This window comes from Sphaerodactylus townsendi, linkage group LG03, assembly GCF_021028975.2.
Source record: "Sphaerodactylus townsendi isolate TG3544 linkage group LG03, MPM_Stown_v2.3, whole genome shotgun sequence".
NCBI lineage: Eukaryota > Metazoa > Chordata > Lepidosauria > Squamata > Sphaerodactylidae > Sphaerodactylus > Sphaerodactylus townsendi.
The window spans coordinates 175,482,172-175,543,119 of record NC_059427.1 but is presented as its reverse complement, the minus strand read 5'-3'; the positions used below and the strand labels follow the sequence as shown (position 1 = coordinate 175,543,119).

Sequence of the window (60,948 nt, the reverse complement as noted above, 5' to 3'; positions counted from 1 at the left end):
ACCACCACCACACCACCACCACCACCACCACCACCACACCACCACCACCACCACACCACCACCACACCACCACCACCACCACACCACCACCACCACCACCACCACCACCAGCAGCAGCAGCAGCAGCAGCAGCATGCCACCACCACCACCACCACCACCACACCACCACCACCACCACCACCACCACCACACCAGCAGCAGCAGCAGCAGCAGCAGCAGCAGCAGCAGCAGCAGCAGCAGCAGCATGCCACCACCACCACACCACCACCACCACCACCACCACCACCACCACCACCACCACCACCACCACACCAGCAGCAGCAGCAAACTCACCCCTCTCTTATTCAGCTTCTTCGCACCTACAAAATATAAAGCCCTTGACTGCGGTGGCCAACTACTGTGAGTTGACTCCCACTTCAGAATTGTGGGGAATTCTGAACCCTCTGCGTCTTCTCACTGCTCCAGAGCAATTGAAGGCAGCAAGGCACTTTTGTAAAAATACAAGTTTATTTCCCAAGCCCCTTCCCAGAGTTTCCCCCTCAACAAATCTTCTCCTGCCCACCCCCTCCCCTTTCCCCACCCCTGCCAATGGATACGCCCCTCCTCATCTTCGGTCATGTGGGCACCAAGGTTAGCTCTGTGTAGCTGATGTATGTCACCTTCTGGAAACCTGCAAAGGACACAAAATGGGAGGCGTGAGGGGTGGGTCGGTGGAGAGATGGGTCACGCTGGGACCCGGAGCGGAAAGCTTGCTTGAGCGATAGAGGTCTTCCGGACAGCCTGCCAACTTGTCAACTTCCAGGTATGGCCTGGTGTTCTCCTGAAGTTACAATTGATCTCCTCACTACAGAGATTCGTTCCCCAGAAGGAAAAGACTGTTTCTGGCCTTTTGCGCATGTTTGTTCTCTGTGGTCTGAGCATGCATTACTTTCGGGTCAGATTCTCAATTGTGCACGTGTTTCCCACTCTTCAGAACCCACCATGCCGCAGATCAGAGAAGCTCCACGGTTTTTGGGAGCGGGCGAAGCACGACTGGAAAGCGGAGAAAAGCGGTATGCATTTTATGTCCTTTGGCTTTTCCACTCCTCCCTGCCTTTCCCCCGCCCACACAGGAGCAGTTCTGCTGGCATTTCCGGGGGGGGGCCTTTTTGTTTTATTAATTTAAACACTTTTGATCTGTCCTAAGGATGATAGATCAAAGGAACCACCATTTTTTAAAATTAGGAAACAGGCGGCAAACAATTGTCTGAACCTAGAAGCCTCCTCCTCAGGGAGCAGACAAAATGGCGGCTGGGCTCGGGGTAGCGAGGCAACTCCTCACAAGCCAACTCCACACAGGGGGAGACCGAGCCGCACCAAAAACCACGAGGCACAAAGGCCCTTAGAGGGTAGGCTCTGTGGCACACCATAGAGCCGTGGTGGCAAACCTTTGGCACTCCAGATGTTATGGACTACAATTCCCATCAGCCCCTACCAGCATGGCCGATTGGCCATGCTGGCAGGGGCTGATGAGAATTGTAGTCCATAACATCTGGAGTGCCAAAGGTTCGCCACCACTGCCATAGAGTCTCTAGGAGAAATGGAAGTCCTGGAGTGACATCAAATTCCTCCAGACCTCTTTCCCATCCTCATCCAAGCATCGCCCACAAATCTCCAAGAAGTTTCCAGGCCAGAATCAGCAGCCCCAGGAAGTGTTCCACAGCCAGGCGCATAATCTGGTACTTTCTTCCTCTCTAAGGTTGCCAACCTCCAGGTGGCACCCGAAGATTTCCTGCAACTGGAACTGATCTCCAGATGACTAAGATTAGATCTGCTGAAGAACTCTGGAGGGTGGATTCTGTGGCATTATACCCTGCTAACCCCTTCCCACATCTCCACACACACACCCCATATCTCCAGATATTTCTCAACTCAGAGCTGGCAATTCTATCTCTCCCTCCCTTGAGGAACCACTTTGAAGAATAGCCTGACAACCTCGGTGGAGAAAAGGGTGGCCCAGGAGAGGAAAATGGTTCTGGAAAAGGGCCCTGTCCCCACCCCCCACAGGAGGGGAGCAGCAAGAGGCAGCCTGCTTGCCAAACTAGCCCAGCACTGCCTTCCCTGGGCCAAGCAACACTTGGGCAGGCTGGACTCCTCACTGAGGACAAGAACGGGGAAACAAATGAAATAAACAAATAAACAAATATTTAACATACATTTATGTATGAGGGGTGATTTCTAATCTGGACCAGTGACAGTAAGTATGGAACTAGGCCGGTATGGCCATTTGTGGTGTAGTGGTTGTTGAGCGTGGTGGACTCTAATCTGGAGAAGCGGGTTTGATTCCCCACTTGTGAGCAATGAACTATTATCTGGTGAACTGGATTTGTTTCCCTGCTCCTCCAACATGAAGCCTGCTGGCTGACCCAGGACCAGCCCCAGGTCTCTCAGAACTCTCTCAGCCGCAGCTACCTCACAGGGTGTCTGTTGTGGGGAGAGGAAGGGGAAAGGAATCCGTAAACTCCTTATGGTTGAGAAAAGTGGGGTATAAATCCATTCTCTTCATTCATGCTCTTCTTTTCCTCCTATGGGAGTGCCATAGTGGCTTACAACCCTTCATTGCATCCTCACGACAGCTCTGTGAGGGACAGGGATGCCAATCTCCAGGGGGAACTGGGAATCCCTTGGAATTATGCTTAATCTCTCCAGACGGCAGAGATCAGTTTCCCCGGGGAAGATTGATATTTCAGGTACGGGCTATGTGGCCTTGTGCCCCACTGAGGTTCCTGCAGTGGCGTATCTGCCTAGGGACAAGGGGTACCCCTTGTCCCCAGGCGCCACTCTTCTGGTCACATGGGGGGCGCAAAATCGGGCCCCCACGTGACCAGGAAGTCCTGCTGCCTCATTGTTTTCGCGTGCCTCGACCCCATCCGAGGCACGCAAAAAACGACGAGCACCCTCAACCCCACCCTGGACTCCCCCCTCTCTTCAGAAGAGGCTGCCGGCTGCTGGCTGAGAACCCAGCCAGCAGGGGGAGTCTGGGGGGGAAGGTGGGCACCCTAGACCTTGCCCATGTCCCAGACATGGGCAGGGTTGAGGGCAGTGGGGGTGGAGCCTGGGAGCATCAGGGGTGGAGCTAGGGTGGTGGGGGGCGTCCTGGAGACAATTTGTCTCCGGGCGCCATTTGCCCCTGGTACGCTTCTGGGTTCCTGTCTTCTCAACACTCCATCCTCAGATCTCAAGGAATTCGCTACCTGGATCTGGCAACCTACCCCTCCATCCCCTACCTCAGTGATAGCGAACCTTTTTGAGACAAAGTGCCCAAATTGCAACCCCAAACCCACTTATTTATGGCAAAGTGCCGACACGGCAATTTAACTTGAATACTGAGGTTTTAGTTTAGGGAAAACGGTTGGCTCCGAGGCGTACGTTACTCAGGAGTAAGCTTGGTGGTAGTCGGTGGCTTTGCTTTGAAGCAACCGTGCCACTCTTTGAACAGGTGAATCATGACCCTAGGAGGGTTTACTCAGAAGAAAGCCCCATTGCCAGCAACCAAGCTTACTCCCAGGTAAAGGATCACACTTTAGTTCTTTGCATGAAAATCAGTGGGGTTTAACAGCGCTTAACAGGGTTACCTACACTACTTCCCCAAAACTAGGTCTTAGGTTTAATGCTAATAATCGAGCCCAGTGACCTAGGCCAGCATAAATGTGGGGGGGGGGATTCCCCCCCTCACATGATGAACTCTGTTTGTGCATGCCCACAGAGAGGGCTCTGAGTGCCACCTCTGGCACCCGTGCCATAGGTTCGCCACCACTGCCCTACCTAGTGAGGGGCCTTAAGCTGAGGACTTTGGTGAGGCTGCCCCAAAGTCATTTAAGCAAACTTCGATGGCAGAGCAACCTTTGGACCTCCCTGGCTTGTATTCTAACCATTTTTATTAATCTGGCAAATTGAGTGGGGAAAGGTAATGTTTTTATCGCAGAAAGGTTGTTCCAACTCTTTGGGCTTGTTCTGATTTTTAAAAAAAAGATAACTAAAAGAGGACAAATTCGAGCTACGTTACATTACGAATGGTGTGGAGAGAGAGAGAGTTTTCTGTTCTCATAAACTAAAACTCTGAATCACCCAGTTAAATTGGCTGGAAGCAGGCTCAAGGGCAAACCAAAGGAAACACTTCACATGTTGAACAATAAATGACATGATGGAGTTCATAAGATGGGGACAATTGACATTAGCGTCAATTGAGAGTCTGAGATGAATTCATGTTCAACTCCCTGCCTTGGGTCCTGAGAGGCTCGAAAGAAAGGCAGATAAATATTTTAAATAAATGGATGATGAAGTGGAACATCCCGGGATGGAGGCAGTATACCCTTGAATACCTGATACCAGAGCCAAATAGCAGAGAACAGCCCTTGCCTACATTTGCTGCTCTGTTAATGGGTTTTGACTGGCTATTGTCTGGGCTGGACAAACCATTGCCTGATGGGCTAAAGGAATTGTTATTCATGGATGGGATATACATTGAATTCAGGGAGACAAGAAGTTGGATTCTTGCCATATTTTCAAACCAAGTATATAAACAAAATGGATATTTTAATCCACATCATTATCAGTTAGTAGAGTATTGAGTGGTTGTTGAGGGTGGCCAGCTCTGGCTTGAGAAATTTGTGGGTGCAGCCCAGTGGTGGGATCCAAAAATTTTAATAACAGGTTCCGATGGTGGTAGGATTCAAACAGTGGTGCCGCCGCTGCACACACGCCCCTCCAGTCCCTATTGGGCAGGGAGGTTGCTATAGTAACTCCTCCTTGGCACTCAGAAAAAATTAGTAACCACTTCTAGAGAAGTGGTGAGAACTGGCTGGATCCCACCTCTGGTGTAGTCTGTGGGTAGTGGGATCTGGTTAGGGGAAGGACCTCAGCAGGGTATAATGCCGTAGGCCCCTTCCGCACATGCAGAATAATGCACTTTCACTCCACCTTCACAATTGTTTGCAAGTGGATTTTGCTATTCCGCACAGCTGCAAGCAAAGTGCACTGAAAGTGGATTGAAAGTGCGTTATTCTGCATGTGTGGAAGGGGTCATAGAGTCCACCCTCCAAAACTGCCATTTCATCCAGGGGAAGTGATCACGGTTGTCTGGAGATCAGCTCTAGTTCCGGGAGATCTCCAGGCCTTGTCTTTAACCCCAAGTTCACCATCAGCTACTGACTCTTTTCTAGAATGCTAATCTGGTTCCCCTCAGGAGTGCCAATTCCAGCTTGGGAAATTCCTGGATATCTGGGGCAGTGCCTAGGGAAGGGTTGAGTTCGGGAAGGCAAGGAAACAGGGATGTATTCTCTATGGCATACCACAGAGTCTACCATCTGAAGCTGCCATTTCCTCTAGGGGGAAGTGGTCTCTGAAATGTGGATATCAGTTGTCATTCTAGGAACTCCAGGCCTCACCTGGAAGTTGAGAACCGCATTTCTATGTCTTTCCAGCTGGGGAAAGAAAGAAAGGCTTTCTGGACAGAAATAGCCAAGCTCGGTGGAGCTCTTTTGTCCTCCCAACTCAGCTTTCTGTTAAAGAGATTAATCAACGAAAGCCTCAGTTGATTAAGTCGAGTCATTTTAAGAGAGCGGATTTTAATTGGTGTGACCTGCTGAAGGCGACTCTGATTTCTGGTCTTTTTGTGGTTCTGGTGGGCTGAAAAACGAAAAGAAAATATGGCGGACATCTTTTATGGCGACTTCTGTTTAGAAACAACACAAAACATCTCATGCTTATACTGCAATTGGGGCAATAAGCAAATTTAACAAATTATAAGGTTAAAAGGGGAAGTATCTAAGATGTATTTATTTGGTTGGTGGTGCTGATCCTGAAGAGATTGAAGGCCCAGTGGCCCCAGGAAAGGTCATAGGGGTCCCAGGGGGCCAGGGGGAGGATGGGGGGAGTGGTACTTACAGGACAGGCTGAGGTCAGTCAGAGGCTTCATGGGTGGGGTCATCAAAGAGCAAAAAGACAGAGATACCTACTTTCTGGCTACTTACTGTCCGGCTTCTCGTCTTTGCTCTCCCCATTCTGGGCGCCTTTCTGCGAGAGTCGCGTGGAGGCGTTGACCGCTGCGGCTGCCGCCTTGAAACTGCGTTTTCGCTTCTGGACGTTCTGCTCCGGGTGAAAGATGATGACGTAAACCTTGGGCACGTAGAGCATCCCGAGGGACACCGAGGCGCTCAAGCTCATGGAGACGGTGAGTGTCGTCGTCTGAATGTATATCTGGGAGGAAGAAAGATGGGGTGCTGTGAATGGACCTCCCCTAAGCAGCACTGTCTGTAGGATAAGCAAATCCGGGTGGCCTGAATCTAGAATTGCCAACTTGGTAGGGTTGTCCATCCAGGCCAGGCAAACAGCAGGAGAGGGGGTGTGGTGGGGGAAGGGCATCTTGCGGGGGAGCATCATTGTCGCCACCAGTGAAAGGATGACACTTCTGGGGAATATTCAGAAGCAATGGCAGTAATTGCTGGAAACTCCATGGTAAACCACCGAGTTTTTCCAAGCGATTCCTAGAGTAACTATTATCACTTCTGGGTATTCCTGGTAAGTGACATTGCCACGTGAGTGCCGCTGGTGTGTTTTTATTAATTTTTAAATTAATTTTCATTTTATCTCCTCCCCACATTGGCTGCTCCAAGTGGCTGTAGGGAATGGGAACTCAGGGAACTCGGGGAATTGTCCGCCCCAACCAGGGATTTGGCAGCCCTACTGGATTGGGATCTTTGTAGAGATTTGGGAGGTAGGACCTGGGTGGGACTTCATACTAATGCTTCAGAACCCATCCTCTGGGGAAGCTACTTTCTCCAAGGGATCTGATCCCCGTGGTCTGGGGAGCAGCCATAATTGCAGGAGAACTGGAAATATATGGAATAAAATGAAAATAAACGGAATGGTATGTAAATAAAAACAGCTTTTTACATCTGTGGATGTTTGAAAGTGCCCTCCTGATTCTACATCTGCAGTTCTCTGCTGGGTTAGGTAAACATTTTTTATTTCATTTGGCTAAAGCACACCTCTTTAGGCCTGCAAGTTTATAGAGGAGCAGTCAGCTAACTCACACATTGTGGAGGACATGGGTTGTGTTGGGGGTCCCTACCTTGAATTAGTTTATAACAGCTGGACATAAGGTGCAAGTTCTTTTCAACTGCCATGTATGTGGTACCCAACTCAGATCGCGGTCTTAGCCTGTGTATGGTTCAGGCTCCCCCACTTGTCTGTTTTATGAGGTAAAAAATAATCCCAGGGACACCATTTGGAGAAACCGACATGTTTACTAGGCACTGTGCAGGATTCCTCAACAGACCAAACACCACAACCCCCAGGACCAATGCAGGTTGGGAAAACAACTGGGGGTGCTAGGGCTGCTAACTCCAATTGAGAAACTCTTGGAGATTTGGGGGAGCAGGGCTTGGGGAGAGGAGGAACCACAGCAGGTCAGGATGCCATCCAGTTCACCCTCCAAAGAAGCCATTGTCTCCAGGGATAACAGATCTCTGTGGTCTGCACATTAGCTGTCGTTCTGAGATATCTCCTGGCCCCACGTGGAGGCCGGGAATCCTTTGCTGCAGCCCTGATTCGAAACGGGCACACCGTGTGCAAACCAGTTACATCTGACTCAGGGTGAGTCACACCCTAAACTGGAGGCACACCAGCGTGGTGTGGTGGTGATGAGCAGCGAACTCTCATCTGGTTTGATTCCCCGCTCCTCCGCCTGAGTGGCTGACTCTTCTTTGGGGGACTTGATTTCAGAAGCAAGTCCCATTTTGTCTCATGGGCAGTTGACCTGGAGAACTCACCTTTGTGAGCTGCTGCTGTGGCTGCCAGTAGCTTCAATGGATCAAAAAGCAGGGACAAATTTACAGGGACGGGCCCAGCGATGGCTAGCCTGGTGCAGTGGATAAGAGTGGCAGACTCTCCAAACCTGGAGAGCCGGTGTGATTCCCCACTCCTCACAAGCGGCAGACTCTAATCTGGTGGACTGGATTTGTTTTCCTGCTCCTCCATATGAAGCCTGCTGGGTGACCTTGGGCCAGTCACAGTTGTGGGGACAGAAAGGGAAGGAAGCTTTCGGACCCCTGGCAATGGAGAAAAGCAGGTTATGAATCCAAACTCTTCCTCTTTTACAGCTCTCAGATCTTATATTTCAAGTATATGAAGTACGAAGGGGTCCGAGACCCCTTACGACTGAGAAAAGCAGGATATGAATTAAAACTCTTTCATTTCCTTTTTCTTTCACAGCTCTCAGAGCTTATATTTCAAATATACAAAAGGCCTTTGAGCTAAGATTGCCAGGTTGGGAAATACCCAGAGATTTAGGAATGGAGCCTTGAGACAGCGGGGGGTGGGGAGGGGAGAAACCTCGGCACAGTCTGGGTGCCGTACGGCCCATCTTCTGAGACAGCCATTTTCCCCCGGGGGAACTGATCCCCGTAGTCTGGAAGCTCATTTCAGTTCCAGAAGCTCTCCAGCCACCACCTGGAAGTTGGCAAGCCTACTTTCTGCAAAGACTTCCACTTTCTGCCTCAGTCCTTCATCGGGGTGTACTTCTTGACTGAAAAGGAGTGTGCCCAGAGGAATGACTCACGCAGAGATGCAGCAGGCAATCTTCCCTGCGCCTCGCGTTCTCGGGATCCCTTTATCACTGAATAAATGTAGCTTCTCATGGCATACTAGCCGTTCTCTGGGGAATGGCTAACTTAAGACATCAGGAAACGTTATATTTAATGACTGGAGCAAAGAGCTCGAAAGCGGGAAAAATAAACTGGTCCCTCTCCCGCGGTTTTTGCATGGGAACGGGAGCAGTACGGGTTTTTTTAAAAAGAACCACAAATTTCATCGTTTTTTGAAAGGCGCGGGATAAGGGAAATCTCGCGGGGGCCGGGGCGGTCCCGAGGTAGACCCCGAAGCCATGCAGAAATCATGTCTGAGCCGGGATGGTTCACTTCCTTGTCCCAGGATATATTGGCCAGGGGGAAAACGCCACAGTCAGCCTCTCTTTGCAATGATCCCGTCAACCACTCTCCCTCTTCTACCTGTCCCCCTCCACTTCCTTTCCCTTATGCGCCTTCTTGGTTTGTAGGTCTGGAAGGCAGCCCTTGTCTCCTCCTTAATTAACACAGTTGTTGGAAAGGCAAGGTATAAACGAAACTGGCACCAACGGAACACACCTTCGCCTAAACCACTGTTATCGTCAGTCTGTCTAACATTTTCCCCAAGACCTTCCATGCCAAAACAGATCAGTCTGGTCAACGTCTAGCTCGACTTGTAATTGTGTCAGACTGCAGGCGGGGGTAGCGAGCATTTCAATGTTTCCATCGCATTAAAAAAGAGAGACTTCGTACAAAGCTATCGCATGATCAGAGAGAAGTTTCTAGGTTAGGTTTTCCTCTGGTGTGCTAGTTCCACATTTACAGGGAGTCTTTTATGCACAGGAACACTGTAAATCCAGTCCCTGATGCTGCAATCTGACATGCAATAGTCCAGCATGAAATGTATCCCAATGGAGCTTTGCTTTGCTGAGAGCCAGACTTCTCCAGGAGACCTGTGAACGTCCTCCTCATTTTCTTTTAAAACTGAGAAGTACTTCGATTGGGGGTATAGAGGAATGCCTGAGGGGGGAGAGGGCTGCTTAGCCTTTCCCCTTCCTGTCAGTTACCATGCAAAATTCATCCCCCCCCCAGATGTTTTCCCACTAGGGTTGGCAGGAAAGGACGAGGAGAAGGAGAGAGAAGAAAAGTTGGTTTTTATACCTTGCTTTTCCTTACCTTTAAGGAGTCCCAAAGAGGCGTACAAACTCCTTCCTCTCCCCACAACACACACCTTGTGAGGTAGGTGGGGCTGAGAGAGTTCTGAGAGAACCGTGACTGGCCTATGGTCACCCAGCAGGCTTCATGGTGAGGAGTGGGGGGGGGAACCCAGGTCGATTCCCCGCCGAAACAAATAAATGTAGATACAAACCGGTTTGAGAAAAACTGGGACCTTTTGAGCACGGTTTCAGCATCCCTACTGCAGCTTCTGCCCCACAAACGATCCTTGTTCCCAGAAACGCAGCAGCAACGAAGGATTCCCCACTGAGGCGGATTGAACATGCGATCCGCTCAGGGGCTATCCTGATTGGCTGCTGCATTGTGTTGGGGCAGGATTTTTATTTTATTTTTAACCTTGCGGATCCACGTCTGTGCGAGCATGCGCAGAACGACCCTATGCGGAAACGAAGAAACGGGCGATTAAAGCGAAGCCCTGTTTCCACGTGCCTCCATGTAGTCGGATCCACGTGGATACGACGTGTAGCACTGCTTTGTATTGCCTTCTACTCAGTTAATCAGTCAAAACTGGCCCCATGTTGCTTCGTATCCACATGGATCTCCAGTCTGCGAAATAAAAAAAGGCTGTGCACACATCGCGCACAGCCCACTGCGTTCTCATTGGATGGGAGGCTCCACGTCACTACCAGCGGCGGGAAAAACGAATCTGGATTCACCCCTCCCAACTTCCCCACTGCTCCAGATTGCCCACATGTTTTTTGAAAAGGTCTGCTTTCTTGCTCATGGTCAACTCAGCCATCCATCCATTCCTTGGCCAGTAAATGAGTACCTAGCACATAGCTAGGGGTTAAAGAATAGCCGGGGAAAGCAGTGGCAAACTACCCCACAAAAATGGCTTCCCTATGAAATCACTGCTTGCAGTGGCACCCCAGAGTCGGATATGACTGAAGGGGAAACTTTACTTTCTTGCAGGTTCTAAAATAACACGTGCTGGGGGGGGACGGGGGGAGCGCCAGAAACAGGATGAAAGCGTGTTCGGCGCTGGTGCAGTGGGGAGTTCTGCTGGAAACCTGGATATTTTGTGTGACGAGCACACATCTAATCCTCAGTGGGGAATCGACCCCAGTTCTCCAGATTAGAGTCTGCCACTCTTAACCACTACATCACGTTGTCTGTCTGAGGGAATTCCAGGAAACTGATGTGTGGCACCACCACAACACCGATTTCCCCACCATTTTTCTCCTGTGCCTTTCCTGGGTAGCAGCCAGGGCTGGGAAGTCTCCATATTCTTACCCTTAGGTTAAAGACCTTATAATTTCCCCCAGCAGTTTGAGCAGGATAATTTTGACACAAGGAGAAAGGGTTAATCAAAGCCTCCGTGCTACTCTTCCTCTGAAAGCGGCAGACTCCTGTGTCTGAGGATGATGAACATTATTTTGAACCAGTAGACTGCATGTGTGCAGTGTAATTTTAATTATGACCCAGTAGACTGCATGTGTGCAGTTGCTGTGGTTATTATTATTATTTTGGGCCAGTAGACTGCTCGTGTGCCCTGTCTAGGATGGCCCAGGCGAGCTCAGTTTTCATCAGATCCTGGGTGGCTCAAGTCTGGTTAATACTTGGATGGGAGACCACCAGGAAGTCCAGGGTTGATATGCAGAGGCAGACAATGGCAAACCACCTCTGAACATCTCTGACATTGACCTGAATGATCCAGGATATTCAGATCTCAACAGATCTTGGAAGCTAAGGAGGGTCAGCCCTGATTAGAACTTGGGTGGGAGGCCCCCAAGGAAGTCCAGGGTGCAACCCAGAGGAAAGCATTGGCAAACCACCTCTGTCCCTCTCTTGGCTTCAACAACCTATGGCAGTGATGGCGAACCATGGCCAATTGGCCATGCTGGTAGGGGCTGATGGGAATTGTAGTCCATAACATCTGGAGTGCCAAAGGTTCGCCACCACGGACCTATGGGGTCACCATGGGTTGACTTAATGGCACTTACAAACTCACAGACTCTTGTGTACCTCCTGGATGCCATCTAATTTGGAGCTTATTTGACACTTAAACCTCCCCTTCCTCTGTGCACATTCTTTTACCACCCATTTCTTGGCCTTGCTGCTCCCACCTTCTCTGCTGATTGGGCAGTGCCAAAGAAGATGGGCACAAAGGCTAGCCAGACGATGCAGGTCGTGTACATGGTGAAGCCAATGGGCTTGGCCTCGTTGAAGTTCTCGGGCACGCCACGAGCCTTGATAGCGTAGACGGTGCAAGTGACCATCAGGAGGATGCTGTAGCTGAGGCAGCAGATGATGGACAGGTCTGACATGTCACACTTGAGCACGCCCTGAGCGAACTCGGGGTTGGGAGTGCGCTGCTCTTCGAAGTCAATAATACTGTGAGGCGGCTGGACCCCCAGCCAGATGACCACACTAACAATCTGCACAGACATGAGGCTGAAAGTGATGACCAGCTGGGAGGTGGGGCTGATGAACTTGGGTGGGGTCACCGACTTCTTGCCTTGCTCGAAGATGCGGTAGATGCGGTTGGTCTTGGTCAACAAGGCTGAATAGCTGATGGCCATGCCTAGGCCCAGGAAGAGGCGTCGGAAGGCGCAGACAGTGACCCCGGGCTCAGCAATCATCAAAAAAGTGATGGAATAGATGAGGAAAATCCCGGTGAGGAGGACATAGCTCAGCTCGCGACCCGAGGCCCGGACGATGGGAGTGTCATTGAACCGGATAAAGGTGATGACGATGAAGACTGTGCCAAGGCTGCCCAGAATCGCTAAGAAGATGGGCAGAACGGCCCAGGGGGAGCTCCACTCCAGTTTGACAATGGGGGTCGGGCGACAGGCTGTGCGGTTGGAGTTGGGTCGCATATCGAAGGGGCACATTTCACAGGTGAACTCGTCCAGCTGGTACTGGTAGCCATCACACAGCTCGCAATGCCAGCAGCAGGAGACCCCCTTGACCATCTTCTTCCGTTCGCCCGAGTTACAGGGAAGGCTGCACACAGAAGAGGGGATCTCTTTCTGTCCATTAGACCATTGCATGTCCTCGATCTGTGGGAGACAGAGAAGGATGGCAACTAGCAGTAGTTATCCGACTGGGCTCTAAAGAATCCTAAGATTTAGGGCAGTCATCAGTGAGAAGATTAGTGATGGTGGAAAGGCCTCCTCCAAAGACCACATGATGCCCACCACTACCACAGCCTCTGAACACCCTAGCCATTAGTAGAAGAAGATGATGACTTTGGATTCATTCCCCGCCCCCGCCCCCCCCCCCCCATATCTCTCCTGTAAGGAGATTCAAGGAGGCTTACAAGTTCCTTTCCCTTCCCACACCAGACACCTTGTGAGTTAGGTGGGGCTGCGAGAGGTCCGAGAGGACTGTGTTTAGCCCAAGGTCACCCAGCAGGCTTTGTGTAGAAGCGTAAGAAAACAAATCCAGTTCACCAGATACAAATCCATTGTGCTGGTGGAGGAGTGAGGAATCAAACCCGATTCTCCAGATTAGAGCCCACCTGCTCTGAACCTCTACACCACACCGGTGCAGGAGAGCATTGGGAATGTCCCAGGTCTTGCCCTCAATTCACAGGAGACAAGAAGAAGAAGAGAAGAAGAGTTTGGATTTATATCCCCCTTTCTCTCCTGTAGGAGACTCAAAGGGGCTTACAATCTCCTTGCCCTTCCCCCTTCACAACAAACACCCTGTGAGGTGGGTGGGGCTGAGAGAGCTCCGAGAAGCTGTGACTAGCTCAAGGTCACCCAGCTGGCGTGTGTGGGAGTGTACAGGCTAATCTGAATTCCTCAAATAAGCCTCCACAACTCAAGCAGGAGCTGGGAATCAAACCCGGTTCCTCCAGATCAGAGTGCACCTGCTCTTAGCCACTGCTCTTAGCCACTACACCACTGCTGCAACAAGAAGGTTGAACTGTACTGAACTGAGTTTGCCTCTTAAAATATGCCCCAGGCTGATGACCCACAGGGCAGCAAGAAATCTTGTCCCGAAGCTCTTCCTCCCTGGTGCGCGCTGAGAGGAAACAGTAGGGGCAGGATTTCTCACGGAAAGCGAGAGAGCCTCTGGTGTGACTTTTGCCCCAGAGGAGGGCAAAGGCGGGGCAGGAAATCAGCCCCAGAACTGCATAAGCAGTGGACATCATGGTGACCCCATTTTATCCTCCCAACAATGTGGGACAGGAGAGGCCATGAACTAGCCAGCCTGGCCAGGAGCCCAGGGTTTCCTGGGCCAGCAGAGATTTTGTCTCAATCCAGGATGTTATCAAGACCATTTTAAACCGAGCGACATCCTTCTAAGTCTATTGAAGTCAATGGGCTTGGAAGGGCGAAAGTCTGCTCCTGCAGTGACGAGGCATGCTCTGGCAACTGACGGGAGAGAAGAAGAGTTTGGATTTATGTTCCCCCTTTCTCTCCTGCAGGAGACTCAAAGGGGCTCACAATCTCCTTGCCCTTCCCCCCTCACAACAAACACCCTGTGAGGTAGGTGGGGCTGAGAGAGCTCCGAGAAGCTGTGACTAGCCCAAGGTCACCCAGCTGGCGTGTGTGGGAGTGTACAGGCTAATCTGAATTCCCCAGATAAGCCTCCACAGCTCAGGCGGCAGAGCAGGGAATCAAACCCGGTTCCTCCAGATTAGATACACGAGCTCTTAACCTCCTACGCCACTGCTGCTCACAGGAAGAGAGGAAGAGGAAGAGAGGTGGGAATTTACCATGGAAGCACAACCATAATTCCTGCAAGAAGACGTAACTTCTAGTATGACCCGCAAATGATGGCATCACACTGGGGACAAAACTCTAGTTCTCACCCCCAAACTCGAGTGCTACAGTTCCTGGCATGATGTAATTGCTTCCGGGATCACACCAGAAGTTATGTCATTGTGTAAGGAGGAGGATCGCACCCCCCCATTTGGTCAGCTGGTTTCTGCCCACCAACCAGCTGAGCATTGGCAGGCGATGCCCGCAATCCTCTGCAGGTGCCCTGTCATAAGCAAGCAAATGGCAACCTTACCTGCTTTGGATGGCCTTGAATGGCACACTGGCTCTGACATGTAGGCCACACACGTGACTTCTTGCACTTATCATGATAAGCTTATTGGCTGTTCTCTACAGCAGGAAGTCATACACAGTGGTAGGATTCAAATACTTTAACAACCGGTTCCAAAAGGACTCAGCGGTAGGATTACAACCATTCTCTGAACTAGACAAAAAATTAGCTACTGGTTCTACCGAATAGGTGCGAACAGGCTGAATCCCACCACTGGTCGTACATCAGAGAGCGTTTCCCCACTTACCATGAGTCCCCTATGCCGCGTGCTTGAAGAGCGCCAGGAATGACGCGCGCTGAGGGGGCGCGACAGCAGCAGCAGCGTCGGGGCGGCTGCGTTGTCGCCGCCCCTGTAGTGGGGAGTGCCGGGGGACCCTGTGCTACTTGGCTACAGTAGAAGGTAAGTGGGAAAACGCTCAGAGATGTTACAGGCATGACCTAATGGCTACCTGTGACACTTGTACTATCACTGTCTTCACAGCCACAATAAATGCGCTGAGCCCTGCATGGGAAGGATTTTTAAAAATCCAATAAAATTAATTAATAAATAAATGTGCCATTTTGGGGCGTAGCAACACATACTGCTGGCACATGCAACATATTCAGGCTTCAAACTTGAGCCCAAAGGAAAGGTAGAAATATTTTAATAAGTAAATAAACAAATAACTAAGGAAAATGTTTATCCGTGGAGTGGTAGGGCAAGGGTAGGATCCACTCCACTCTTTCAACTCTATGGTTTCCATTGAATTCTGCGGAGGAAGTGCTGCTTCCAACTCTACCTCTTGGAAGTTCCCGCCAGTTGCCCGAAGGGACCTGGCAACCCTCAAGAATACCCATCCAATGACTTCCAAATGTGCCGAAAGGGTTCAACAACATCATACTAGAACTCAATGGCTCACTGTTCTGCCAGACCTCCTGCCTGTTCCGCCACATCCCCCAGCGATCTCTAGCACTGTGCCAAGTCACTCACGTTCAGGCGGAGATATTCCGTCCACTGACCAATGGCCTTGTACCCGGGGGATGTGGTGTTTGTCAGCTGATACTGGAAAATGTCATAGCGCCCAGGAGCGTCCCCATTCTCGTTGAACATCACGGGTGTCCCGGCACTACCTGTGAAAAGGGAAGAGGTGCAGGCAGGAGGCTGATACTTTTCTCCATCTGAACATGTAGGGCTTCATCCCAGGCCCAAAACTTATTTGGCTGTCCTTGACCAAGGCCGGGGCGGTTTTGGTCTTGGTCCCAGACTTGCAGAATTCTCCAGTCAGTGAGACCAGGGCCTGCCCTGTGGGGCCTAAACCAGGGTCTATGAAATGGAGATTTTCCACCAGGCTTATGGTTGAAGAAAGGAACGGTTCTCTTAGATGGACTCTCCCCGCCCGCCCCTTTTTTTCTCACACTTTTCCTTTGCCTACTTACTTTCCCCCCTAATCAGAGGTGGGATCCAGCAGGTTCTCACAGGTTCCCGAGAGTAGGTTACTAATTATTTGTGTGTGCCGAGAGGGGGTTACTAATTGGTGATTTTGCCACGTGATTTTTGCCTTAGTTACGCCCCTCCTCTCAGCAGTAGCGCACAGAGCTTGAAGCAGTCTAGCAGGAGGTGCACCGGCGTGCGTGGCAGCCTGCACCTGCGTGCATTCGTTTCCCGCCACAGCCCTGCCCAGCAATGCCCCGCACCCAGAATGCCCGGCCACGCCCCTGTTGTGCCCCCCCATCACCATTGGCGCTACGCCACTGTTTGAATCACACCACCATGGGAACCTGTTACTAAAATTTTTAGATCACACCACTGCCCCTAATCCTGCCTTATGGCCACCCACGGCCATTTTATGACTGCCCGTGCTAGGCAAGCATGGTTTCTCTGATCCCGGAAACAATAACATCATCTGAACGCCATTATTATTTGGCACTATTTTATGTTTTTATTATTAATAGGGTATTGATGATTTTAATGGCAATACTTTTATGCTGATAGCTGCACTGAACCTGGCTTAAGTCGGGAAGAGGGGGATAAAAATATAATCAATAAATATTTGGCTGGCCCAACAGGGAAGTGGCAGGGTAGGTTTTGAGGCATGCCTAGGGTTGTCAACCTCCAGGAATGGCCTGGAGTTTTTCTGGAGTCTCCAGATTGCCTTTGTTAAGATGTGACTCCTGAAATGGCTGCTTAAGAACTGAACAGTCCCTGGCTCTTTCCGCACAGACCATTTAAAATGTTTGGGAAACGTTTTTAAAAGAAATGTTTTGGCCCTTTTTGTCCGTGTAAGACAGAAAAATGAAGCGTTTGGGGGAAAGATACCTCACCGAATGTTTTTTTTAAGTGGGAAACAACACGTTGCCATAATCAGTAGGCACAACTGAGTTTGTTCAGCTACTTCAACCACTGAAATGGCGCCCAGCCGTGATGCCAGCGGAAGAAATATCTTTGGAAAAGAATCAGAAAATGGCAGGCAACATAGAGAATCAAACTGAAACGGCAGAAAATGGTGGGCGCACGCGGCTGAGAAAACTAAAGTGAGAGCTTTACATTCGGGCAGGAAAAATAAACATTTCCTGCTGTCTGCACAGCAGGCAGGAAACTTTTTAAAAACATCATCAGGAAACAAGTTGCTTGTTTAACTTTTTCAGAATAACCAATTTTAAGCACAAGTAAAATGAATCCCACCACTGCTTACCATCCTCCAGGCGGGGCCCAGGGATCTCACGGCACAACCACTGATTCAGCTCCCCTGGAGGAAATGGCAGATTTGGGGGGCCGACTCCAGCCTCACATCCACGCCGAGATCCCCCCCTTCCCCAACTCTACCCTCTCCAAGAGCGGTCTCCGAAACCCCAGGAATTTCCCAAGCAGAAGACGGAGGCCCTTTAGGGACAAGTCTGTATTACATTAGTTTTTTCTCCAAAATTAGGTCCTAGATTTATCACATTTGAATGTTACATATTAAGAGTGCTCCCCAACTACAAAATTCTCTTTCATGTACAAAATGAGCACATTAAGAAGAAAAATTATTTCACAGATTCAGGGAGGAGAGGCCTATCAGTGGCTAGTAGCCATGGTGACGAAAGGGAACTGCCACCTTCAGAGACAGTAAACCTCAGAATCCCAGTGCCAGGAGGAGGCAACATCAGGAGAAGGTCTCAGCCTAGCTGCTGGGCCACCAGAGGGACTAGTTGGCCACTGTGAGAAAAAGAGAGAGGAGTGTGGCTTTATACCCTGCTATTCTCAAATATAAGGAATCTCAACACTGTGTGAAGGAGGTGGGATTGGAGAGTTCTCAGAGAACTGTGACTGGCCCAGGGTTACCCAGCAGGCTTCATGTAAAGGAGTAGGGAAACAAACCCGGTTCTCCAGATTAGAGTCCACTGCTTCTAACCACTGCACCACAGTGAGACAGAATGCTGGACTAGATGGACGCCTGTTCTGATCCAGCAGGGCTCTTCTTATTCCAGACAATGTTCGCTTTGTTTTTTATGGGCCACAGACTGCAAAAACGCAGCATCCTCCCTGCACCACGCCATGCTCCCTGAAGCGGTACAGCCCAGAAAAATCTGGTACAATTACTATGCTGAATCTCGGCTGGCTGCCCCCTCACTCTACCGTAAATTGCTGCTCAAACTGACATCCCCCCCCCCCAAATGGGCCCCACTAGCCTCACCATTGAAGTTGACAGAGAGGATGTATTGCAGCAGGGTGCGCCCATGAATGGGGTCCATCTTGTCACACACCCCAGTGTGGCCTGGGCAGAGCTCCCCGTGCATGTTGTGCAGCGCGTGGGCCATGGCGTATACAGCGTCGATCACAAACTGCACCTTCCCTTCCTGCTCATAAGATGAATCTCGCCCAATCCGCTCTTCCCCTGGAAGGACAAAGAGAAAGGTTGGACCCTCGCATGGAAGGGGATCCAGTTCCTTCCTTATTCTGAGTCAGGTGGATCCGCAGGAGCAGGAGGTGCTAGAACGATGGACCTTCTCTCCTCAGGACATGGGTGTGATATTTCAAAAATTCTCCCAAGTAAAAACAGGAGAACTCTTCCCTGGAATGTTAGTAAACTAGTGGAAAGGAGAAAAATGTGTGGTGTGATCCTCCGGCATATTAATGTTAACTCATGCATGCAGGGAACATTCACAAATATAGCGTCCGCTGGTCTGAAATTCTGGAGCCTGTTAACACATTACAAAATCCTAGTGTCCTCCACATGTCCAACAGAGGTCCTGTTGACAGATGTGTTTTGGGAGTTCGGTGCTTGACGCTTAACCTCCAGGTGCTCAGGGGCCCAATTTGAAATGGCTGGGAAATGGGACTTAAGCTTCCCCCCTTGCTAGGGCTGGCAGGCCTCCCTCAACGCCATCTGAGGAAAGCCTGAAAGTGAGATCAGGTAGCTCTAGGAACTGCAGGAACTCTATAGTTTTCTCATAGAATTTCCAGTAATTCCTAGAGCTACTTGACCTCACTTGCAGCTTTCCCCAGAAGCGACGTCATTGGACAGCTGTGGGCTGGCAAATTCCTGGAGGTGTGGCAGATGGATCCTGCTGAGAGTGGGATTTGGGGAGGGGAAGGACCTCAAGTTTTTACTGTTTTAATATTGTTCTGTTGATTATTTTTATTTTGTATTGGTTTCTATGTCATTGCCCCCCTGTTGGGAAGGGCGGGATATAAACAAACAGACAAACAAATAAACAAACTAGATATAATGCCATAGAGTCCACCCTCCAAAGTAGTCATTGGTACTTTCCACATGAACAAAATCAAATGACAGGCAGAAATAAATGATTTCCTCCAAGGAGTTCTGCCATGTTTTTAGGCCAAAACGTATTATTTCCGGCCTGAAAATGATTTAAATGCATGCTGGATTTTAACTATTGTTTTTCTGAAAATGCTTTCAAAACGCTTTCACTTGCTGGGCAATCACTTTAAGACATTTCCCATGTCTCTCTGCAGTCCTTGGCACCATTTTCTGAGCTCACTCCATTGTCTAGCCCAGGGGTAGGGAACCTGCGGCTCTCCAGATGTTCAGGAACTACAATTCCCATCAGCCCCTACCAGCATGGCCAATTGGCCATGCTGACAGAGCCTGATGGGAATTGTAGTTCCTGAACATCTGGAGAGCCGCAGGTTCCCTACCCCTGGTCTAGCCTGTTTATTTTTGTCAGTTCTTTTAAAAAATAATTTGAGGGGTGATGTCTTTGTAGCTACGAAGGCATGGCCCCAGAAGAAGAACAGCACATGACTTCAAAGCATTGGACCCATGAAGCTTTAAAAAAGAAAGAAAGGATCATTATAAAATGGCAGCCAGGAGTCATTTCACGGGGGTGAGTGTGGACAAACGGCAGCAGGTGGGCGGAGGCATTGAAAGCGTTTTGCAAAAGTTTTCAGTGATTTGTGAGGAAAAGGCCATTGTCTCAGAACTACTGATTGAGAGACTGGATGTAATTCTGGAAGATATTCAGGGTCTGCCTGGAGTTTGGGAACCCCGCCCTCACTGCCGAAGAGCCTGCTGGCTTGGCAGTTTACAAGACCTGAAAAGGCCCTGGATAGCCCTGATCTGTCCCCTGGGAAAACCAACTTGCAGTATCATCCATCCATCCATCCATCCATCCATCCATCCATCCATCCATCCATCCATCCATCCATCCATCCATCCATCCATCCATCCATCCATCCATCCATCCATCCATCCATCCATCCATCCATCCATCCATCCATCCATCCATCCATCCATCCATCCATCCATCCATCCATCCATCCATCCATCCATCCATCCATCCATCCATCCATCCATCCATCCATCCATCCATCCATCCTTCATCCGTCCGTCCCAAATCCATCCAATCCAAATCCAAATCCATCCATCCATCCATCCATCCATCCATCCAAATCCATCCGTCAAATCAAATCCCATCCATCCAATCCCGTCCAAATCCATCCATCCATCCATCCAAATCCGTCAAATCCGTCCATCCATCCATCCATCCATCCATCCATCAGAATCCAAATCCAAATCCGTCATCCATCGTCGTCCCATCCATCCGTCAAATCCATCAAGTCATCCATCCGTCCAAGTCCGCCAAATGGATCTGTCGTGTCTGATCTGATGTGATCTGTCTTGTCTGTTCTGTCTGTCTGTCTGTCTGTCTCTTCGTCTGTCTGTCTGTCTGTCTTGCTCTGTCTGTCTGTTGTGAGGCGTGCTTATACCCTGCCCTCCCCCGACAGGCCAGACTCAGGGTGACTTCCAACAAACAATTTACAATACAGAAAGGTGTTGATACAAAATCAACACCTTTCATTTAAAACAAAATTTCCTATTTAACTTGATGAGTGGGATAGAGGTCTGTCCTACGTATGTTCATAAAACAGAAGGAAATTCCTCAGAGGCAAGATAGATGGGTAGATATGGAGATCAAAGGTAACCTGAATTAAATTGTTTTTAACTAGTGTTTTAATTGTATTTTATGTTGTATACCGCCCAGAGCCCTTCGGGGATTGGGCGGTATAAAAATCTAAATAATAAATAAATAAATAAATTCCCAGGTGCCCCACAGGATAAAGACCGCTAGAGGAGTACAGGAGACAAGGGGGCAGGGAAGAAGAAACGAGGGAGGAAAGGGAAGAGAAGAGAAGGAAGGGAAAAGGAGAGGAACAAGAAGAAAACTAGGGTAGATTTATACCCTGCTTTTCTCTACCATTAAGGAGTCTCAAAGCGGCTTACAAACTCCTTTCCCTTCCTCTCTCCACAACAGACACCTGGTGAGGTAGGTGGTGCTGAGAGAATTTGGAGAGAACTGTTACTAGCCCCAGGTCACCCATCAGGAATGTAGGAGAGGGGAAACAAATTCCGTTCCCCAGATAAGAGTCTGCTTCTCATGTGGAGGAATGGGGAATCAACCCGGTTGTCCAGATTAGAGTCCACCACTCTTAACCAGTACCACCCTGCTGGAAGGGAGGAGAGGCCAGCTGACCGATCTCACCGTCACTACGCTCAACCATACCGTCACGTAAAACTTTGTCTTATAAGCCCTGTGGAACGGGGCTAAGGCTCCTCCCGCACATGCAGAATAATGCACTTTCAAACTGCTTTCAATGCTCTTTGAAGCTGTTTGGAATAGCAAAATCCACTTGCAAATAGTTGTGAAAGTGGTTTGAAAATGCATTATTCCGCGTGTGCGGAAGGGGCCTAAGTCATGCAGGGCTCAGATTTCACTTGACAAAGGGTTGCATCACCACCAGGAACTGGAAAGGCCCTGGACAGCTGATATGTTTTGGGGACCACCAGAAAGTTGTTTCCAAGAGAGCGTAATGCTGGGGGGTTTTTTTGGGGGGGGAGTTGTATATGAGCAGCCCATTGGTACACATATACATATTCCCAAAGGGGCAATACCCAGGAAGTGTTTTAATTTGGGGAATTAGCATGTTCTTGATCTAGATTGAGCTCCTAAAGGTAAAAGTAAAGTTTCCCCTTCAGTTGTATCCGATCCTGGGGTACCACTGCAAGCAGTGATTTTATAGACAAGCCTCTTTTGTGGGGTAGTTTGCCATTGCTTTCCCCGGCTATTCTTTACCCCCTAGCTATGTGCTAGGTACTCATTTACCGACCGAGAAATGGATGGATGGCTGAGTTGGCCATGAGCCAGCTGCCAGGATATCTGACCCACAGGGGGCTCGAACTCCTGACCATGTGAGTGGCAGTGCAAGCACTTAACCACTATGCCACGTGGCTCCTAGACTGAGCTCTCCTACTTTGCCTCAAAATTGAGTTCCCGTGGGGAATCTGCAGCTGCCGTCTGAAGATAGGTCCCCATAGCACTATTACATAGATATAAGTTTAGATTGTGCCCACAGCTGTCCGCATTATGGAAAACGCACTTCTGGTTTTCGGGCAACAAGACTTGGAAGCCACATAGACAGACCTACACTCAATGTAAATAAAGGACATCGGCCTCTTGGGCAGTCTCTGGTGATGCAAGAAGGCTGAGAACTTTTCCTTTGGGGCCACAAGCGGTTAACATACCTATGCAGCAGAAGGATTAGTTTTTAAAGGAGGGCGGTAGAGAATTTTCGGCATTTCTTGGCTAGCCTGCTTGAATTAATTCCCCTCGTCCAACATTAATTTGTGTCATCCAACGGGCAATATTTGGGGCCCGGAATGCAGAATGCTGATCTTCTGCCTGCTGTTGGATGTGTGGGAACAGCAGCTGAGCACAACGCGCTGCGAGCTTGTCATGCACCACAGTGGGAGAGCTGCAGGCAACCCAGAAGAGAGGGAGGACAGGCAACTTTGCAATGCTAATTAAAATCCTGTCAGGTTCTAATCTGGGATTTTCCTGGCAATCAAGTGCATTTGATTGAGAGATTGGCAGCAGGTAGGGTATAAGTGGGGTTATCGGGGATGGGGGGAGAGATGCTGGCGTCTCATTCCTGTCTGCCCTGGCAATGGGAGGATTTGGGGTCTCTAATCCCCTCCGTTCCTGTAGAGTTGTAATGAACCCAACAGTTCTGCAGCGCCTTGATAACATCCCTCAAAGCCCCAGGGATTAATGCACAGCACATCGGGAAGAACTATCTGTGGGGTGCAGGGCAAGGCTCCCAACCTCCCGGCCCTCCACGCCCTGTTCCAATTCTTGTGCAATTACACAAGATCTCCTGGAGAAAGAGGCATCAGTTTCCTTCGAGGGAATGGTTTCAGAGGGTCTGAAGTAAAACAATTAGAAGAGAAGCAAAAGAATTTGGATTTATATCCTGCTTTTCTCAACCGTAAGGAGTCTCAAAGCGACTCACAAGCTTTTCCCCTCCCTCTTTCCGCAAGAGGCACCTTGAGAGGAAGGTGGGGCTGAGAGAGGTCTGAGAGAACTGTGACAAGCCCAAGGTCACCCAGCAGGCCTCATGTGCAGGAGTGGGGAAACCAATCCTGTTCGCCAGAACAATCCTGCTCATCTGCTGCTCATGTGGAGGAGTGGGGAATCAAACCCGTTCTCCAGATTAGAGTCTGCCGCCTTCACCACTACACCACAGTGCCATCAGAACCTGGCTGCAGTCCGTCCCCAAAATCTATCGACGTCAAATCTTCAGGAATTTCCCAAACCAGAGTTGGCTATCCTAGGTGTGTCAGGGGCAAGTGCTACTCTGTATTTATCTCTCCTCGCTTTGGGCTCCCTTGCCATTCCTACCTGTGCATTTCCGTGCCCCCTCCTCAGGTTGCATCCCGGGCCTGGTGAGTTTGCACCTGAAATCCTCCTCCCAGTATTCGGCAAACCAGATATTGCGTCGGTTGTTCTCCAGGGAGCGGGTGGTGAAGTACTGGTCGAAGCCTGGGCGAGAAAGGAAGGAGAGCGCGTGAATAAGCAAGAGGGCAGCCAAGGTCTTTGTGGCTCACTTGCTGACTGTCTTCTGTGGCGGGAAACGCAGATCAAGCTTTGAAAAGCTGGGACCTGCATGCTGATTTCTGAACATCTAACGGCTGTTCAAGGCACAGGAGCACGTCTGATTGGTTGTTTTCCAATTCAGTTGGCAACCATACCCTACTTTTCCAATACTTCCTTCCCCAACGAGAAATGCTGGGTGTGTAGATTTGGTCGGCTGCCTTTGTTTGTATGTGCAAAGTGCTGCCAAGTAGCAGCCAACTTACGGCAACCCCGTAAGGTTTCCAAGGAAGAGACTAGCAGAGGTGGTTGGCCATTGCCTGCCTATTCCTTGGTGGTCTCCCCTCAAAGAACTAACCAGGGCTGACCCTGCTTAGCTTCTGAGATCCGAGGCTAGCCTGGGCTATCCAGGTCAGGGCCTCCTGCTTTTAGAAGCCTTTCATTTTCTCCCAGATGTTTTGAAGCTGGTATGACTCCCTCTTTCCCCCTCTACCCATCTCCCTTTTTCTTTCCCTCTCCTATCACCCTCTACTCTATTCCCTCTCCTTCCCCTCTCCCACTCTCTTATTCCCTCTCCATCCCATTCCCACCCCTGCTCCCTCTCCCTTATCCCCTCTCCGTCCCACTCCCTCTCCCTTATTCCCTCTCCTTCCCCTCTCCCACTCTCTTATTCCCTCTCCATCCCATTCCCACCCCTGCTCTCTCTCCCTTTTCCCTCCCCCTCTCCTTCTCCCTTATTCCCTCTCCTTCCCCTCTCCCACTCTCTTATTCCCTCTCCATCCCATTCCCACCCCTGCTTCCTCTCCCTTATCCCCTCTCCATCCCACTCCCTCTCCCTTATTCCCTCTCCTTCCCCTCTCCCACTCTCTTATTCCCTCTCCATCCCATTCCCACCCCTGCTCTCTCTCCCTTCTCCCCTCTCCGTCCCACTTCCTCTCCCTTATTCCTTCTCCCCTCCCCTTCTCCCTTCTCCCCTCTCCTTCCCCTCTCCCTCTCCTTTATTCCTGTCCTCTCCTCTCTCCCGTCCCTTCTCCAGTGCTCCTTCTCTCCTCACCCTCCCTCCCGATTCTCCCTTATTCCTACTTCCCCTCTTTCCATCTCCCTCTCCCTTATTCCCTCTCCTCTCTCTCTCTCCCACTATTATTTTCTCCCCCCTTTCCTGCTCTCCCCCCCTCCCTGCTTGGGCTGGTCTCAGAGCTGCACTGGAAGGGGCAGGGCCCCCCAGCCTTTCTTACCATCAATTGAGGCTCGTTTGGGTAAGATGGTGACGGCTCCCTCAGCCACATCCTCCAGCTTCACAATGGGGGAGAGCTTGGAGCCCCAGCTGTCCGAACCCACCCACAGGAACTGCCCGGTCAGGTTGGCGCGGCGTGCAGCTTCCAACACTTGCCTGTGGTGGGAGGGGGAACAAAAATGAGGGTCTCCTCTAACCTTTCCCACCCCCCACCCACCCCGCCAGGCTGCTCGGTGCACTCACTTGATGTCATCCTCATTTGCAAAGATGATGATGCCACGGGCATTGGGGGTCTCCATCAAACGCTTGATGAGTTTGTCAAACTCGCCTGGTTTGGGTTCTCGTGGGATCTTGATGGACTGAGCAATGCAGACTCCACCTGCCAGGGGGCAAGAGAGCTTCAAGGGGTGGTGTCCTTCACACCTGGGCCTGAGTCTTGTCCCCTCCCCTGCTTCCCCCCAGTGGCGTCCCTAGGCAAACTGGAGCCCTGGGCAAAACCTGAGTTTGATGCCCCCCCAACAACAACAACCTTTATTAGGCATTGAAAGAAAGAAAGAAAGAAAGAAAGAAAGAAAGAAAGAAAGAAAGAAAGAAAGAAAGAAAGAAAGAAAGAAAGAAAGAAAGAAAGAAAGAAAGAAAGAAAGAAAGAAAGAAAGAAAGAAAGAAAGAAAGAAAGAAAGAAAGAAAACAAGCATTGGCAGGAAGGGGGTGGATTTAAAAAGAGAATCTGGGGACATTTAGGGTGTGCCTGCTGTTAGGGGTGCAATTATTAAGATAGCTGCACCAAAATTTCAGAGTATCTTCATGAGCCGCTACTGATTATACCACCCAGGTTTGGTGAAGTTTGGTTCAGGGGGTCCAAAGTTATGGACCCTCAAAGGTGTAGCCCCCATCTCCTATTAGCTCCCATTGGAAACAATGGGGGATGGGGACACTCCCTATGGGAATCCATAACTTTGGACTCCCTAAACCAAATCTCACCAAACCTGTGTGATATCATTAGGATAGGCTCCTGAAAAATCCCTGAAATTTTGGTGCTGCAAGCCTGAAAACTGCACCCCCCTGCAGGCCAAAAACAGAAAAAACACTGAAAATTCAAAAAATCCCACCTGCATTTTTGGCGCCCCCCATAAGGTGGCGCGCTGGGCAACTGCCCACTTTGCCCAATGGGAGGAACGCCTCTGTTCCCCCCTCACTGCTCAACCAGAACTTTGCTTCTCGGACTGTGCCCTATGGGACCCTGAGGGTCTGTGGGTGCACATCAAAGGTTCTGGGATGCATATCAGCTATTCCTTTTATTTTAACCACAAGCAGCCTCCAGCGTCTAGGATTTTCAGCAGGAAAACGACTGGATAGGAAATGAGGAAGGACAGGTTAACCTTTATTTCCTGGCTATTTCCCCTCCTGACCTGCTTCCCCCCTCCAAGATCCCCCACCTTCACAGCAGGCCTTCCTCAATCTACTGAACACTTAACTGCTCTGAAATTTCAGTTGTCTCATGGTCCTACATTGTCTCATATCTGAGACTGTTTTCCTCTGCGCCTGCAGACGACCAGTGAAGAGACTCCCTCTGACCATGTGCCAAGCGCCTTTCCCTGACCCTTGGGTGATCACATCCAGCCTCCATATGTGAGATTACTGGCTGGATTTCCAGGTTGGACCAATCTCCCCTGTCTAGCTCTGCCTTCATTCTTGACCACACCCCTGGGTCCAACTCACCAGCTTCACGTGAGATCTGCACAAAGGCCTCCACGCCGCTTTCCCCATAGTTTCCCTCAGACGCCAGTGTAGAGACGTAATTCCAACCCAGGGCCTTCACTATGTCCACCATGGCTTGGGCCTGGTAAGAGTCGGGAGGCACCACGCGGGAGAAGTAGTCGTAACGGTTGCTGTCACTGAGCTCGGGTGCAGTGGAGGCGTAGCTGATCTGGGGAATCTGGCAGGCAGGAAGAAAAGAACAGAGGTCAGGTGTAGGTTTATTTTTTAGGGCTCTGTGTATAATGCAGGACATGAAAACAAGCTGTGGAATGGTTTCCTTATGCAGGGTCAACCCCTTGGTCCAACAAGGTCAGTATTGCCTGCTCTGACTGGCAGCAGGCAGAGATCTTTTCCGTCATGTACCTTTTGGCCTCTTTTAACTGGACATGCCAGGGGTTGAACATGGGACTTTCTGTGTGCTGAGCAGATGCTCTTCCACTGATACACAGCCCCACCCCAAAAGCAGTGCTTGATACGTGAACACGCAGAAAGCTGCCGTTCACCAAATCAGCCCCTTGGTCCACACAGGCCAATATTGTCTACGTAGACAGGCAGCTGTTCTCCAGGGTCTTAGGAGGGCCAAACTAGACATGATACCTTTTCCACAAGACATATTTATTTTCCCTGCAGCCACACAACAGCTGCGGAGAATGTTGTTTTAGCAACCAGAGGGAGCCCGATTTAGCTTGGAATTGTGACTGGTGGGGGGGGGGGGCTCCTGACTCCCCTACCTGTGGTCAGGAAAAGGGTAAGGGGTAAGGCAGGAGCCCTTCCTTCCCCGCCCTGCAGTTCTAAGGTGATTCTTTTAAAAGCGTCCTGTCTTGCTTTGCCTTGTGGCAGACATTTTTCACATCACCGACTGGCACACCCCAGAAGGGGAGATGCTGGGGAATGCTGATTATTCATGTAGTTGTTTCTGACCCATCCCTGACAGTTCGGGGGCTGGAATAGGAGCCCTCGGCAAAAAATAAAGAACTAAAAACAAAGAAATTACAATGTATTTTTTTTCTGATTCATGGTTGGTGGGAAAGTGACCTGGTCAATTTAAAATGGAGTCTGCTTTCAAGATGGTGGCCCTAATTCAAAAGATTTTGCTAACAGTGCCCGCAGTATAGTATTTATTTATTTAAAACATTTATATCCTGCCTTTCCTTTGTGGTTCAAGGTGACCTACAATAGTAGTTAAAACATTTTCTTTTAAAACCAAAAATTAAATAGGCAACCGAAAATCTCTTCCCCCCTTCCCCCCTTAAAAGATGCCTGCCATCCAAACCCCGTCAAAAAGCCCTGGTTCCAAGGAGGCTCCCCCGCCTCTTTAAGGAGCCCATTCCACAGATCTGCAGGAAGAAGAAGAAGAAGAAGAAGAAGAAGAAGAAGAAGAAGAAGAAGAAGAAGAAGAAGAAGAAGAAGAAGAAGAAGAAGAAGAAGAAGAAGAAGAGGAGGAGGAGGAGGAGGAGGAGGAGGAGGAGCAGGAGCAGGAGCAGGAGCAGGAGCAGGAGCAGGAGGAGCAGGAGGAGCAGGAGGAGCAGGAGGAGGAGGAAGGTCACCCAGCAAGAACGCAGGAGTGCGGAAACACGTCTGGTTCACCACATAAGCCTCGGCCACTCAGGTGGAGAAGTGGGGAATCAAACCCGGTTCTCCAGATTAGAATCCACCTGCTCTTACCCACTACGCCCCACTGGCTCTCAACAGAAAAGGCCCGGGTTCTGGTGGATGGCAGACATGCCCCCCTAAATGGCAGTATAGCCAACAGATGGCTGATTGCCATACTTGGCACTCAGGGACATATGGAAGGAGATGCTCTTTTGAATAATGTTGGCACGTGAGTTCTATGCCAACCCCTGATCTATTGCTAAATATGCATGTCTGCGCATTTTGCCCTTGGTAATCAGTTTCCAAGTAAAAATGTTAATTTGGAAATGACATATGTTCTTGATAGCCAGGCGCCATTTATGTCCTTCTGCATGGTGTAGGGGTAACACTGGTAGGAGCTGGAGGTTTCAGCCCTTCAGGAACCATGGAGATGCCAACCAGAGATAAGTTAACCAACCTGGATTGTGGGAAGAGTTGAAGTTGTTTTTGAACGGCTTTAGGAAATCTCATAATGACAATATTCCTCTTACTTAGGACAGCCAGCTTTGGGTTGGGAAATATCTGGAGATTGTGGGGGTGGGGGGCTGGAGAAGGTAAGGTTTAAAGAGGGGAGGGACATCAGAAGGGCATGATGCCATAGAGTCCACACTGCAAAGCAGTCATTTTCTCCAGGGGAACGGAATTGGACATCAGTTAGAAGAGCACAAGATTTCCAGGCCATACCCAGAGGTTGACCACACTATGGTATTTTCCACACGGTCCAAATATTCAATTCAATTCAACCTTTAATGTCATATAAAAATCTATATAAATAAAAATGTAAATGTTCGTTTGTTCAAAATCTTAAATCTCCGAAAGCTCTTCACCGATTGGTTTGAAATTTTGACACAACGTTGCATTCCAATACGCGCGTGTTTTTATATACCTGCTATTACACTATGATACAGGTGTCACACATGTGACAGGTAAAACCATGTTTTTCTTTACAAACAGCGCCATCTGGTGCACTTTTGCTTTTCTTTCCCATTTCACCAGACTGGGCCACAGCAACACGTGGCCAGGTACAGCTAGTTACAAATATATTTCATTTAAGACATTTAAATATTGGTATTTAAAATGTTTTCCAAGAACTTAGCCACTGCCAGGGTAGTCAGTGGGCTACAATCCCTTATCCAGAAGCGAGTGGTCTGGAATTTAGAACGGGTAGTCCTTGGAAACAACAAAGGGTGGATTAAAATCATACACAGGTTGCTATGAAGATGGCACTCCAGGAGAATATGGGATATAGACCGAATTCCCACTGAAAATTTAATCGAGATACAACTGTTTCAAAAAAATCAGCACCTTTTCATCCAGGTTCCAACATCCTCACTGCAGCATGTTTCCAGTGAAGACGTCTAGGCCCACCCCTTGGGGGGGGGTGCCTGCTGTCAGGGGTGCAATTGTTAAGCTAGCAGGTAGATGGGGAGATAGATGACAGAGAAGTGAGGTATTTAGCCCTGGATCTGTAGATTGGTTGTATTCCAAGGGAGCGGGGGGGGGGGGGGAGCATACAGCTGCCTTTGTTGGATAAAAAAGGTGATGCTCAAGATCCCTCAGCCTTTCCCGGATTTGGTTAAAATATACAATTCACAGTTAATTCCTATATTGTCCAAATCAATCCCTATGGCTCTAATTTTGTCCACAATGACTTTGAACCAGCAAAATTGGAACTGGTGTTTGAAAAGGTTTAAGTTTATGTCACGAGCAGATGATCTAAAATATAATTTGAGCCAATCCTTGATGGTGGCAATCCAGGCTTCAGTCTCGACAAGTGAGAGCCCAACTTCAAGACACAAGGTTGGATAGGTAACACTATTTGGGACTCCCAAAATCCTTCTCACAAATTGTACTTTGATTTGTTCAACATCCAATTGAAAGTCACTGATCTAAACTGGGATCCCATAGAGAATGTTAGGCAAAAGCTTTGCTTGAAAGATTTTTAGGGCGGCTGTTACTGACTGGTTTCTTTCTCCATAATAGAACTGAATGATACCAGACATAATACGCCTGGTTGATGAAATCAAGCAGGATCTATGTAGGGACCATTTAAGATTGTATTGGAAAATGACCCCAAGATATTTAAAGGATTGAACCTGTTCAATCTCAAATATCTTGGGATGGGAGGTGAAATATTCCAGTCTGCGCATGTTTTTGGCACAGCTTCTGCTCCTAAATCAGGCCTCCCCTGTGAGAGTTCCCTTATCCCAGGGTTTTCAAAAATTGCTAAATTGGTGGTTCTTTCAAAATATCTCGTGCTGATCCTGCTGCCATGCAAACACCGCGGGAGAAGGGCCGGTTTATTTTTCCCACCTTGCCTCCTGCTCTCCCTGCCCCTGTGCTCATCAAGGGTCTCACTGTTGCCGCCCCCTCCTCCTCCACTGTTCGCCCCGTTCAACGAACAGCGAGCTGGACACTGTCCCGCTGGAGGGGCAGGATAGTGCCTTCCTCCTCCTCCTCTCCCTCCTGCACTCAGATGAGTGGCGGTGGCAGGAGTGTGGGGGAGCCAAGCAAAAGGAAGAAGCCGAGGCAGATGGCCAGATGGCGGCGGCAGCAAAGGGAACACCCAGCGGGGAACCCTCCCCTCGCCCGTTTGTGCGGTAAATACAAAGAAACCGGGGGCTCGTGCAAAATTAACTGGAGTACTTCAACTCGATTCCTTCATGGAAATAGACAGCCATGCAAAGGGAGATGCCAAGATACAAACAACCCAGTATGTATGATCCTGGTTCTACCCTGGGGTAATTGTGGCGTGCAGAAAACGCCTACGTGAAATGGATACTAGGACTGGTAACCCTGACGGAGCCAAGCAGAATATCCAACATGTTTAATGGCCACTTGGATAGGAGTGGAGCATGTGCTGGGTCCGGATGAGGACAACCAGGGTTCTCCCAGCCCCGGTCAGTGGGAGGCCTGGGGGAAGCTGCTGTCCCTCTGCCGGAGGAACCTACACAGGAACGGGGGGAGGGGGGAAATTCTCAGAAGAAATCGTGGCCTGGAACACTGTTTTGCACCAGGGCTGTTGCCTGACATTTTTGGGAGCAGCTGGAGTTACCAATTCCCAGGCAGAATCTGGAGACCTCCCGCTATTACAACCAATCGCCAGAGGATCAAGGTCACTTCCCCTAGATCAAACTATTGCTTCCAAGGATGGATTCTCTGGCATTGTATGCTCATGAGCTCCCTCCTCAAACCCACCCCCACCCCCCAGGTTCTATCCCCGAAGCCTCCAGGTATTTCCCAACCCAGAACTGGCAATCCAGCCCAAGGAATTCACACTGACCGTAGATCAAAGAGGACATTACAGTGGATGGAGGAAGAAGGATTGGTTTTTAATTCCCTTGCTTTTCTTTACCTTAAAGGAGTCTCAAAGCAGCTTACATTTGCCTTCTCCTCCCCACAATAGAAACCTTGTGAGGCAGGTAAAGTTGAAAGAGTTCTGAGAGAACTGTGACTAGCCAAAATCACCCAGCTGGCTTCATGTGTAGGAGTGGGGAATTGAAACTGGTTCTCAAGAGCAAAGTCCGCCACTCCTAACTGTTACACCATGCTGGCTCTGAAACCGATTGTCCTAGTTGTCTTTTACAGCTTCACAGCCCTCTCCTTATCTTTCTGATTGGCACCACTCCCTGGCTCAATTCCTGGTCGCTCCAGCGAGGATGAATCTTGGGTCCCCCTCCAATCCCTCCTCTGGCTATAAAGCAAGGTACGCCTTCTAAACTCTGATCCCTGAGGTAAAACCAAACCATCCCTTTCCCCCTGTCCCCGAATCTCTATTTCCTGCCCTCTTCAGGTCTGTGAGAAGACCCATTAAAGCGATTAGAGACACGGATTAGAGGGGTTTTAGTGAAATGAACAGTAGCTCCAGTCAGGAATGACTGAAGCTGGTGTGTGCGCGAGGCTGTGGCCACTCGGCACAAGCGTGCCGGCTAGTCATTTCAGCTATGTCTGTGTGGTTGAATGGGTTTAAGGCAGATGGGTTTACTTGTGTGTTGACGTGGGCTCTTTAGGATCCCCTTGAGCTGCTGAATCTGAACACAGCTCCTGAAATCGCAGAGGGGCAGATTGATTTCCCCGTCCCTGGCATGTATCTGTCAGAATCCCCCAAAACTGAAACAAACTCATGTATAGAACAGTAGTTTATTCAGAGATGTGGATTTTCCCTGGACAAAGCCAGAACTGATTTGCCCGTGCAAAATCCAGTAATTAAAACAGCTTGCACCCCCCCATCCTGGGAAAGTGCACCTAAAAGTAACTGTAAGAAAGATAACAGTGAAGATGCCCAGCCACTGACCTTGGCCTGGGAAGTGAAATCACATACGAGAAACAGTCAAAAGGCAGACAGTAATGCATTAACCCATTCCACCACCACCCCCATCATACAGAAAGCAGCATAAGCAAATCCCCAAATCTAACAGGCCTCCTGACAGTATCCCAGGTGGCCAAAGTCACCAAGCTCCAGGTAGGCCTAGAGCTCTGCTGGAATTACAGTGGATCTTTAGGCAACAGAAATCAATTTTCCTGGAGAAAGTAACTGCTTGGGAGCGTGGAGTCTGTGGCATTACGCTTTCCTGTGATCTCTGCCTTCCCCAGTTCCATCCCCAAATCTCCAAGAACTTCGCCAGCCTGGAGTTATCAACCGCAGGGCCGTTAGCGCCGTCTTTTGCAGTGCCCGTTTCTGTGGCCAGATCACCTAACGCAGATTTTGCTGCACCACTGAATCCTGATATACTCGTCCCAATGGCACGGGGTATTAAGGCTCGGGGAACGGTGGATTTTCTCCCCAGCTTTTGAAAGCACAGGTGAAGCGGATGAAGCAGAAGTTTCAAGAGAAGTTTGCTACCCATTAAGAACATAAGAACATAAGAAAGAGCCTGCTGGATCAGACCAGAGTCCATCTAGTCCAGCATTCTGCTACTCGCAGTGGCCCACCAGGTGCCTTTGGGAGTTCACATGCAGGGTGTGAAAGCAATGGCCTTCTGCTGCTGCTGTTCCTGAGCACCTGGTCTGCTAAGGCATTTGCAATCTGAGATCAAGGAAGATCAAGATTGGTAGCCAGAGATCGACTTCTCCTCCATAAATCTGTCCAAGCCCCTTTTAAAGCTATCCAGGTTAGTGGCCATCACCACCTCTTGTGGCAGCATATTCCAAACACCAATCACACGTTGCGTGAAGAAGTGTTTCCTTTTATTAGTCCTAATTCTTCCCCCCAGCATTTTCAATGGATGCCCCCTGGTTCGAGTATTGTGAAGAGAGAAAAATGTCTCTCCTGTCAAATATTTTCCTACCCCATGCATAATTTTATAGACTTCAATCATATCCCCCCTCAGACGTCTCCTCTCCAAACTAAAGAGTCCCAAACGCTGCAGCCTCTCCTCATAAGGAAGGTGCTCCAATCCTTCAATCATCCTCGTTGCCCTTCTCTGCACTTTTTCTATCTCTTCAATATCCTTTTTGAGATGTGGCGACCAGAACTGAACACAGTACTCCAAGTGCAGTCGCACCACGGCTTTATATAAGGGCATGACAATCTTTGCAGTTTTATTATCAATTCCTTTCCTAATGATCCCCAGCATAGAGTTTGCCTTTTTCACAGCTGCCATGCATTGAGTTGACATTCCCATGGAACTATCAACTAAGACGTCCAAATCCCTTTCCTGGTCTGTGACTGATAGCACTGACCCCTGTAGCGTGTATGTGAAGTTTGGATTTTTTGCCCCTATGTGCATCACTTTGCATTTTGCTGCATTGAACTGCATTTGCCATTTCTTAGCCCACTCACCTAATTTATCAAGATTGCTCATGCATGGTTAACTATTCAAAGTCACCTTTAACAAACCCTTTTTGTTCTGTTCCCCAAGTAAAACAGTCTTAGGTGCCCTGCACTCGGCCAGAACAGTGTGGGAGACTCACAAGCAAGGTGTAACGATTTTTAAAAAGAGAGGTTTGTTGCTTAGCAGAGTTAAGACCCCCTAACTCCTCCCAGGGTCTGACTAAAATAAAGTAATTGCTTGACTGAAACACCTTGAAACTTGAGACTTCTTCCAAGAAAGTCCACTTTGTCATTGCTTCCTCTTGGCTCCTTCAGTGTCCTCTATCTGGACCTCGCTTTCTGTAACACCTTAGCTTGAAGCTCTATGCCTTATACACCTTATACTATACACCTTAGACATAACAGATATTACAGCCTTCCAGCTCCACTGGAACCTTAGATCAGTGATGGCGAACCTTTTCGAGACCGAGTGCCCAAATTGCAACCCAAAATCCACTTATTTATCGCAAAGTGCCAACACGGCAATTTAACCTGAATACTGAGGTTTTAGTTTAGAAAAAATGGTTGGCTCTGAGGTGTGCGTTACTTGGGAGTAAGCTTGGTGGTAGTCAGTGGCTTTGCTTTCAAGCAACCGTGCAACTCTTCAAATGGGTTTACTCAGAAGCAAGTCTAATTGCCATCAACGAGCTTACTCCCAGGTAAAGGATCATGCTTTAGTTCTTCCCATGAAAATCAGTGGAGTTTAACAGCGCTTAACAGGGTTGCCTACACTGCTTTCCCAAAACTAGGTCTTAGGTTTAATGCTAATAATCTCCCTGAAATAATTACACTATTATCATACTGGGGGCCTGGCAGGGGAAGGGGGAGGAGTGTGGGGAGAGAGGGATGTAAAACTTTCATTTTCCGAAACCCAATAACCCCCCCACCACAAAATAGAAGTAAAAAGGCAGTTAAGGAAGGCAATCCTAAGCAAGAATGCTGTGCGAGGGGTGGGATAACTTCAGGAAAGCTAAATTGGTGAAGCAGCCATCTGATCTGTGGTTTTTCCTTCACATGTCATCACAGCATTTGACTTCCCACAAAAATGCAACAGGAACAGAAAAAGAAAAGCAGTTCTAGCGAAGACCTTTGTGTGCTTTAAAAAAAATCCTAAATGCATCTCGGTTCCTCCACCCTTGGCTTGATATGCCCAGGCGATTGGCAAAAAAACTTGGGTCTCAGCGTTGGAAAGGCACACATTTTGTTTGTCCAACCCCTCAAACAGCAGCAGCCAGCCTGCTCCAGCCTCCAGCAGGTCCCGTGTGCACCCACCGCTCTGCCCTGTGCTGCTCCAGCGCCTTCACCCCACCCGCTCGAGCAGGGGCCAGCCTGCTCTAGCCTCCAGCAGGGCCCGCGTGCACCACTCTGCGCCTCTCTAACATCTCCGCCTCCACTGCCTCTGCCCTCCCCCTCGGGCAGCAGCCATCCGGAGCACAGGCACCAGGCCCACTGCCAGGATGCTTTTGGGGTGCTGGGGCTGCTTAGCACCTTGGGCCTACAGGGGGATGGGAATTGTATCCTGTGTGTCATTTCTTGCAGCTCATACCAGCAGGTGCTGGCCAAGGTCAGCTCCGACGGACTTTTTGCTCTTATCAAACTGACTGCATATTTCATAGTCTGTTCTCATGGGGGGAGGGGTATCTTCACATGTCATATTACTGATGTTTACGCGCGGAAAAGGCAATTCTGGCTTTTCCAAGCTACTTTCTGGATGTATGAATAAACCTCTGTTCTCTACAAGGTACTGTTTCTTTCGTCAGAGACTGACACCCACCAGCCGAGTCCTCCCTGTTTGCAGCGGTGCACGTACGTCGTGCCCAACAGCCCAGGCCAGCCTAGTTGTGTGTGTGTTTGTGGGGGGATTTTCCACCCCCCCACATGACGAACTCTGTGCCCACGTGCCCACAGAGAGGGCTCTGAGTGCCACCTCTGGCATGCATGCCATAGGTTCGCCAACTCTGCTCTATGGCATCATACCTCATTGAAGTCCGTCCCCTCCCCAAATCGTGCCCCCCTCAGGCTCCACCCACCAAACCTGCAGGTATTTCCTACCCCAGAGCTGGCAACCAGAGCCTGGCTGTGTTTTTATGCGTGACTGGACTGTCCCCAAACAGCTGGACTCCTGTCAACTCCTCAGTCTTTTAGATTGGTGGGACTGAAAAAAATTGAACCGGAACCCTCTTCCTCTCAAATGCTGTGACCTCATATTTGAAAATACTTGGCTTGGTGAATTCCTCTCTGTTGTTCCAGGACAGAAAAGGTGTAGAATATCTTCAGAAAAACTCTAGCACGAGACTCGTCCTGACTTTTCACAAACCCTTGGTTCCGCATTTCGTTCTCAGGAGACCGAGGTTTCTGAACGCTTACAGCATTCTTGTACACAGAGTTTTTAAGGACTCTGCAATGCACTGCTTATCTCCAGTCCATAAGCCACATGTCAGGATTGATGAGATAAGCAATGTGACTGATTTTAGTGAAGGCACGGGAGATGAGAACCCACCAGTGCCCATCATTCCAGAAGGGAACATTGATGAACCCCTGTTTATGGATCTTGACACCGAGCTATCAGTAGAGGTAAACTCATAGTGTGATCACCTTGCTGAAGGAGGAATGATTGAATCGTCAGGGCAACATTAATGTAATCGAGACCACCCAGGGCGGCAGGAGTCAGAATGAACATATTGAACGTCTTGACCAGGTGTTTAGAGATCTCAAAGAGTTGGTGAATTTACAACAGGGAGAGGACGTTACTGAACATCCGGTGCTGACGTAAGCGAACAACGTGAGTTTAACTGCTTCCAATGTCATGCCTCACTCTAATACAGCCAAACGGAGTTTAGAATGGACTAATAGTTCTCATTTAAAATTGAAATTCTGTGAGAATAACTGTGTTTTTCATGATGCCACCAAAGCTCTGGATGAAATCCAATATGCAGATTGACTAAGTTCCAACAACAATCATAGCATCCTCTCTTGGAATATATCAGGGTGGTGCCATCATATAAGTGACTCCGATATAATGAAAGTCTTATCTAGCTTCAACATCATTCTATTACAAGAGACGTGGGCTAGTGGCGATGTTCATCTTGCGGGTTTTGCCTCTCTCCAATTCCAGCTTTTAGGCTTAAAGCCAAGGGGCATATGAGAGCTGGCATCTGTATTTTATTTATTATTATTATTATTTATTATTTATGAAACTTGCTATACCGCCCTATCCCCGGAGGGCTCAGGGCGGTGAACAACACAAAATCATACAAAAAACATAAAAATCTTAAAACAAGTACATTCTAAAATAGGGCCCACCAGACCCATATACCACCCTCTTCCAAAAAATGAGGAGGGGTCCCAGTGATGTTAAGGGACCCTACTAACTTTACTCTCCCTCAACTCGGAGATAACCTCTGTAGTTTTAAACCCATGCCTGCCTCTGGCCCAAGTTTTACTGATCTTGCGGGCCAATTTGAAATTTTTGCTTGTAAATGTCCACTTGCCACCTGTGGCTAGTTCTTATGTTCTTATGTGCAAGAGGCAAGCCGACTGGTAAGAGGCAAGCCGAGCAGGAATATCCCCGGATGCCTGTTGTCATGCCAGGATTGGTGAGAATGATCTAGTTCCAAGAGTGATCTAGGTCAAAGATGTGGTTTAAACCTACATGAAATTCAGTCCGAAATCTTGTCTCAATGCAGGCTGCCCAGAGGCCACACTTTAAATCAAGCAGCTCTGCATCTGATTGACCTTTCCTTGCCATTGAACAGGGTCATCCTGAATGGTCTTCCCCCTTTCGATTGTCCGGGAAAATTCACGTTTAGACCCACACGAGGGGCTAGCGCAGTGATGGCGAACCTTTTTAAGACCGAGTGCCCAAATTGCAACCCAAATCCCAGTTATTTATCACAAAGTGCCAACCCGGCAATTTAACCTGAATGTTGGGGTTTTAGTTTAGAAAAAAACGGTTGGCTCCCTCTTCCTCCGCCCCACCCGCTCGAGCAGGGGCCAGCCTGCTCTCGCGTTCAGCAAGTCCTGCGCACACTGCTCTGTGCCTCTCTAGCATCTCTGCCTCCTCTGCGCCCCCCCCCCCCTCAGGCAGCAGCCACATGGAGCACAGGCACCAGGCCCGCCAGCTGAGTCCTCCCTGCTCACCGCGGTACACGCACGTCGTGCTCAGTGGCCCAGGCCACCCTAGATGTGTGTGTGTTGGGGGCTTTTTTCCACCCCCCATGACAAACTCTGTGTGCGTGCCCACAGAGAGGACTCCGAGTGCCACCTCTGGCACCCGTGCCATAGGTTCGCCATCACTGGGCTAGCGTGATTGATTATGTAATTATTTTGCTTGGACTGATGGGCAACAGATATCATTTTGCCATAATGGCTAGAACTGAAAGCGAGCATTCCCCATTCCTACTAAGATGAACAAATGACTGTTTACCAAGTTAGTCAGTTCAGGATGTTGAGCCTCCGTTGGACCCAAGAAACTGAATCTAACGTTGCTTAGCTGATTTCTGAAGATCGGACGGCTCATTTACCCAAAAGTCTGACAGCTGTTGAGAAAGAAAGGATGCGTGTCAAACATACAATGAACTGCTCTCTTATTTCATCACACAGTGTTCAGCTGATCTATCAGTACATAAATCTCCTCAACTGCCAAAAATATCTACCTGGTTTGATGAAGAATGCAGACGTAAGAAGTTATGGAAACTATTTCACTCCTGTGAACTTACAGGAAATGAGGTGCTATCAAAGGAGTATCTAGCAGCCAAGAAATCTTACCAGGATCTTCTAAAGGCTAAAAGAAAATTACATCTTATGAAGATTTGGAATAATCTTCACCAAGCCTGTAATTCAAGTGATAGCAGAAGTTTCTGGCGCATCATTAATAGCGTCGGTGAGTCCCATACAGCTGTTAGCTCACAGATTTCAGCTGAAGCATGGAGAGCACACTCTACAGCCATCTAATGTGACCCACAGCTTCTGAATGCTCCAAATGCAATCTTAACAGCTAAGGATTTACCTGGGTGGTCTCCAGTTAGTTGTGACGAGGTAGTCGCCCTCATATCTAATTTAAAACAGGGGGAAGCGCCAGACCCAGATGGCCTTCCACCAGAACTCTTTAAGAGATTTCCAGATTTTTGGCCCCCTATTTTGGCAGCGTTGTTCACTCAAATCAACAACAGTGGATGTATCCCTGAGTCTTGGACCTGGGCCATCAGGTGATCCACTGAATCCATCCAACTATCGGCCAATCAGTCTACTCTCTGTGGCCAGTAAGCAATATGCAAGGTATCTTATGGCACACCTAACTACATGGTCCTCCTCAGTGTTGGGCCCAGAGCAGATAGGATACGCCACCGGTAAATCCGCTCTCGACCACTGTTTGATCTTATATCACCTAACAGAGAAGTATAGCTCCCCCAAGGAGGGGGGCTTTTCATAGCCTTTGTCAGGGTCCCCCTCCAGAGTACCGCGGGGGAGCCCTGATGCCTTCCCTCCAAACCCTACCCGGGGTTCTTGTTCCCGGCCTCACCCCTGTTCTAGGGAGGGGTGGTCAAACAGTGGGGCCTAAACCCCCTCAGGGCCCGCCTGGCCTCTCCACACAGTTCCCCTTGGAGAGCCTGTTCCTCCCACAGGACTCCCCTTTGTTTCCCCGAGGGAGCTTGTTTGCTCCACAAGTCTCCCTGTCACAGAACTGGGGGGCCTGGTTCTCTCCACAGGCCTCCCCCACTCCCCTCCTGTCCCTCAGCTGGCCCTTCCCAACCTCTCCTTCTCCTTCCGCTCTCCAGCCCCTCTCTGCACACCCTTCCTTCTGCCTCCTGTCCCACAACTCTCCCAGCTGCTGCTGTTCTTCTCCTTTTATCCCCTCGCCGCCTCCCACACTCCTTAAAGGGCCCTCTCCTTGCCGGCTCTGCCTTCCTCCAGACCTCCGGGCCCGCCCTGTCATGCCGGACGAGCCCGGGAGGGCCGCATCGCCGGCGCCGTCGGTGGGCCGAGCCGCGAAAGTCCCGCGAGGCTCCCTCCTGGGGAGCGGCCGGCCAGCAAGTCCCTTGGCGGCAGCGCTGAAGCGCTGCGGGGCGTCGCTCCCTTGTCGCCGGGGCGAGCCCGTCCGGCCGTCCCCGGTCGCTGCCTCCCCCTCCGAGCCAGGACTGGCTGCATGGAGGCTTTGTCACAGAGTTGAATTTACGCAAGAGAAAGCCTGCTACAGAGGCCAGCAAGGTGCGGCTAAGCACTGGCTGAGCACAGCTGAAAGCAATTACCACTGCACACAGAAGTTTAACTGTGAGGAAAAACTTTATCACCAGTGCAGATATTTACAGTGCATACAGGAACTCCAACAGCAAACGGGCAGCATGCCCTGCAGCAACAGGTAAACCCTAAGAGCTAGTGCTGGTAAGCAAGCACTGCTTTTATATAACAAGTAACCAATCATAACCAAGAACAGCTGACTGGTTTCAGCTGGTTCTGACAAAGTGCTGGGAGGAGCAGCTGTCAGATTAGATCAGTTTGATCTACTTGTCTGCTCTCAAGATGTGACAGGTATTTTGGATACTGTAACAGGCTTAGTACGGCGGGCGGGCCGGAGCCCGCCGGAGCGTCCAGCGCCGCGCCGCCGGAGGGCTCTCCCGCCCTGACTGTCTGCCGCCGCCCGAAGCCCTCGGCCGCCCAATCCAGCCGCTGGGGAGGCGTCGGGCGTGGCGGCGAGGCGGCCATCGAGTCCGTGGCCAGCGGCGGCGGTAAGTCTGGGAGGGGGGGGCTCGCCGCTCCCGGACAGCCTTCTTGGGCTTGAAACGTGCATTTGATTCTGTCCCCAGAGAACAGCTTTGGAACAAACTGACAACGTTCGGTATAGATCAGAAATTATTGTTTCTTATTCGCCAACTATATTCCTCCACGACTTGTCAAGTTCGGTATGATCGCATTGGCCATTGAACTTTATCAATAATTTCCAACAGAGGAGTTAAGCAAGGATGCAATTTAGCTCCCTTTTTGTTTAACCTCTGTCTAAATGATCTTGCCTCTTATCTGTCCCTGATCAATAACCATGCACCTATTCTGGGACAAAGGACAACCTATCTGCTTCTCTATGCAGACGATGCAGTTTTATTGTCCCGGTCCAAGGTGGGCTTATGAAGACTTCTTCAAGCTTTCACTATGTATTGTGGAAACAATACATTGTTGATAAATTACAAGTCAAAACTTCTCTAAGTCAAAAAAACTTTGCACATGGAAAATAAATGGCATGTCAATTGAACAGGTTTACTCATTTAGATATCTAGGAATCACTTTCTGAAATGGTCCTCTCACATCCACACGGCTTTAAATACAACCCAAACCAAAGTGCTCGCAATATCAAGATTTTTTTACACCAAAGGCAGACAGTTTTTTCCAGCTGTGATGAAAGTTTTTCAGTCTAAACTACTGCCCCAGTTACTTTATGTTTTTCTGTTTTGTTTTCCGTCACTTACTGGGTCTTCCAAACCCGGTAACATACCAAGTCCTTTGCTTAGAAACTGGAGTTAATATGATCTCCTCTCGGGTTTGGCTTTCAGTGTTTAAATTTTGGCTTCGCCTTCACTTCAGAGTATCTTCGAGCAACTTGACATACTTCCTGCTAAGTGACCATTTTAACTCTATTTGGCACACTACAATTTTCAGCCAAATTAAAAACATAGGAATCCCATTTGAGCAACTTCTCCTGTTAGACGAAAGACAAGCATTCAGGGTTCTGAAACAGCGAAGCCTTTGATATTGAAGGGCAGCTGCTCATTGGTCGTATGGCATTCTGACACCTTTACTGGGCCTTATGCCTAAATACATGAGCAACTTGACCACTCCTCATCTTCACAGATTTTTTTATGCTAGCTTGACTGAACATACTATCAACTGCTCAAACAAGGGGTAGATACCATAACATTCCATGGGAGAGCAGAGTTCCTGTACTGCCGGTCGGCCTGAAATGACAGAACATGTGCTTCTTCACTGCAATGACTCAGTGGATCTTCGCTCTTTTTTTCTCAAAGCTATTTTGAAAAGGAAACCAGTGAAATCAGATAGGGATACAGTATTGCATTTGCAGAGTGATCACCATCCATATACCACAGAGTTGCCAAGTTTTTATATAAAGTCTTTGGTCACAGAGATAAATCTATGTATTAGTTTTAGCCACTCAGTTTTAATCCATCTTGGTACCTCGGTTTTCATCAGTAATCAGTTCGGCAGCAGTCGGCGAAAACTGAAACCAACGAAAACTGAGGTACCATGTACCTTGTACCATGTATGCCATTTATTGACGTGGAATTGACAGGCAAAAGCTGACGAAAACCGAGGTGATCGATGACAACTGAGTCAATTTTTTCGCACAACAGCCCAACAAAAACCGAAACCGACGAAAACTGACGGCAACGATAACCGAGGTTCCACTGTATATTGGTATTACTTTGTTTCTGCCATTAAAGGTTTGTTTGAATAGAAAAGTACCCTCAATGTATAGAGCTCCCAGAAAAGTACCTTCAACGTATATCTGCACCCTCAATGTATAGAGCTACCTCACACACCATAGAGCTACCTCACACACACACACACACACACACACACACACACACACACACACACACGAGAAAACTGTCAGAAATGTTATCCTCTGTCCTATCTAGTTCATCCCCGATCATCCAGAGGCACTTGGGTACCATTTAACCCCATCCGTTGCTCCTTAGTATCTTTTTATGCAGGCTGGGCTCAGTATGTTTTCCATTTATCAAACAGTGAAATCTGAGCAAATGGACCACAGCCTTTTGGGGGGCTGGTCCTTAAACAGTTCTCCCCCATCTTCCCACTGTGAAACTCCTTCCCAAAAGAGCCCTGCCCAAGCCTTGGTTTTAGAACATACTAGCATATTTTTAATTTAAACAGACCACTAGGGTGTAAGATCACATATGTGCCTTACTCAATTTTATAGGATTTTAGTGCACCCAGAGATAGATAGATAGATAGAGAGAGAGAGAGAGAGAGAGAGGGAGGGAGGGAGGGAGGGAGGGAGAGAGAGAGAGAGAGAGAGAGAGAGAGAATGAGAATATATATCTAGTTTGGGCGAGAAATCATATATATAAATAAGTAGCAGACCTGTAAATCCCCCCGCTGTTTCCCCAAATATCACTTTCTATTCATTCTCCCACATTTGTGTACCAATGTTGTACAAACATACACCATTGGCACACACAGTTTCCCCCCTTTCTCAAGTTTATGGGTGAAATCATCATCATCAGGCTAGTACATGTTAATCCCTCTCTTCCTCTAAATGGCTGAGGGTGCCGTCCATGATTCTCCCTTTCCCATTTTATCCTGAGAAGAACTTTAGACTGAGAAAGAAAGAATGACTGAAGGCCAAGCTAGACACGATGGCCCACAAGGATGGGCAGCCATATGTTAGTTGCTGTTGCCCTATGAGCAATGCCCATCCCTGCAAAAGTGCTACAGGGTCCAATTCTGGTCTGGACCAGGGCACAGAGGGAGGAGGGGCTATTTCCGACCAAATAGCACCCTGGGCACCATTTTGATTTGAGGAAATACCGTAATGCCGATGGGGAGGCAGGAACTTCTCCCTCTGGCCGTGGTCTCAACCACGGTCAGTTCCCATAGAGAAGCAGGGTTCCCAACCTCCAGGTGGGGCCTGAAAATTGCCCAGAATTACAACTGATCTGCAGATGACAGATATTTGTTCCTTGTTCCTTTGGAGGGTGGAGCCTATGGCATTACGTCTCACCAAGGTCCCAGTGCTTCCCAGACTCCACCCCCCCCCCGGCTCTATGGGAATTCCCAGCCTGGAGTTGGCAACTGTATAGGGAGGCTACGACAACCGTCATATCTACTCTGGCCCTCAGTCAAGACACCTCAGTAAGATTTTATAACTGAAGGGGGATTTGAATCTGGATCTGACAGATCCTACTCCAGGGGTCCCCAACCTTTTTAAGGCTGCAGGCATGTTTGGAATTCTGACATGTCATGGTGGACACAGCAATGGCTGCCACAAGGGGCAGAGCCAGCCACAAAATGGTTGCCACAGCTTAATTTCAGTAATACAGAGCAGATCACTGTGGTGTGGTGGTAGCTACTGCCAAAGAAACATTTTTTAAAACATGCACAGCCGATGAAGAAGAAGAGTTTGGATTTATATCCCCCCTTTCTCCCCTGCAGGAGACTCAAAGGGGCTTACAATCTCCTTGCCCTTCCCCCTCACAACAAACACCCTGTGAGGTAGGTGGGGCTGAGAGAGCTCCGAGAAGCTGTGACTAGCCCAAGGTCACCCAGCTGGTGTGTGTGGGAGTGTACAGGCTAATCTGAATTCCCCAGATAAGCCTCCACAGCTCAGGCGGCAGAGCTGGGAATCAAACCCGGTTCCTCCAGATTAGATACACGAGCTCTTAACCTCCTACGCCACTGCTGATCAGGTCTTTAACAGTCCAGAATCTTGGCAAATGCCCTACCTGGCCTGAAACTCCTCCTAAAAACACTTGGTTGGGGTTCCCTGTCCTACTCCAACTATTACACCACTCTCCCCCTCCCGATAAGTCCATACTGTCCTCTGCTCTAATGACCTCTGTCGCCCAGTATGAAGAACCCACACAGCCAACCCATTGTTGCCACCTGGAAGCGTTGCTTGCAAGGTCTTTCCCTGTTACTCACAGCAAAAAGGCGAAGAACGTTGGCCACCATGATAGAGACAGAGCTGGCTGAGGCCCCGATGACAGCAACGACGCGCTCAGGTTTGGAAATGATGGGCGGCTCACCGTTGGAGCAGCGCACGTCGGACGTGTCCTTCTGGATGAGCGCCTGGACAAAAGTCAGCGACTGCTCCAAGGCGTAGGTGTCACGAGAGCAGGTATCCAGGATGCGGGCTCCCAGCGTCATGTTGGGAAGGAGGTCGGGGTCACTATTGATCTGGTCCAGAGCGTAGAGCATGGCTTCCATCCGGTGTATCCCCTTCTCTTTCTTCACTTCGCCGCAGGGCACTCCAGCCGGGCCACGGGAGTGCACAGGGAACAGTCCCCCTAGCGTGATGTCCCCTTCGATCCTGATCGAGTGTGGCTGCGTCGCTTGGTGGCCATAAACCCCGCATGGGGTCGGGCCCAAGGTCCACAGCGACCATATCCAAAACAGGGGGAAATTGGCAGAGTTCATGGTGCGTCTTGCTGGGATCCTGTAACGCTCACAGCCTGGGAATTGGAAGAAAACAGGCTTACAGTGAGAGGATCTACCCAGGGTTTCCAACTTCCAGGAGGGAACCTGGAGTTTTCCCAGAATTACCACGGACCTCCAGATTACAGAGGAAATGGAGGAAATGGCAGCTTCATCCCTGTAGCGCGCTAAGAGAGGAAACGGTCAGGGCAAGATTTCTTGTCTTTTGCCTCAGGCGCTATTCCCCCCCACCCCATCCCCACGCCACTGCCTGATCCCCTTCCTCTTGCCTGCCCCCTGTGCTTCTTGCTTCCTCTGCTGAAAGTGAGAGCACTTCTGGCGTGACTTTTGTGACAGAACAGGGCAAGAGCCATTATTGGCCATTCTGTCTGTCTTGTTAGATCTGCGATGGCCCATTCACACATGCAAGTCATCCCTTAAGACAGTGATGGCAAACCTTTGGCACTCCAGATGTTATGGACTACAATTCCCATTAGCCCCTGCCAGCATGGCCAATTGGTTTCAGCAAGAACTCCTCACCACTTAAGTGCCGAACACGGATTCATCCCGGTTCTGGCACACACTCCCCCCCCCCCCATCCCACGTTTTTTCAGAACCTGCATTGAAGTGCACCTTTTTCCCCAATCATGCTCCGAAGCTGGATCGGTGGGGAGAAACAGGGGACAGACGCAGCTTATTCTTCCTGCCCTTCAAACCTTCCAGCGAATCAGAGTGCAGCAGGCTGTGCGCAGAGCACACCCAACCTTTTTTTGTACTGTGCTGGGCGTGGCTACGAAGGAACATAAATAGGAAACTACGGTATAATGATTTTGATAAATTGTTTATGCGTGGCTCCGTTCGAATGTAAAAACGAGAATGACATGAATTTTCAATCAGGGGCGGAGTAGTGTTCCCGCTCCAGCACAACAGCCAATCAGAAGGCGGGGAAATTCTGCCTACGCATCTACGTAACAACATAGCTGCGCAAAAAAAGAAGTTTTTAAAAAGTTCCCGTCCCAACACAACACAACAGCCAATCAGGACGAGGAAGAACAGACCCGCCGAGCAGATTGCGTGTGTGTGAGGAGTGTTACATTGCTGTACACCGCCCAGAGCCCTTCGGGGGTGGGCGGTTTAAAATCTAATAAATAAATAAATAAATTGCTTGAATCCGCGATAGACATCGAGGTCTTCACTAAACACACAGTCAAACACCTCCTTCCCAATATTTCCAGGTATTTTCCCACCCAGAGTTGGCAATCCGAGGGCCAAGGTTTGAAAGGGGAATGAGCTCAGTGCATGTATGCAGTGGGGGGGGAGGGGGGGAGGGCTTAATCAGGAGCTAGTCTTTTTAGACAGAATCTTTGGGAGAAGCGGGAAGCATGTGCTGAAATAACGCAAATTGTGAGGTGGAGCAGAGAGGGAAGAAAACAGGCGTTCTCTGCGGCTTCAGAGGTTTGCAGCAGGAAAATGCTTTGGGGTCCAATTCATACGTCCTCCCTCCAGGCATGGCTTTTGTTAAGATGATGCCCCATTTCCCAGGCATTCAAGCTGCAGTCGTTCATCTTTAGGGGATGCGGTGCTTTCATCAGGCTGCACTTTAATGGCTACGGTCTCTGCTGGGAGCAAAACAGTTTCATGGGTGTATTTGCTGGAGATCTGAACCACACCATTACGGATGTGCACCGCAGCCGCTCCCAATCCTTTTTTGGGAAATTTTTTATTTTAGTTAATATTATGTCATGTTTTTGAATTACAGTTAGGGGGCTGTGCAATCCTGTCCTATGAACTCACACCCCAAAGTGCTTTCTTGGCATTTTTTTAAAAAAATAGGACAGTATATTGGGACCGAGTGCAGAGTGAGTGTCTGCAGCAGTCCTGCTTTGCAAATGTTTATTTGTCTTTGACTTAACAACCTTTGTGCCCAAACAAACCAACTTTTCCCTCTCATATTTAGCCTGCTGGGCTTCCCAGTCTTCAAGACCTGGAAACCATTTTTTCCCCAGTACAATTCTTCTGAGCAATGACTGTAGTGATGAAAAGAGCAGAGCAGAGATGGTTTCCCATTGCCTGCCTCTGCATAGTGATCCCGGGTTTTCTTGGAGGTTTCCCGTCCACTACACCAGTGATGGCCAACCTCTTCGAGACCAAGTGCCCAAATTGCAACCTAAAACCCACTTATTTATCACAAAGTGCCAGCACGGCAATTTAACCTGAATACTGAGGTTTTAGTTTAGAAAAAAATGGTTGGCTCCAAGGCACGCGTTACTCAGGAGTAAGCTTGGTGAAGCAACCGTGCAACACTTCAAATGGGTGAATCATGATCCTAGGAGGGTCTACTCAGAAGCAAGCCCCATTGCCAGCAACCGAGCTTACTCCCAGGTAAAGGATCAAGCCCAGGCCAGCCTAGATGTGTGTGTGGGGGGGTGTGATTTTCCACCCCCTCCCACATGATGAACTCTGTGTCCGCGTGCCCACAGAGAGGGCTCTGAGTGCCACCTCTGGCACCCGTGCCATAGGTTCGCCACCACTGCACTACACTAACCAGGGCTGACCTTGCTCAGCTTCCAAGATCTATTGAGACTGGGCTAGTTCAGGCCAGGCAGATTTACACACGAGATGAGCAGAGGTGGTTTCCCGTTGCCTGCCTCTCCATAGTGATCCCGGGTTTTCTTGGAGGTCCCCAGTCCAAGTACGACCAGGGCCAACCCTGATTAGCTTCCACCATCTGATGAGATTGGGCTGGAGCACATGAAGGAACTCTTGTACAGAAGTCGTGTTCACAGATTTGGAGAGGGATGTGGCTCAGAGTGTCTGCTTTGCTTGCCAAAGGTCCTGGGTTCAACCTCCAGCATCTCCAACTAAAAGGACCAGGTATTAAGCAATGTGAAAGACTCTGCCTGGGACCCTGGAGAGCCACTGCCCGTCTGAGTGACAGTACTGACTTTCCTGGGCCAAGAGTCTGGTTCAGCATGAGCCAGTAGCATGAGTATTCATGCAGGATATGGAATACTATGGTAAAGAGGTCAATATCATCAGATCTCGAAAGCTAAGCAGGCTCAGTACATAGAAGGGAGAAGTGTGATTGGTGTTTGGAATATGCTGCCACAGGAGGTGGTGATGGCCACTAACCTGGATAGCTTTAAAAGGGGCTTGGACAGATTTATGGAGGAGAAGTCGATTTATGGCTACCAATCTTGATCCTCCTTGATCTGAGATTGCAAATGCCTTAACAGACCAGGTGATCAGGAGCAACAGCCGCAGAAGGCCATTGCGTTCACATCCTACATGTGAGCTCCCAAAGGCACCTGGTGGGCCACTGCGAGTAGCAGAGAGCTGGACTAGATGGACTTTGGTCTGATCCAGCTGGCTTGTTCTTATGTTCTTATGTTCTTAACACCAAGGAAGGCTCTGCAGAAGGAAGCAATGGCAAACCACCTCTGCTTCACACGGGGATCGCCATAAGTTGGTTGCAACTTTTAAAAATATTTTAATTGATTTTTTTTATCCCTATATAAACACACAGCAAAATAGAAAATTATCGAAAAACCATTAAACCATACAACAAACAAAACAATTCCATGGATCTTAATGTTCAATTAAATATAGATATGATACAAATGTGAGAGAGGCCCTTTCATCTAACTTATTTTATCTAATGTTCTGCTATTTAATTATTTAATTAACACCCACTGGTGTGCATCAAATAAACAATTACTTATAGCCTTGACTGCTAACCCAATAATATATTAACCTATTCATTTAGTTCCTCTGTAAAATTAGATTCAAATCTCCACTAGTCTTGATTGATTTCACAGCTGCCAGATCTTTAGCTGGCTGTTGTCGGCCTTTCAGTACAATTTGAGCCTCACCCGTAGGCCGCCCGGGATGTTGTCATAGATCAGTGTAGTATTCGTGTTGTTGTTATTTTTAAGTATTCGTCCACATATTTAAAAATTCACCCACGTGAAACAGTTCATCCACATATTAAAAAATATAATTCCCACTTCTCTATTGTCTATTTCTCTCTTTCTCACAATACTAGAACCAGGGGGCATACATTGAAAATGCTGTGGGGAAGAATTAGGACTAATAAAAGGAAACGCTTCTTCACGCAACGTGTGATTGGTGTTTGGAATATGCTGCCACAGGAGGTGGTGATGGCCGCTAACCTGGATAGCTTTAAAAGGGGCTTGGACAGATTTATGAAGGAGAAGTCGATCTTTGGCTACCAATCTTGATCCTCTTTGATCTGAGATTGCAAATGCCTTAGCAGACCAGGTGCTCAGGAGCAGCAGCAGCAGCAGAAGGCCATTGCTTTCACCTCCTGCATGTGAGCTCCTGGCTAACTCATGTGGGTCAGCCATGAAAGAAAGCAGAGAGCTGGACCAGATGGACTCCCATCCCGATCCACACATTTTGTTCCATGTTCCATAACCTCAACCAAACACATTGTCTTGATCCCTCCACTACAAGAATCCAAGATTTGGCCATCACAGAAGCAGAGAATCTGACTTTTTCCTCCCACATTTCTGTATCTGGGCTTTGTTCAGCTTTCCGACTGGTCACACCTGTCAACCTTGGAAAACATTGAATCAATACAATCAATCAATCAATCATGAGAGAGACAGACAGAGACAGACAGACAGAGACAGACAGACAGACAGACAGACAGACAGAGACAGACAGACAGAGACAGACAGACAGAGACAGACAGACAGAGACAGACAGACAGAGACAGACAGACAGAGACAGACAGACAGAGACAGACAGAGAGACAGACATGTGAGCATACATATATGTATATGTGTATATGTATATGTATATGTATATGTATATGTATATGTGTATATGTATATGTATATGTATATGTATATATATGTATATGTATATGTGTATATGTATATGTATATATATATATGTATATGTGTATATGTATATGTATATGTATATGTATATGTATGTGTATGTGTATATGTATATGTGTATATGTATATGTATATGTATATGTGTATATGTATATGTGTATATGTATATGTATATGTATATGTGTATATGTATATATATATATATGTATATAGAGTGAGTATAGACATGGTGCATATGTGCATGCATATGCATATACATATGCATATGCATATGTATGTATGTATGCATATACATACATGCATACGCATACGTGCATATGCATATGCATTACGTATACGTACATGTACATGCATATGCATATACATATGTATACATGTGCATATGTATGTACGTATATGCATATGCATATGTATACGTATGTGCATGTGCATATGTGTATGTGTATATGCATATGCATACGTATATGCATATGCATATGTGACATGCATATGACATGTATATATACATATACATGTATATGTGCATGTATGCATACGTATATGTATATGTGCATGTATGTATTAGTATTAGCGTATGTATTATTATTACATGTATACGCATATGCAGACATGTACATGTGCATATACATACGCATACGTGCATACGCATACGTATACGCATATGCATGTGCATGCATATGCATACGCATACGCATGCATATGCATGCATATACATACGTATACATGCATACGTATTACGCGTATTGCTGCATACATGCATACGCATATTATTACGCATATGCATAAGGCATGCATTACGTATTACGTATTATTACGTGCCATGACATGTACATGCATACGTATATGACATATACGTATATGCGTATTACGCATGCTGCATACGTACGCGGCATGCATACGTATTGCGCGGCATACGTATATTACGCATACGTATTACGTGCATACGTATTACGCATACGTATTACGTATTACGTATTACGCACATGTGCATGTGCATACGTATGTATTACATTACGCATATGCATATGCATACGCATATGCATACGCATACGCATACGTATGTACGTATTACGCATGCGTATATGCATATGCATATGCATGCATACGTGCATATGCATTACGTATTACGCATACGTATGTACGCATGCGTATGTATGCATTACGCATGTACGTATGTATGTATGTATTACGTATATGCGTATACGTGATATGTCAACGCATATATATACGCATACGTGCATATGCATACGCATATATATTATTATTACGCGTACATGCATATGCATACGTATATGCATTGCATACGTACATGTGCATGGCGTATTACGTACATTATTATTACGCATACGCATACGCATACGCATTACGCATTACGCATACGCATGTACATGCGCATACGCATACGCATATGCATTACGTATTGACATACGCTACGCATTACGTGCATGCATTACGCATATTATTATTATTACGCATGCGCATTACGCATACGCATTACCACGTAATGCGTACACGCATACGCATACGCATACGCATACGCATACGCATACGTATGCATTACGTGACATGCGCATTACGTGACATGCATATTATTATTTATTACGCATGCATACCATTATTACATATACGCATACGCATACGTGATACGTATACATATTATTACATGCATATGCATACGCATTACGTATTATTATTACGATACGCGTACATGCATTACGCATACGCATAATGCATGTACGCATGCAGACATGCAGACATGACATGTGCATACGTGACATGATACGTACATGCATTATTACGCATACATACGCATATTATTATTACGTATTACGTATTATTATTACGCATATGGCTGCATTACGCATTACGCATTATTATTACGTGCGGCATTATTATTATTATTATTATTATTATTATTATTATTATTATGATATTATTATACGCTATTATTATTATTATTATTATTATTATTATTATTATTATTATTATTATTATTGCTATTAATATTATTATTACTAACTCCCCAAAACGCATTTGTGAAATTGTCAGGAAGAATTCCAATAACGCTATTCAGCTAAGCAAACAGAAATTCAGCTGGTTGCAACTGGACCACATAACTGTTTCGATCGTCTGAGGCCCCTGTCGCGAACCTCCGGGCAACTGAACCCCAGTGTGGCAAACTTCCTTGTCTCAATCCACTAACGTACCACGCTGGTGAGTTGCTGCGCACCCACTGCTCTTGCCCCCCATCCTTCCCCGGTTAGTTATTAGCATGTCAGGCATGCGCCTGATGCCACGGCATTTGCGTCCAGATGATGCGATTCCCCCTGTCAGCACTTGGACATTTTGTCTCACTCGTCGCAGTTTCAAAAGGCTTAAAGCGATAGTCTGGCGGGCCCCTTAGAGACAAATGGGTTTATTGGGGAGTCAATGGTGCTCTTGGGTGCATCTGGGAAACGCTGGACATATGGCTGGCTTGGAGGGAAGAGAAGGGAGACATAGTTCAGCAGCCGGCCCTTAGTGCTCTTACGGCTTCCAGCGGGGCTGTGCACTTTGCAGTGGGGCCTCCCTGCATTTCCGTGTTTACGCACGAGAAGCTGCCCGCTGTTTTCCTGAGCCCAGCTGCCATTTTGCCTACTCCCTGAGGAGAATGTGTCCGGGTTGGGGTGGTGGTTTGCTTCCTGCTTCTTAATTTTTTTGAATGGTCATCCCTTGGATTTATTGCTCCTGAGATAGATCAAAAGTGTTTTGATTAAAAAACTAAAAGGGGCCTTATTGATCCCTCGGAAATACCAGCAGGACTGAGCAGGGGAAGGCAGGGAGGAGCAGAGAAGCCGAAGGAAGCACGACGCAGACTGCTCTGCTCCACTTTTCCTGCACAGGCGAGGGGAAATTGGAATATGTGAACTTTTCTGATCTGGGGCGTGGTGAGTTCTGAAGAGGGCAAACATGTGCACAATTGAGAATCTGACCCAAAGGCTATGTAGGTTTGACCCCAAACATGCACAAAAGGCCGCAGAGCACTTGCTGTTCAGGGAGGAGGTTTAATTCTCAAAACCTCCAAAGATCTCAGGTAGAGAGAGCTGTGTGTGTAAAGTGCTGCCAAGTCGCAGCGCACTGATGGCAAACCAGTAGAGTTTTCAGTGCGAGACACTAACGGAGGTGGTTCGCCGTTCCCTTCTTCTGCACAGCAGCCATGATATTTCTTGCCTCCCACAATCAAAGTGTAACCCCTATGTTCAGAATGGGTTGACCCAGAAAGGGGTGGAGACTCAAAGCAGCAGAAGGCTGCAAAAATTGGTGAAGTTGGAGGAAGCAAGGCTACCAGGCTGGGACCTTGAATTGATTCTTTATAAGCTCTTAACACCTTGTTTAAGGTAACTGCAAAGTTGTTGGGAACTAGTGGGAAGGGAGTTGTTTATTTTTGCTATATTTGTAAATGTTAGAATTTATTGTTTCAGGGCTTGCTATGTATGTAGTTGATGGGAGTTCGTTTGGGGACCTTCATCATCTTGGATCCCATTCACCAAGCCTCTGAAGTCTTCATAAGCCAACCACCAGCAGGAAGAATTGGACTTGGCATTTATCAGTAGATTGTCAAGATAAGGACTTGAAATGCAACCTAGAAGGACTGTAAATTGTTAATGTTAAATGTTAATGTTAAAAGTGTTATTTGTTAAGGAAGTAAACCATTTTGTTTTAAAATTTAGTTCTTTGCAACTCCTTCCAAGTTCTGCCCCACAGAACCCACAGTTAGAGGTTACACAAGCACAACCCTTAGTAGCTTTTGCGATCTGAGCATCATGTGCTTGCCTCTTTCTGGGGCGCTGATGCCAGCCAGAGCAGGCGACACGGGGTCCCAGACGTCCATGGACAAAAAGATGGCAGCAGTTGCCGGCCCAGGCCGACAGCCACAAATATCGGATCATCATTTTGAGCGCTGCAGCATGTGATTTATTTACCTTTTTCTGGTGCTCCGACTGCAGCTGAACAGCAGCCGATTAAAGCTCAAAGGGGCATGCCTCCCTCCGCGGCGAAAAGGGATTGGTGCCAAAGCTGGGCTGGGATAATAGCTGCGTGCATCAGCCAGCGGGTAGCGAGCGCATCTCTGGGGATCAGTCTGGAGGGCGGGGTAGGAGCTCGAGGGTCCTTTCCTCTCAAACAGGATTAAGATGACTGGTTGCGCAGGTTGAAATGCGGGGAGAGGGGAGGAGAAGGGATACCCCCACAGTCTTAGACCCTCAGAGGGAGCGAACACATTAGGTAGCCAGAAGGGGGGGGGAGGAGCAAGGGCACGTTATGATGCTGTGGGCATTGGGCCAGTCCCATTCTGACAAGCCACGTGGCGGACCCTGAACAAGATCACCTCATTCATACATCTGGATGATAACGTGTAGTACAGGGGTGATTTATGCCAGCCGTCGGTCTGGCTCTCCTGATCTTTCTAGCCGAAGAGAGCGAAAGCGAAAGCACGGGTATCTCATTTTAGAGGTCTGAATCTTCCACATGAATCTGCCTTATAGAAGAAGAAAGAGAGTTTGGGGCATATACCTCGCCTTTCTCTCCTGTAAGGAGTCTCAAGGTGGTCTACAAACTCCTTTCCCTTCCTCTCCCCACAACAGACACCTTGTGAGGAAGGTGGGGCTGAGAGAGTTCAGAGAGAACTGTGACTGGGCCAAGGTCACCCAGAGGCTTCATGTGGAGGAACGGGGAAACAAATCCTGTTCACCAGATAAGAATCTGCCACTCATGTGGAGGAGGGAAAGTCAAACCCCGGTTTTCCAGATTAGAGTCCACCACTCTTCACCACACTGGCTTTGCATGCCAGATTAGCAGATGCATGGGAGAGAGGTCTTTCAGTGGCTACTACTAGCCATGGCGACGAAAGGGAATGGAGTGGTGAAGTTGGGTGGCACTCTCAGAAGATGCTCAGGGTGACCCACCAGGCCTGAAGCAGATGCCATAAGAGGCCAGGTAGGGCCATACTGATCCAGTCAAGTTTGAAAGTCACAGTGCTCTTTCTGGAGCGCTGCCAAACTGACCTAGCTACAGCGATTCATGCAACGACCATGTCTAGATTGGACTACTACACCTTGCTCTTTGCAGGGCTACCCTTGGGCCTGATCTGGCCTGATCCAGTGGAGGCACATTCAATGGTGCTCCGCCAGCTGCATTGGCTCTGGGTGGAGTACTGAATCAAGTTTGAGGTTTTGGCGTGCGCGCGCGCGCACACGCACACGCACACACACACACACACACACACACACACACACACACACACACACACACTGACTATGCCACATGATCTCAGAGGCATGCCCCCACCCCAGGGGACCCCTTACAAAGTTGCAGAGGAGATTGGGCTAGACAGCCACACCCGAATTCTCTGCATGAGCTCTTGGTGCACATCTCTGAGATTTTGTGCATTGCTTTGGCAGCACCCCTGAAGAGATCGCTATCCTGTTTGGATTCCCATCATGCGGTTGGGCTCACCCTGCCGTTGGGGCGGGGCCTGACCACTCAGTGTTACTTCTGCTCTGCTGCCCTCCGTAGACTGGCTTTTGATCCGATTTGCTATCTGGGGTGAGCCCTGTTCCATTTTCTGCCTTGGGTCAGATGTGTAAACACACAAAAGTGTTAGGAGGTTGTCTGTTGGGTGGCAGCATCACAGAAACCCTTTACCCCTTTCTCCTTCCGTTTGCATATCTGCGAAGTGCGAAGGAGAAAGAAGGATTCCTGTGTCCACCCTTCTTAGGCAAACTGAACACATGAAGCTGGTATAGACTGACCTCTTTGGTCCACTGAACGAGTACTGTCTACTGCTCGGATTAGAAGTGGCCAGCATGGTAGAATGGTTAAGAGCAATGGACGCTACTCTGGAGAACCAGGTTTGATTCCCCACTCCGAGGTTCCTGCTGGTGACCGTGGGCCAGTCGCAGTTCTCTCAGAACTCTCTCGGCCCCACCTGCCTCACAAGGTGGGGAGAGGAAGGGAAAGGAGTTTGTCAGCCTTGTTGAGTTTCTTTACAGGGGAGAAAGGAGGGCTATAAATCCAAACTCCTTCTCCTCCTTCCACACCCCCTTCCTCCTTATCCCCACTGGAGATGCCGGGGATGGAACCTGGGACCTTCTAAATGCCAAGCAGATGCTCCGAGACCACTGAGCTGCAGCCCCTCCAGACATCTGTCTGGGGCAGAGACAGAGAAATCGAAGCAGGGGGCAGATTCATATCCCGCCTTTCTCTCCTGCAAGGATGCTCAGGGCAGCTTGCAAACGCCTTCTCCCTTCCTCTCCCCACTGCAAGCACCTTGTGAGGTAGGTGGGGCTGAGAGAGTTCTGAGAGAACTGTGGCTAGTCCGAGGTCACCCAGCAGGCATCCTGTGTAGGAGCGGGGAAACAAATTCAACGCACCAGATAAGAGTCTGCCTCTCATGTGGAGGAGTGGGGAACCAAACCCGGTTCTCAAGATTGGAATCCACCTGCTCTTAACTACTCTACCACGCTGGCTCAAGAAGGAAACACTAGATGTAAATCCTGCCCCAAACCTCTTTCTGTTCTGGGTGCCCAAGCGGTGCCAAACACCTCTGTGGGGAAAACCGGCGACTGGGCTCGGGTCTTTGTGGAAAAGGCATCTGTTTCAGGACTAGCCAAACACCCCCTCCTCCCATGCTAAGTCCTACTGGGTGTGTAAAGTTCTCCTGGGGAAACCTCGTTGAAATGAATGGGAGCTGGTCGAGAGCATCTCCATGCTGGACTAGTAATAAGGTTAGAGAATTTCGGAGATTAATACATTCAATAATCCGAAGGGTTTTAAAGATGGATGTACAATGGAGGCCGGAGGCTTTTTTGCTGGGATTCATGGATGGGACTTTGGAAAGAGAACACGGGACTTTGTTTTTATATGTGACAACAGGGGCAAGAATAATATATGCACAAACACGGAAAACTCCCGCTGTCCCTACAATTGAAGCCTGGCGGGTGAAGGCACCACTAGAGTGAGCAGAGATGGCTACGTTCATTTCATTGCTTAAAGCAAGGAACTTAAGCACATTTTTGGACAACTGGAAATCTGGAATAGATAATATAGATAAACAAGAAAACTGAGCTGGCGGCTTTGAAGGTTAACAGACTTCTAGAATGCGATTTACTAGAGAAAAGGACAGTGTTAATTAATTTATCAGTAATGCCTGTACAGATGCAACTTCACCTAGGGATTGACAAAGACCAAGAGGTACATCTTTCAGAATTAATACTTGATGCAGATGAAATTGGGAGTCCTGATCACAAGTATATCCGTCCTGACTTATCTTTTCTGTCCCGATCTGTGTTGTTAAACTGTTTTAGGTAAGAATTTTTTTAAAAAATTGAATCACGAGAGTATCTCCATGGAGACTGTCCAGAACTACACCCGGTGGATCGGGTCCCTGTGGGCCTCCATTTTGGCCATCCTTAATGTTATTGTTATTCATAATAATAATAATAATATTTCTGCACTCTCCCTCTCGCCTGGGGTTTCCCCTCCTTTCGACTTGCAGAGTCCCTTTTACCCACTTTCCAGCCATCCTTCCGGTTCTGACAAAGGCAGACGGAGCCAGCGTATTTTTAAATTGTGGGGCAGAAGGTGGGATTTCAACAGGTGCAGCTGTTCTCCCCCCCCCCCGCCCCGCCCCGCACACTTCTAGGCGATTCGCGTCTCTTGCCTCGTCCTGGGAGGCGTTCTGCGTGCCAGAGCTCAAAGCACGTGCAGAGTGCAGTTCCATCCCCTCGAGGTGGGGAGGTCGGTGCTCCCAGGCAGGCACAGCCGAGCCCCCGCCCGCCCTTGTCTGCCAACCGAGAGATGCTCCCCCAACCGGCACTGAATCTCGTCCAGGGGCAACCGGAGCGCACGCGCTCTGCTTAAGCTCAGAGGATCTCTCGCTTCCCGTCCCTGCATCCCTCTTTGGGGCTGAGAGACTTACCTGACCCAGCCGGGCTGCCCGGCGGCCGTCGCCTTCCCTGCAGATCCGGCGGGGTCTCTGCCCGGCATCTCCGGCGCGCCCCTCCTTCTGCCCAGCCGGACGGGGGGCGCCCGATGGACGGGCGGGCGGGCGGGCGGACGAACGGACGGACGGCCTTAGAGCTGGCAGCGAAAAGACGGCGGGGAAATCCGCCGGGCAAATCCTGGCGCGTGAACGCAGCCGGCGGGGGAGAGGATTGGAGCGCGCGGGCGGGCGGGCGGGCGGGCGGGGGCAGCCCGGGACTGAGCATCCCTCCTTCCCAGCCCCCCCTCCCCAGCCGGGCATCAGCAGCCATGCCAGCCAGCCCGCCGGAGCTTTCCGCTCTGCCTCTTCATGCACGCCCCTCCCCCAACCCCCCCTCCCCCATTTCCCCTTCCCTTCTAACTCTTTTTCTTCTTCTCCCTCTTTGCCAGCTGAGGATACCTGGCTGGGAAGGGCGCAGGCAGCGTCCCTGGTAGGCGGTTGCCAACCTCCAGGGGGGATCTGGAGATCATCTGGTAGATCCCTCAGGCAACAGCGTTCAGTTCCCCTGAAGGGAAAAGGCAACTTCAGAGGGGGGACTTTATGGCCACACATCCCTCCCCTGCTAAGTTCTCTACCCTCTTCAAATTCCAATGCCAAATCTCCAGGAATCCCCCCCCCACATGGAGTGGGCAACCCATTGCCCCACACCCTGCCCACTGGCTCTGGAGAAGAGCCCCCCGCCCCCCAGGGCCCAGGATGACCAGCTTCCAAACTGCAGGCCAAGCTCTGCTCTCCAACGGAAGTCGGTCTCAGGTAGCCCTGGCTGGAGGTTGACTCAGCCTCCCATTCTTCCGAGACTGGTAAAAGGAGCACCCAGTTTGCAGGGTGTAAAGCTGTAAACATGGTCTGCCTAGTAAACACCACCCCATGGTCAGTAATGACCTGGTGCCCCTTTACCTGTAACTAGAACATCCTGATGTTTTTGGATAGGCAGCTCCTGGTTGGCTGGGGTCTGCAACCTGTGGCTCTCCAGATGTTCATGGACTACAAATCCCATCAGCCCCTGCCAGCATGGCCAATTGCCACAGATGCGGGTGAAATGCTAGGAGCCAAAACAACCAGATCATGGCTACACAGCCCAGAAAACCCACAACAGCCAGCTGTGAAAGCCTTCAGCAATACATATTTACTGGGTTAATCAGATCTAGCCTCAGTGATCCATGCGCTAGATACGTTCAGACTAGAACGCCATACTAACACACGAACAAACACCCCTCTAACATGTATGGGCCTTTACAGGGCTTTTCTATGACCCTAAAGCAATCTAAAATCTCAAACAACCACCCCACCCACCCACCCACAACAAAGGGAGGGGCGTACAGACACCTCGGAGGCCCCCTCCCAGTGGAGAGTGTCAGCCAAATGCCTGGGTGAAGAGAACAGTGTTTGCTAGGCACTGGAACTCCAAGAGAGTAGGCACCTAGTGAACCTCTGGAAGGAGGGCATTCCGCAATGTTGGGGCCACTGTAGAGAAGGCCCTCCAGGCCGTATGCAAACCCCAAGCCTCTGAAGGGGGCAGGAGAAGCAGGTGGGCCTTTCCCTCTAATTTCAGTGCCTGGCCAAGAAGAAGAAGAAGAAGAAGAAGAAGAAGAAGAAGAAGAAGAAGAAGAAGAAGAAGAAGAAGAAGAAGAAGAAGAAGAAGAAGAAGAAGAAGAAGAAGAAGAAGAAGAAGAAGAAAAGGAGGAGGAGGAGGAGGAGGAGGAGGAGGAGGAGGAGGAGGAAGAAGAGAAAGAGGAGGAGGAGGAGGATGGAAAAGTCGCGGTTAAGTCACAGTCCACTTATGGTGACCCCACAACGGTGGTGTATTTGCCCGGGGGACATGGGGTTACCCATGTTCCCAGGCGCAACTAACCTGGTCACGTGGGGGGCAAAAAATCGGCCCCCCATGTGACCAGTTGCCTTCCAGCCCTGTGCCTGCATGAGTTTCGTGCTGTGGCTGCTGAGCCGGGAAGAGGGGCTGGGCAAACTCTTACTCGTGAGTAAGCACTTACTCGCGCCTGAGGCTCCAGCCCCGCTTCCTGGGCCAGTAGCCATGGCACAATTTTCTGTCGTGCCCCAACTGTTGTGCCAGGAAGCAAGGACGTAGGTAAGGGGGGGGTTTCTTGGGTTCAACCCCCCATTACGTGTCCGAAGTTCCGCCCCGTTTGTGGGTTTTTTGACATTTTAAAGAGTTTTTCTATTTTTGGCCTGCAGGGGGCGCAGTTTTTAGGCTAACAGCACCATAATTTCAAGGATGTGTTGGGAGACTCTCCTGATGATACCACCCA

At 49.0% G+C, this 60,948-nt stretch overlaps 1 protein-coding gene across 2 annotated transcripts; it reads right to left on the bottom strand.

Moving 5' to 3' along the window:
• Positions 1 to 556: 556 nt before the first annotated feature.
• LOC125429788 (metabotropic glutamate receptor 6-like) lies at positions 557 to 58,904 on the bottom strand. Of its 2 annotated transcripts, none has more exons than XM_048491247.1 (11): positions 58,619 to 58,903; positions 45,302 to 45,831; positions 27,148 to 27,364; positions 25,672 to 25,807; positions 25,430 to 25,584; positions 24,003 to 24,143; positions 18,497 to 18,697; positions 15,814 to 15,953; positions 11,906 to 12,841; positions 5,997 to 6,237; positions 557 to 670 (listed from the first exon to the last, which is right to left on the bottom strand). In XM_048491247.1, the coding sequence occupies exons 2-10, from the start codon at positions 45,794 to 45,796 to the stop codon at positions 6,004 to 6,006; spliced, it is 2,655 nt and encodes an 884-aa protein (XP_048347204.1). In that variant the 5' UTR covers positions 45,797 to 45,831; positions 58,619 to 58,903; the 3' UTR covers positions 557 to 670; positions 5,997 to 6,003. The 2 variants fall into 2 exon arrangements, with proteins under 2 accessions (XP_048347204.1, XP_048347203.1); XM_048491246.1 differs by having other exon boundaries at positions 585 to 670; positions 6,012 to 6,237; positions 58,619 to 58,904.
• Between the last annotated feature and the right edge of the window lie 2,044 nt (positions 58,905 to 60,948).

Coding starts and splice junctions, on each gene's coding strand:
- LOC125429788 (XM_048491246.1), bottom strand. CDS start 45,796: ATGAACTCTGCCAATTTCCCCCTGTTTTGGATATGGTCGCTGTGGACC. Junction 27,365..45,301: donor ACGTTCTTCGCCTTTTTGCT/GTGAGTAACAGG, acceptor CCTGCCTGCCAG/ATTCCCCAGATCAGCTACGC. Junction 671..6,011: donor CAAAGACGAGAAGCCGGACA/GTAAGTAGCCAG, acceptor TGTCCTTTGCAG/GTTTCCAGAAGGTGACATAC.